The sequence below is a fragment of the Pipistrellus kuhlii genome, unplaced genomic scaffold, assembly GCF_014108245.1.
Source record: "Pipistrellus kuhlii isolate mPipKuh1 unplaced genomic scaffold, mPipKuh1.p scaffold_m20_p_8, whole genome shotgun sequence".
Classification (NCBI taxonomy): domain Eukaryota; kingdom Metazoa; phylum Chordata; class Mammalia; order Chiroptera; family Vespertilionidae; genus Pipistrellus; species Pipistrellus kuhlii.
The window spans coordinates 54,112,854-54,184,942 of NW_023425584.1; the positions used below are offsets into that span (position 1 = coordinate 54,112,854).

Here is a 72,089-nt window from a genome sequence, read left to right on the forward strand (position 1 = left end):
GGAAACAGCATCAGTTAGATTGACAATACTGATAAAGTATCCACAATAGCTATTACATGATAAAAACTCCAGGGCATTTTCATTTTAAGTACAGAATGATGATTATGGGCTTTTGTCACATTACAATCTACAAAAGTATCAATTCATGATTAATCTTGTTCTAAATCCTGAAACAGTACAGCCTCATTTTACTCTAAGGAGAGGAAAGACATTGAAATTTGGAAATAAACCACAAAACTATAATCAGAAGACATTCTGTCAGGGTACCATTATTCAGAGCAAGAAATGGAAGAAGATAAAAAGTGACTGGGATGAGTTTGTAAAAATTATCTTCCCAGAAGGAGGAAGACACTAGCACAATAAGATTTATGCTGTAGGATTCAGTTACAGAACTGTGATAAATTTCATGCACTAGTTACAGGGGCTATCTTTTTTCTGCTAAAGGTAAAACCCAGTAGGACTGACATTTTTCTTGGTTAAAATTGGTAAGGTTTAATTTTAAGACCTGAATAGCAGGTTTCATATCTATTCAAGTGATATCACAAAAATATTTAGCCTTATTTTATACTGGATATAATTCATAACTTCTTGCAATCTATATAGCAAGATTATACAGTAATGAAATATTTACAAAGTGGGGTGGGCAGGAGGCAGATGATCAATGATTCTCTCTTATCATTGATGTTTCTCTTTCCTTTCCTCTCTGAAATCAATAATTTATATATTGATTATATATAAATAGTATATATATATATATATATATATATATATATATATATAGTCATCTTTAAAGTGTTGAAACAAACAAAAAAAACACACACAATAGTCTATGGAAATACTTTTCAAAAGTGCAGGATACTCAAAAATGTATGTTGTAAACCTGGCCTGGTGGCTCAGTTGGTCCAAAAGGTTCAATTCCTGGTCAGGGGCACATATCTAGGTTTCAGGTCCTTTCCCTGCTTGGGCACATATGGGAGGCAATCAATCAATGTTTTGCTCGCTCTCTCAAATATAAATAAAAACATATCCTCAGGTGAGGATTAGGAGACCACTAGAAATGTTTCTAAAAGTTATAAAATATTAATTCAATAGAAGAAATGAAATGGAATAATAAAAAATGCTCAATTAAGCCCAGAGAAAGAAATAATTGTTTAATAAATAAAAGAAAAAGCTGATCAAAACCAAATTTTTAATAACAAAAACATTTCAGTCAAAATTCTGCCCTACATGCAGACATTTCTTATGTAGCCATTTACTTAGCAGTCACTATACATTCGTAGTCTTGGTAAGCTCAGGGTTCCCAGCATAATGTCCTCAAGGTGCTTTTATCTTGAGAAAGGTTCACTTCAAGCAGAAACAATCCGTAAAGCAAGATTCATCTAATATTAGTCATCATGAGGTTACACCACCTTCCTCAAAACCACTGGTTGTACAGATTTTTAGTTTTTTGAGCTCTAGTCTCATGTTTGATGAAGTACACACTACAGGTTTCCTTTCCTACACTTTATTGTCCTAGGCATGCCAGTGTGGAGTTACTCAAATACTTCAACCAATCATAATGTCCATTTCTACCTGTGCCATTCTTTTTTTTTTTTTTTTTTTTTTTTTTTTTTTTTTGGTATCCATTATTTTAATTATAGTCTCAAAATTTATGAGATATTAAGAAGATTGAAGCTGTAGCACATAGAACTGGAGTTTGTTCACTGGAAAGCCAGCTGACAATCCCTGGATATGAATTCATGATTAGGACAACTGACCAGTTCTGTATGCAGTTTTGCTTATTGCACATTGTCTATTGTCATAATGTCATTTTCAGACATTATAACGAATTTCACCAATAAAAATGCAAATGATATATAAGGGTAAGTTATTTGAAAACTAGAATTTGATACCTTAAAAAACTTTAAAAAAATGAGATAACTTACCGACATTAAGTTCTCAAAATATTTCCCACACACCCTGATTAGGAAGTTACTGAAGGATATTCTCCAACAAAACAAGACACCAACCTCCAAATGGAAATACATAAAACAACTCAAAAAAGCCAAAAGTATCCCCAAGATATCCAAGCAGTTGGCTTAATGAACAACCTGCCTGCATTGGAGTGGATCAGATAGTTTCTTGAGTGGTCTGAAAAGCAAGTGGTAGAAAGCTAATTGTGTTTAAATTGAGATTTAAACCACTGCAGGGAGTTTGGGAATTAAGGATAAGGACCTGGAAAACAACGCAAATGAGAAATATAAGTCAACTATTAATTACTGGAAAACAAAGTTAGGAAGAAACAAAATGCAATCATTGTGTAATACTTAAAAGTAAATGGCATTGGACAGAAGAGGATCCAAGATGGCTGCACAGGTAAACACCTAGCCGCAGCCGCACACAACAACTTCAATAAAATACAACTAAAATATAAAATGGACACTGCTCAGAGCTACAGGAAGTCAACTGACTGAAAATCCTACAAGAAGGAAAGAGAAAACCAGAAGGAAAATCAGAGGAGCTGTAAAAGCCTAAGGTATGGAGACATGCTGCGCGAGCACGGAGAGGATAGAGCCGGAGAGGAGGGGTAGGCCGAGTACCTGGCTGGCGTTCCCTAGTGGGAAGGAAATAAAAGTTCCTGACTGGGCTGAACCCCAGTTCTAGGCCAGACCCTGGTGACCCAGGCTCAAACAGAGGGAGACAGGGCTGTGAGGTGGAATCCCAGGGGAGCGGCGAAAAGCAGAGTCCCTGGAGTCGCGCACATTGTGTGCAGAGGACGAACTGTTGACTCTGATGCTAGATTGCCCTAGCGGGAAGGAGACAAAAGCTCCAGCTGTGCTGAACCCCAGTTCTGACTGCTCTGAACCCCAGTTCTAGGCCAGAACCTGGGGACTCAGGCTTAAACAGAGGGAGCCTGGGGTGTGAGGTGGAATCCCAGGGGAGCGGCAAAGGGCAGAGCCCTCGGAATCACACACATTGCATGCAGAGGACGGACTGTTGACTCTGATGCTAGACTGCCCTGGCAGGAAGGAGACAAAGGCTCTAGGCTGGGAGGAGCGCGATGAGGAGCGGGAGCTGCCGCAGGGAGCTGGCAAGCCGGGTGCCGGCAAGGAGCCGGGCGATAGGGCCATGGGGGGGTGGGGTGTTTGGGCGGGGAGGGGTAGGTGCCGCTGGGCCCTCGACTGCTGATCGCCGGCCACGGAGCCGAGGCCAGGGGCTGCTTCCTGGGTGGCGCCGACCCCGGCAACAGGCTGAAGCCGCGCAGGAGGCCGAGGAGAACAAAGGGGCGTTGTGGGCCAGCCTGCTGAGCTTCCAGGACAAGGAGGAAGAAACCGAAGAAGTTTTCAATGTGAAGAAATCAAGTTATAGCAAAAAGATAGTAAAATTACTAAAGAAAAAATACAAAGAAGAACTTGAAAAATCAAAGATTAGGACAGAACTCAACTCAGCAGCCAACATTGCAACATAAATGCATTAAAAAAAAAAAAAAAAAAAAAAAGACAGAATGTTGGAGAGGCGGTGGCCAGGCCCAGGGCAGTGGCAGCCGGACCCAAAGCAGCAGCATCCAGGCTCAGAGCAGCCGGGCCCAGAGCAGCCAGGTTGGGAGCAGCCAGGCCCAGAGCAGCAGCGGCCGGGCCCGGAGCAATAGGCCAGGCCCAGAGCAACAGAGGCCAGGCCCAGAGCATCCAGGCCTGCCATGCTCCAGGGCTGCTTCTCAGATATGGCTGGAAACTTTTGGGGGAGCTTGAGGGTCTGCTGAATCAAGTGATGAAGGCTTAGATCTGGTTGAGTTGTTGTAGCGCTGGGGTGTTGATCTGTGAGTGCCTTGTGTGGGGTCTGGATGGGGTTGGTTGATCTATTTGGATATGTCTTTTGTTTGAAGTGTATCCTTGGGAATGTGGAGCTATTATTGATTTGAGAAAATGTTAATTAATTGATGTACTACCTGAAAAATTTAAAGTTCTGAAAGTTTAAGGTCTCTTGCCAAAAAGAGGTTTTAAAGCTAACACCTTAATTTTAAGGGAGAAAGGGGAGGACATGCCCTTCCCACCCAGATTCCAGCCAGCAGCTACCTTTAAACAATGTGTTCATTTACATTTGAATGGCTACCCCTTTTAATAGCCCAAGGGCAAGTTTACATGTAAACAAGTTTGCTTCTCAGTTCCCAGGGCAGAAAAAATAAGGTTTAAAATTATTAGATTTTAAAATTTATTCTTAAAAATATAAAAATTTATTAATTAAAAAAAAAAAACAAGGAAGTTAAAAAACTTGATGAACAATATTAACTGTAGATTATAATAGAATCAGAGATATGGGAGGGAGTGGAGACAATTCTCGGGGGGAAAAGAGGAGTGGTGGATGTGGGAAGAGACTGAACATAAACTGTGCACCTATGGATGAGGACAATGGGGGGTGGGGAAAGGGCAGAGGGTGGGGTGGAAACCTGGTTGCGGGGGGGGAGGGAAATGAGGAACGGAACTTTTGTAATATGAACAATAAAGATTTATTTAAAAAAAAAAAGAGTTGGAGAAACCATGATGGTGGCATAGGTAAACACTTGAACTTGCTGCTTTGCACAACCACCTCAAACTACAACTAGAATCCAAAAATATAGTGTAAGAAGCCTCTGGGACAAATTCAAGTGTGCCAACAACTGAATTATGGGGATGCCAGAAGAAGAGAGAGCAAGATATTGAAAACCTATTTGAAGTAATAATGACAGAAAACTTCCTCTATCTGGTGAAAGAAATAGACTTACAAGCCCAGGAAGCACACAGAACCCCAAACAAAAGGAATCCAAAGAGGACCACACCAAGACACATCATAATTAAAATGCCAAGAGCAAAAGACAAAAAGAATCTTACAAGCAGCAAGAGAAAAACAGTTAGTTACCTACAAGGGAGCACCCATATGATTATTAGCTGTTTTCTCAACAGAAACTATGCAGGCCAGATGGGAGTGGCAAGAAATATTCAAAGTGATGAATAGGAAGAACCTACAACCAAGAGTACTTTACCCAGCCAAACTGGCATTCAGAATTGAAGGTCAGCTAAAGAGCTTCACAGATAAGAAAAAGCTAAAGGAGTTCATCACCACCAAACCAGTATTATATGAAATGGTAAAGGATATTCTTTTAGAAGGGGAAGAAGAAAAAGGTAAAGATAAAAAATTATGAACAACAAATACATACTGTATCTATCAATCAAAAAGTGAATCTAAATATCAAATGAATAAAAAATCGGATGAACAGAATAAACTGGTGAATACAATAGAATTGCAGGGGCATAAAAAGGGAGTGGACTGACAATTCTCCGGGGGAGATTGTGTGGGGAGTATGGGAAGAGACTGGACAAAAATCGTACACCTATAGATGAGAGCAGTGCAGAGGGGGGTTAAGGGCAGAAGGTGAGGTCAGAACCAGGTGGAGAAGAGCTTGGGGGGGCGGGGGGGAGAGGAACAACTCTAATAACTAGAACAATAAAGATTCATTTTTTTTTTCTTAAAAAGAAACAAGAGTTTTACAATAGCTTATCATTCAGAATGTGTTAATGTACAGATTTTCAGAGGTTTTGAATCTGTTCCAGTATAGAAATAAGGCCAAAGTTCTCCTGTAAAATAATCATTAAAAATATAAAGAAGAGATCTATCACTCAAATTGTAAAAGGAAACCTCACCCAACTCATAGTCTAAAAAAATTCCAATTTTACTAGGCATTACTTTTGGCACAAGATATACATTTTTAGGACCGAATGCAATATAATCATGTTGACCTCTTCGCTCAATACACCACAATCTATTCTGTAAAAAAATTGATGGATTCTGACTCCTTCTTTTTCTGGGAATATTGTGTTTACAGACACCCAAGATCCATTCAAGCTTGTCATTCACTTCTACCTCCCAATAGTGTCTGCCAGAATTATATCCCTCAGAACCCAGAATAGCTGGGCCATTATAAAATCTCCTTGGGTTACGAGGTAAGTTTTGCACCCTATGTCCATATCGCACTGTCTTCCGATCACTTGAGACAGTAAGTTTATTATTTGCTGTTTCAGGATCTAGAAATACAGGAACTTGAAATCGCCTGATAATTATGTCTAGGCCAGAATATTGTGGAGGAAGATGGTAACCATATTCCTTTAACTGGAATGAAAAAGGTAGAGGAGCCTTTGAGGATTTATATCTATGGCAGATCCTTTTAACTTTTGTCAGGAATTCCAAGTCTGACTTCACATATTCGCTCTCTATCTCCTTTGAGAGATTTTTTAATGTGGAAATATGATCTGAAAATTTTGTTAGGTTTTCATTTAGCTTTGTTAAAATATCAATTTCTTCGTCTATTAATTGCTGAAGAACAGTCTCTCGCTCACTTTGGAGAAACAACTCAACTTGTTCAAATTCAGACCTTATTTCTTCTCTCCTATATTCTACCTTCTTCTTCAGTTCCAATAATTTTCTGGTTTGCATAGTTATCATTTTTTCACCTTGTTCCATTCTTTCCTTCCATGGTTCAATGCAGACCTCCAATTTCTTCCGATATTTGGGGACAGCTTGTTCTATGGGCCAAATGTTATGACCCTGGTGATCACTGGAGACACACTGTGAACATAAAACCTCTAAGTCCTTTTCACAGAAAAAATTCAAAATCTGATTGTGCTTTTTACATAAAAACTCTTCTTTTCCCTTTCTCTTGCTTCTTCTTACCTGGAGTAGCTTGGCAATTTCAGTCAAATTTCCCAGCAAGGGGTTGCTTGCAAATTTCCTTTCTAGACAGCAAAATCGGCAAATGGGGCAAGGGAATATATTAGTTCGATCCTTCCAGAACACATTGAGGCAGGAGAGACAGAAGTTATGACCACAATAAATGGTCACTGGGTTTTTCAAGTAGTCCAAACAGACAGGACATCTAGCCCCTTCTTGAAAGTTTGCCAGTGCTGTTTCAAACTCCATTGAACTGTAAACAAAGGTGGTGGTGGATAAAGGTAATGTGTCCTTTAGTAAGGCCTGGCTTTAGCTTCAAGACACAGACAGCAGTGGATATCCCCACCGCAGACCTCACGAACTGACAAGCTTGGTTTCACTGGCTTGGCATAGTGATAGCATCTTCTAACTTGTTTATCCCTCAGCCCCTTAGCTTTTGCCAAGTATGCACCACAAGCTGCACCAAGTATAACCACTTTTGTGTTTTAGAACATATTGGCTGGACTGCTACTCTTCTCATTCAATGATATGAAGTCAAGCTTAATGACTTTCTTCGAGAAAGTAGACTTTGGTCTAAGACAGGAATCCTTCCTATGGATGAGAAAAGACATTAAATTAAAAAATATGATCCCACAATCACCAATGTATTAAATCATTCACATAAGAATCACCAATGAATGATAAAATCATTGTAAATGAAAAACAGGAATTGATAATTGTAAACTTCACACATTCCTTATTAACAAAAAAAACAACAAAAATATTAAACAGACTTTCTTTGCTTCCTGATATGATGCAATATTAAATAAATAGCATTGTCTATAAAGTATTCTTGCCTAAAATATTCCATCTCAATCATCTTAAAGAAGTTCTAGATTTAAGGCTATAAAGCTATTACAAATGAAATGTGCACATTTAACCTGGGATCTTTTTAAAAAAATATATATTTTATTGATTTTGTACAGAGAAGAAAGGAGAGAGATAGAGAGCTAGAAACATTGATGAGAGAGAGTCATCGATCAGCTGCCTCTTGCACACCCCCTACTGGGGATATGCCCGCAACCAAGGTACATGCCCTTGACCGGAATCGAACCCGAGACCCTTCAGTCCCCAAGCCGATGGTCTATCCATTGAGCCAAACCGGTCTCAGCCTAACCTGGGATCTTAAAAAGTTAAACATTTTGGGGTCAAATATGAGAATTTTAGTACAGATATATTACAAAAGTATTGTTTTTAATTTATCATATTAATTATTATAGGTAAGAAATAAAAAAGTCCTTTTACTTAAGAAATATATGGGATGGGGGGAATGGGAGACATCTTTAATACTGTTAATAATAGTAAGTGGTCTTCCCGTATGCCCAGGGAACCATATCTGCAAGACAAAGACCCCAGAAGGTTATAAAAAGTGAAGCCCTCTGTGTCTCTTCACTCTGATTTGGAAATTATTCCCGGAGTCCACTAATGTTAATAAATAGGGTCCCTCCCTTTCTATAGAAAGAATGCTTGGTATTTCTTTGGTCTTCTGCAACACCATCACCCCGCTGCTGCAGCCACTGCCAGCCACCACAGCCACCAAGGTGTTTTCGTCAACATGGACTCCAGTCCCTTCACCATGAAAAAAATGACAACTTTCTTTAGGCAATTTCAAGATGTGTCTTTCATAGAATATGACATTTCTTTCTTTCTTTCATTTTTTATCCTCACCCGAGGATATGTTTCCATTGATTTTTAGAGAATGTGGAAGAGAAAGGGAGAGAGAGAAATATCAAAGTGAGAGGAACACTTTGATTGGTTGCCTGCACGACTCCTGACCTGGGTCCTAACCAGGGAGGAGCCTGTAACCTAGGTACATACCCTTGATCAGAATTGAACCCAGACCCTGCGGTCACCAGTTATCCACTGAGCCAAACCGGCTAGGGCAGGATATGACATTTCCTAGCCCTTCAGCAACAGACCTTCTTTTTGTTCTCTAGGAGTGTGGTAGAAAAACCCTAGATCACCTTTTTGAATTCTTATTACCCAAGTTACTAAGAATATTACCAGTGGCATACAGGGAACTTAGACAATGAGCGGTCAGAAAAGGTGTTTCCTCTGTACTTCACACCAATCTGTGGCTAGGCCCCTGGCCAGGCCTAAAGCCTCGTGACCTTAGCAGGGGCTTCCCACCTCCCTCCAATCTCTGGCTCTGCCCCTGCCCAAACCTAAAACTTCTGGCCAAGGCATTAAGCTTAGATAGGGGCCCCCTTGTTTGGATTGTCAGCTTGGCCCTGCCCAGGGCCCCCTGGCTCAGGTCCTTCATAGGCTGCTCAAGGTCCTTGAGGGGCCTACCTTTGAGTGACTAGGGTACCGAGGATGTTCTCGGGACCCAAGCCAATGGGTGCCTACATATGCAAATTAACTTCCATTTTTGTTGGGTTAATTTGCATACTCACTCTGTGGGCTTAGGGGAGGTACGGTCAATTTACATGTTTGACTATTATTAGGTAAGAAGATCAGGGGCATAGAAAGGGAGTGAACTCACAATTCTGGGAGGTAGGTGGTTGTTGGGAAGAGACTGGACAAAAATTGAACACCTATGGATGAGGACAATGGGGTGAGGTGGCACAAGGTAGGGTAGGAACCAGGTGGAGGGGAGCTATGGGGAGAAAAAATAGGAACAATTGTAATAATCTGAACAATAAAGGCTTATTTAAAAAGAAATATGTATATAGCAGGTCCTTGAATAACATTATTTTGTTCAATGTTGTATTGTTATAATGTTGATGAGATGCCACAGGAACTTAATTCTTTTTTTAAAAATATCTATGGTAAAACTAGTTTTATTGTATATCATTTTGCTTTAAATTCCAGAACCTATCAATAACATTAAGTGAGAACTTATTGTATAAATAGAGAAAAAGCAACTATATAGCAAAAAAGATACAATTGGTAAATATTGCCAAAAGGTATACACAGGCATATCTATGTTTACTGCAATCCATTCAACTTTCCTGTAGGTTCAAAATTTTCAGCATAAAAAGTTAGGGAGAAAATGTCCTGGTTCAAATTCCTCCAAGTTTTCTGAGCCACCTAACCATTAACACAGTATTTTTTCCCTTCTCACACTAACACTTTCTCAGTTTTTGCTTTTCCTCTCTCTTTCCTCATAACCCAATAATATGGGTATGCCTTTGACATTTGGCTTTGTCTTGATGACTTAGCAATTTCTTTTACTATACAGATTTTCTCTTCCTACCAGCAGAATAGGAAAAATGCAATAGTTTATAAAATCTCCATCAATAGAAGCTATTATAACAACATACGACAGGAGGCAGTGTTTCACAACGTAAGGGCTAACATTAGTAAAAAGATAGGGAATCCCTGATATTTACTGAGTATTTTTCAGAAAATGAATTTTTGAATGAACATTTCTTTAACCTACAAAATGGAGATTAAACCTTTTTAAAATAAGGATATCGTACAAATGCCAGTTAATACATGCCTATTGTTGTTCTTTGCCAATGAAGAGCTATTTTAGATTTAATTACGGACTCAAATATCACCCATACATTGCATTTGATTAGTGCTCTTAAATGTTGTTTAGAATAGTCACCTGCCTCCACCTGTCCTACAGACTCTCTCATTTTTTTTAAATGTAGTATATATTTTTATAAGCTACTTTAAGTTTTATATATCTCTATTGCTTTTTGATATTATTTAATTCACATTTTAAGCCTTCACTTTTTAACTAATTAACTCTTTCCTCTTATTTAAGTCTGTCAGTTACCAAGAGGCAGGATAAAGTGCTCCATCCTCAGCTAACCATTCGGAGTCCTTTATAGCTTATCATCTTCATCTGGTTATGGTCCTCTGAAGTACTTGGTTGTTATTATTTTTCATCAACCTTATTTTCATTTTGTGTCATGCTATTCTTCCTATTCATAAACCACATTGCTTATCCTTTCCTCACTTCTTTCTTGGGACTAAGTTTTACTCCTTTGGGAGACTCAGATCAAAAGATTTTTTTTTTTTTTAATATGTGATACACTAAAGACAAATCTTTCATACAGTCACTAATTCAATTAAGCTCTTAGAACAACCTTATAAGTCAGGAGATACCATCCTCAATTAGAGCTGTAAAATTTGAGTCTACAATAATTTGAATACATAGTGCTGCCATTTAACACATGTACAATAAAAAGTATTGTAAAACTATCTCACCCTAACTGATTTGACTCAAGGAATAGAGCCTTGGCCTGCAGACTGAAAGGTCCCAGGTTCGATTCCAGGGTTTCAGGCTTGATTCTCAGTAGGTGGCATGCAGGAAGCAGCCAATCAATAATTCTCTCTCGTCATTGATGTGTCTGTCTCTCTCCCCCTCTTCTATTCCTCTCTAAAATCAATTTGTTTTTAAAAAAAAGACTATCTCAGAAAACCTAAAAAGCTCTAAGAAATCTAGCTAAATCCAGTTATACAATAAAATTTATACTTTTTTTTACATTACACATTACATATATGTGAATTTACTTACATATCAAGGGAAGTTTCAGAATGTTAAAATACACTCAGCTTTTACTAAATACCAACACAGAACTACACCAAATAAAGCCTTAAGTCTCTGCTAAATCAGTCTCCCTACTTGCCCACACTATTTGTAATGATGGGTACTAAGGCTTTGGTGATTTTTTTTTAAGTTTTTTTTTAAAAATATATTTTATTGATTTTTTACAGAGAGGAAGGGAGAGGGATAGAGAGCTAGAAACGTTGATGAGAAACACCGACCAACTGCCTTTTGCACACTCCCCATGGGGATGTGCCCGCAACCAATGTACATGCCCTTGACTGGAATCGAACCTGGGACCCTTCAGTCCGCAGACAGACGCTCTATCCACTGAGCCAAACCGGTTTTGGTGGCTTTGGTGATTTTTAATCTTTACAACATTTTGATCAATGAAGGACTGCACAAACAGGGTAGGGCAAAAATAGGTTTATAGTTGTATGTGAAACTTTATTTTTGTATTCTTATTTATTATTGTATTATTTCCCTTAAGAACAACTATAAACTTACTTTTGCCACCACCACCCCCTCCAACACCCCTGCATTATGGTGGTCCCATAAGATTACAATGGAGCAGAAAATTTCCTAGTGCCGTAGCACAAGGCATTACATAAATACCATTGTGTCACAACTGCCTAAAGTATTCAGTATAGTAAACATGTTGTACAATCTATAGTCTAGAAGCTGTAGAGGAACAGAACTTGTCACCCCAAAATATGCCTCTTTGGCATAAGGATTATTGCAGGCTAGTTAATTTTAAGAGTACACTTAAAAGTTCAGAAAACAAAATAAGTTACTCTTTGTGAAAGGTATTTACATTTGTAAGGGAAGCCTTCATTTGTAGATGTGTCTCCCTGGGCTGGACCAGGATGACTTTAGCTCTAGGGATTTTTATCAGTGCAGAAGACAATGAGTTAAATCTGCACAACGATCTTATCCAAATTTATAGTGCTTCCCCCTCCCTGCTATACCTTTTATGGTATCACTGACCCCCCCACCTCCTTCCCATCGCCTTTTTTAAAAATTTCATTTTATTGTTTAAGTATTACATATAGTAGTACAATACATATATCCTTCTCTCCTTCCCCCCCCCCCCCCACCCATAGACCTTCCCCCAGCCTCCCCTACCCACTGTCACACATCATCTTTGTTTCCAGTTATTTTGGACCCAGTTTTCCTGGGTCTCTCAGATGTATGCAGCAGGTATACATCTTAAGAAAGATGGGCACACAAACCAGGCTAAAAACTTTGAATTTTCTCCACTCTTTGAGTGGGCTGCACCTAGCAACTTCCTTCTTAAGGGGAATGTTTGAAAAGACAAACACTACCACAGCCAGGTGATCAAGGTCAAGATCAACAGTGAAAAGTCATCTTGAACCCAGCTGTTGGGTATCAGTGGTTGAGAGTCAATCTATGAACTACGAGGTCATGGTTAGATTCCTGGTCAGGGCATATGTCCAGGTTGCAGACTCAGTCCCCAGAGGTGGTTGTGTGTGCAGGAGGCAGCTGATCAATGGTTCTCTGTCATCTGATTGATGTTTCTATCTCTTCCCTGCTTGAAATCAATAAAAAAAATATTTTTTTTATTTATTTTTTAAATATATATATTTTAAAGTCATGTTGATAATATGCTCCCTTAATATGATGTGATGAGAAAAGTACTTTACCTCTTGTGGTCTTCCTCCTCAAAAACCACAACCTTAGCATAACTATGAGAAAAACACCCCTCTCCCCAAATAGAGGGGCATTCTACAAAATACTCCTCAACACTGTCAAGATCATAAAAAACAAGGTAAGTGAGAAAGAGCATAATGAAACATGACAACTAAATGTAAAGTGCTCAGTGGGATTTTGGAAGGCATAAGTGAAAAGCTAGGAAATCTGAGTGAAATATGGATTTCAGTTACTGACAATGTATCAGTACTGGTCCATTAGCTGTGACAATGTGCCATACAATTAGAAGATATAATAATAAGGAAAACTGTGTGTGTGGGTGGGGATAGGGGGGGTGGTTATGGAAGCTCTCTGTACTATCTTTACAACTCTTCTGTAAATCCATAACTCTTCTAGAATGAAGTTTACTTTTTACATTGGAAGTGAGGTTGCATAGAGTAGTCAGAGATTAGAAAATAGAGGCTGAAAGATGTTTTATGAAACGTACCCACTATCACGCAGCTAGTCAATTGCAGAGCATAATGGGAAAACTGAAATCAAAAGAAAAAATGATGTAACTGTTAAGAAAGTATGTAATCCACACCCCCCCCCACACACACACACACACAAAAAAAAAGGATTCCGGTGCTAAGGAACATAGTAGATATTCACTCCAAGTATCAAATTGTACCCTCCATTTCCCAAGCTCCCATTCAAAGGCATCACATAGATACCATTGGGTCACAACCGGCTGGCTCACTGGTCTTCCCTCCTTTTCGTAAGTCAGGCCATTAACAAAATAGACCATGAAGTGAGCACAACTACTAGTTTCAAAGGCAGGTGCTACCATTCTAGTTCAAGCTTTCCACCATTACAGCGAGAGCCCCTTTTCTACCCTAAAACACAACGGCGCCTCCAATCAATGGCCTAACTCTGGCTAAACTGATCTTCCTGAATGCGAATATACCGTATTTTCTGGACCATAAGACGCACTTTTTTCCCCCCCAGAAGTGGGGGGAAAAAGTCCCTGCGTCTTATGGTCCAAATATAGCCTACACATATACTTTAAAAAAAAAGTTTTTTTACTTGCCCGGCTCTGTGTGGTCTCTGTGTGCTTGCCCGGCTCTAAAATGGTTCTAAATGCTGCTGTTTACTTTACAGGGTTGATTACATGTGTTTATGACTGTGATGTTGGGTTTTAATGCACAGAAAATATTTTAGGACACTATTTGTTTCAGAATCTTTTTTTCTTCATTTCCCTTCTCTAAAAACTGGTGCGTCTTATGGTCTGGAGCATCTTATGGTCCGAAAAATACGGTAATCTTTTTATATTCCAGCTTAAAACATTCCCCTGGTCCTTGAAGGAAGTTGTACTCAAACCTTAGCTTGTCTGTTACGGGTAGGTCTGGTTAAAAGGTTGCTGGGCCACAACACCCCCAGCCAATTCAGTTGGATTCAGTTGGTGCATAGTACTTCTCAAAAGTCCCCAGGTGAAGCCTTTGAACCTTCCTTTGTGAACCACTGCCCAAAACTTAAACACAAAAAAACTGGTAGATTGCTAGCCCTCAGTTTCACTCATTGTCATACGGGATGATTCTTGACTTGCTTGAGCCTGAATGAGCTCCTCTGTACATTTGTATTGATGATTCTTCACTGTAAGTTCTTGGGGAGGACTAAGGGGTGTTTACATTGGCCAAGAGGTGTAGGCAATGTAGGGCAGTGGGTTCTCCAATGGTGGCTACTACTCCCTTCACCTCCCTCCCACTTGTCCTCTCTCCTCCCCTACTTTTCTCCGCCAGACACAGTCATTCTTTGGAGATAACAAGGCAATTCTCAAATTATTGTTCAGATCAAAATCTTCTTGACTAATTAAGTGTTAATCAAATGTTCTGATTCCACACCCCACATTCTGATTCTACTGCCCGCATTCTGACCCCACAGGTCTGGGAATGGTCGATTTCACAAGATCTTTGCCGGACCCAGGAGACCCTCGCGTGGGCCAGCCATGACTTGGAGGTCTGGCGCCCAGTACCTTTTAGGATGTGCTCAGCCAAACCCCACCAGGCCCCTCGTGGCCTGGTTCTGCAGGCCCCTGCTTACCAGGAAATGATGGCTCAGGGATGAGACTGTGCTGGAATCCAGTGCAACACAGGACTGAGACCCAACCACCCGGGATGGGTGTGTTTCTAGTCGGGGAGCACACTTGGACTGCCTTGCGTTGATTGGAGGCCTCCCCTGCTCCCAGAGGTGGGTAGGTAATGGACATGCGCCTGCGCAATGGCTCTGAATGAGGTGGAGGGCGGGAAGAAATCTTGAGCAAAGGTGGGGGCGTGTCCGTCAGTGATCAAGTCATTGTTGGCTTGAATTGGCCATTTCATTCCCAGAGAATGGCAGGTTTTCCAGATTCTTACTATTGCGCAACCTGAGGTGGAAGTAAGGTTTCCAGGTGGGTTTAAAGCCTTCACCACTACACCCTCCTCTTAGACACAGGGGAATGGATACCTGAGCAGTAGAGGAGCTGCTTCACTTAGCCTGTGGCGGCTGGTAAGAGGTAGTAAACCTTGAAATGAAATGGAAACAATCGCCTGGATGGATCAGTTTGCATATCTGTGGGTGAGTGGATGGGTCTGTCCAACTCTGTAGAATTATACCACGCCTCAACTCTGCTCTCTGAGATCTCTGAGGAAGTGGCATTCAAGGTAAAATTTGAGTTCTTGTGTTGGTTGTTGGTTACATGATATCATGATAGTATTTTAAGTATATTGTGCTAAACTAAATAAAATGCTAATATTTTTAATACTAACATTTTTTTTAAAGTAAAATTTGTCCTGGGCAGATGTGGTTCAGTGGTTAGAATGTAGGCCTGAGCACTGAGGGATCACAGGTTTGATTCCCTGTCAAAGGCACATACCTAAGTTGCAGGTTCAATTTCTAGGGTGTATGAGGGAGGCAACCCCCAAGTGTTTGATGCTTCTTTCTTTCTTTCTTTTTTTTTTTTTTTTTTTAATATATTATATTGATTTTTTACAGAGAGGAAGAGAGAGAGATAGATAGAAACATCGATGAGAGAGAAACATCGATCAGCTGCTTCTTGCACACCCCCTACCGGGGATGTGCCCGCAACCAAGGTATATGCCCTTGCCCGGAATCGAACCCAGGACCCTTCAGTCCGCAGGCCGACGCTCTATCCACTGAGCCAAACCGGTTTTGGCTCTTTCTTTCTTTTTACCTCCCCTCTTTCCCTCCCTCCCTTCCACTCGAAAAAGCAATGGAAAAATATTCTCAGGTGAGGGTTAACAAAAAAATTTTAGAGGTAAAATTTGAGGAGTGAATTTGAGTTAACTTGACAGATTCGAGGATAGAAGTCTTCAAGGACGAAGAGTCCATGAGAAGGCTCTTAACTCTAAAGAACTTGGTACACGTGTGACAAAAAGAAGTTGATTTAGCTGACACCTCAAGGGGAAATAAGGAGGCGCAGGGAGTATACAAAAGATTAAAAATAGCTTTTGTGAAGCTGAGGAGATCAGGAAAAATTGCTGCTGCAAGACCATTTAGGCAAACTTGAGGATTTGGGTCTTTAAGGGAAACAAGTGGAGCATTTTAAATAGTTAAATGCTATACAAGCATACCTCAGAGACGTGGGTCTGGTTCCAGGCCAATGTAATAAAGCGTGTGTTGCAATAAAAGAATCGTTTTTGCTAGTGGAGGGTCTTGCCTTCAGTTTGTAAAAGAAAAAGAAAAAGCAACACTTATGAAACACAATAAAGTGAAGTCTGCCTGTAATAAAATTTGAAATTTGAATGGATTACTGGCCACAATTCAGAAAACAGATCTTTTGGTGTCTTTAAGAAATCCAAGAGGTAGTGCTTGGTGAGCAGTTAAATATTGTTGTGAATTAGAGATTCCTCAATAGGTATACAGTTGTGATGTCTAAACCTTTTGAATTGCTGATGGCAGCAAACTGCCTCTCTTTTTGTTTGTTCTTTTACTGTGGGGTGAATATATGTTACTATAAGATACAAAAATATGAGTTATCACTGAAGACAGGAGTCCCTGGGTTATGACACTGAGAGGCTGCTGTGCTTTGTAGGGTATAGCATAATTCAACCGGATGTAGCCAGCCTACCTGCTGGATGCTAATTACCCTAATGAGTTGATTGTTCTACACTGGATTCTTCTTCTGGGTCCATTGTGTTTAAAGAATTATTTTCTTCTCTACAAGACTACTAGCTCAGAAGCAATCTTATTTTCACCCCTACTCCTCGTGTAAAAACTGAAACTGTTCTCAGTTGATCAGTGATCTAGTTTCTTAGCTAAGGAATAATTTTCAGGCCTGTTACTCTCTGAGATGCTTTGTAATCTTTGTCTCTGAATAGCCCCTCTGGTGTAAGCAGTTGCTCTCCCTCTCCTGCTCTTCACGCTGATATGTAAAGATCTTCAAGGGCATCTGATAAACTGTAGTATTAAACATGCATATGGACGTGTATCTGTAAATGTACACACACCCAGTCGCTGTCCCTGCTGCATGCTGAGAGGAAGCTAAAGAGCAGTGGTTAAAGCCTGGCTTTGGAATCAGGCTCATAGGAGTTCAAATCCAAGCTCTGCCCTCTGTGTGACCTTTGGCAAGTTATCTTTTTGGGCCTGTTTTCTCATCTAGTAAAAAAAGCTTGGGGGCAATAACAGTACAACTTGCCTCTTAGAATTGTACTAAATGACTTTCACAAGGTAAACACGTGGAACCGTGTCTGGCATAGTAAATGTAGTGTAAAAATTAAATAATAATTTGTATATTTGTGTATGTGTATATGAACATACACATTATAAATTCACCTAAAAATGTCTATTTCTGTCCCTCTTAGAGCAGAAGGGAGATTTAGAGGGAGCTTTTGCTTTATATCATTTAAGTTTCTTGCCCCCACCCTGAGTTTTTTGATGCTGTGTATTGGTTTGTACAATTTTAAAGTCACTTGTTTGTCTTATGTGAAGTTGTTTTAATCTAGTTGTTCATGACGAAGGGAAAAAAGTGGCTTTGATATAAGAGCGAAGTAAGTTGTGCCAGGATGTCGTGATTGTATATCTGTGTCGTTGATAATCAGTCCGAAGCCCAGCTTCTGTGGGGACCCGCTGAGGGATTATCATAAGAACACATGGAAAAGCCACTATGGCAAGGAGCCATTTAGACTATAAATACTGAGAGTTTGTGAGGACTATTTGAGTTTTGGTTTGGGTGAGACAACTATTCACTAACCTAAAGACTCTCCGAAGATATATATTTGGGGCATTTGCTCCTGTCCTGGGGAGGTACTCCTTGAAGATGTTGTTGATAAACCCACATTAACCTGGTGAGAGAGACAAGCCCACCTGCCAGCACTGAGGTCTTTGTTCCCTAGCAACATGTTCTAGCAATAGGGATCTTTTACTTCCGCCCTGCCAGCGGGAAATCAGCCCTTTGGTTGGTGGTTGCCCACTCTCAGAATGCCGCCTCCTTAAAAAAAAGATATACCTTATATGTAATTTAGACTTCATTCCTTCACATCCTCCTTGTCTGGAAAAACACTGTGATTAATCTGTCATTTGTTTGGAGTATGTTTTTTTTTTCTTTTCCCATTTGAATTTACTAATATAGCATACTTGACTTTATTAATAGCATATCCTGTATGCTATTGGTATGTGAAATTATGATTCACACACCATACCTATGCTAAATTAATTTTTGGCAAAGACAAAAAATAGTTTCTGGGGCAAAATTTTGCTACCTTCCCAAAACAAGAAGACCCATACCATTATTAGAGTAGTTTGAAATATTCTGCTTAAATATGACAAACAAAAAGAGATTTTAGTTTATATGTGTACTATTTTTTCTCTTTAAAAAGTAGTAAAAGCATAAAAAAACCAACAAAAAATAGTTAAATCAAAAAATAATTTTTAAGTTTCTTTGAAAGGAGGGAAGGCTTGGTTGGGAGAAAATTAATCTAAACTTTGTTCATTTGAATCATACCCATTTTTCAGGAAACTTTTTTATTCCATTCAAAATATGTGGTTTTAATAAAAATATTTAAAACTCCTCTTATATTGTGGTTAAGAGCATATTTTAGAAGACATATGGAGTTGGGTCTCAAATATATCAGTTTACTAGCTGTGATTTTATATACTGTTAATTTTAAAAATTTATACATACACACACACACACACACACACACACACAGAGTGGCCAGATTATTATGATCTCTGAACACATAACTAATCTGGTCACTCAGTGTATATGCTATATAATAAAAGGCTAATATGCAAATTGCCCCCCTCAACCAGGAGTTCTACTAGCAGGTAGGCCAGCCAACCACCCATGTCCTCTCCCCCTGGCAGGCTGGTTGGATCCCACCCATGCACAAATTCATGCACCAGGCCTCTAATATATATGTATATATATATATATATATATATATATATATATATATACACTGAATGGCCAGATTATTATGCGTTCAGAGATCATAATAATCTGGCCACTCAGTGTGTATGTATATGTATGGTTGATCGGGATAGATGGAAACATCAATGAAGAGAGTCATTGATCAGCTGCCTCCTGCATGTCCCCTACTGGGGATAAAGCAGGCAACCTGGGCATGTGCCCTTGACCAGAATTGAAACAGGCACCTTTTAGTCTGCAGGCTGACACTTTATCAACTGAGCCAAACCAGCTAGGTACTCTTATTTCTAAGTCTGTTTCCTCATCTAAAGATGGGCAAAGTAATACCCAATCCTCCCAGGATTACAGGAAACTATTTTGCAGAGGCTTAGGAGCTTTTTTCTCCCCTCCCCCCATTTCCCTTCCTTTCTAACAAGTGCACTTTTTACGTTAAACAACAACAAAACCCCCGAATAATTTAAAATCATGCTCAGATACTTTAAAAACAGAACTCCAAAAATTATAATTTGCACAATCTCACTGGAGGGAAGAGTTGTTTTTTGTTGTTTTGTTTATTGTTTTTTTTTTGGTCAAATTCCAATTTTAGAATTTTTTTTTCATTTTTCAAAGATAATGTATTAAGTTTACCAAATGATGAATAATTGGAAATATTTTTGCTTTGTTTTAGTGCAGTATTTGAACTTTTCATCCCACATATGGCTCAGTTTACACAAGTTGTATTTAGTTAAGCATTAACACTATTTGAGTTATGAAACACATTGTTCACAACCTATTGGAGGAGGGGAGAAAAATATCGTGAAACTGACATACTACTGCATTCCACCAGGGAGCATTACATTAAAAATAGAAAGACTGAGAAATGGCTACATATCAAACTATTCCTTTACTATTAACCATTAGAGTGAAAAGGTTAAGAAGGCGTGCTCCTCTTCCTGGGAGCATGCTCAAGCCTTATCCCTCCTCCTTTTCTTCCTCCACAGGCATGCATCTCCTACTAAACTCTAAAAGACCCCATGAAACTTGCAGCCAGGGGAGCAATGGACAGCTATGTAACCTCGTCCTGGGCTAACCCTGTGAACTTGTCTCCAAGACCCCCTTTTCTCTGACTGTTCAGTGAGCCAGACACCGCTTCCTAGGCTCTCTCCTGTTGCTTCTTCTATCCTAAGCCCTTCCTTGTTTCACTGTCCCCAGCTTTAATAAACAAATTCTCAAAAAAAAAAACCACACAAAAAAACACACAAAACAATAACACAACAATACTTAGAATGTTATACAGTCACTTACCTAGCAAGTGCCACAAAACAGTTGATACAAGGCACAAGAACTTGCAAAAATAGAGTACTGTGCCAAGCAAATGTGGCTCAATGGTTTGAGCATTGACCCATGAATCAGAAGGTCAAGGTTTGATTCCTCGTCAGAGCACATGCCCAGGTTGCAGGCTCCATTCTCAGTTCAGGGCATACAAGAGGCAGCCTATCACTGATTCTCTCTCATCATTGATGTTTCTATCTCTCTACCCCCTCTCCCTTCCTCTTTGAAATCAATAGAATTATTTTTAAAAATATAGTATCATAATTATCCTAATACTATAAAAGATAGTTGTAGGTAGTTCTTAAGTGTACACTCAGATGACAAACTTCTAGATAAAACTGATAGGATTTTTCTGTAGAGCAATTATCAACCTCACTACCTCTAACCAAGACTCCTTGGAATCCAATCATATGAATTTATAGTAAGATGTGAACTCAGATGTAAAAAGCCAGGGCTAGAAGTCAGTGTTCTTTCCATGAACACTCTCCCAGGTGGAAGACAATAATGAGAAATGGGATAAGATCTAGGGAGTTTGGGGAGTGAAGTCATTTTGGGAAGTGAGAAGAATGGAAAAATCAAAAGGCTGGAACCCAGCCTCACTATGCCTAAAATAAGATTCTTGTTACTGAAGGATTAGTATGACTAATTTTTTCCTTTTGCCTCAGGCTTTAACATAGTTTAATTAGTCCAATCTTTTTTCCTAAAAGTTTGGTATTTTGTTCATCATGCTTAATTTTTATCTTTTTCAAAAATGGTGTAAAAATATTACTAATCTATATTACTGAGGCTTTTAGCACACCCTTATAGTTTTTACCTACTCATTTCAGTCCTGGGTTTTCAAAGGAGAGTGAAAATGATGCAAGAATAGGAACAAAAACTGATTTCAGTGTTTGGAAGGAACTGAGCCAAGAAAGCAGGGATCAAATTTTATAATCATTCTTTGGTCTATCACCATCTGCTCTACTTCACTGACTCACCCCATGGCCCCAAGTTAGGATGGCACTATTACCTCTGATCTTGGTTAAACTATGTAAAAATCTCTTTTCTTTTGTATTCTGAGAAGACTTGCTCTTACAAAGATCTTTTAATAGAAAAATAATAAAACAAACACCAAATCATAAAGATGGTTAAGTTTAAAGTACACATATTTGACACGCCTCTGATCTATGGCTCTACCTTGCCAGTGAGTAAAATGATTCTATTGTCATGGACTTGCTCTGTTATGCCGCTGTCAGCATACAATCCACTGGATGTTGTTGTTTTTTTTTTGTCTTGTTTTTGTTTTTGTTTTTGTTTTTATAGATTTTGAGAATCTTTGCCCTCATTCTGATAATCTAGAATTAAGTTAAAAATCTTCTGTGGCAGGATATACAATAAGGCTGTTCAGTCTGAAATGCTTTAATTAAAAGGAACAAACAGTGGAATACAAATAAGTGTCAGGGAACATTTCTATCATGCTGCGCTCAATACTCTGAACATTTCTTATACAAACTAAGAACAACTAGACACTCAAATCACTAAGTGTTTTAAAAAATATATACGCACACACACAAACACACACACATACTAGAGGCCCAGTGCATGAAAATTCATGCACTCAGGGGGTCCCTCAGCCCAGCATGTGTCCTCTCGCACTTTGGGTCCCCTCGGGGGATGTCTGATTGACAGCTTAGGCCCACTTCCTAGAGGATCAGGCCTTTGCTGGCAGTCAGATATCCCTTGGGCAGCCTGGGAGCTCTTAGGGGATGTCTGACTAACTGCTTAGGCACACTCCCTGCCATTAGTCATTAGTCAGATATCCTTTGTGCTACTGTAGAGGTGGGAGAGGCTCCCACCACCACTGCTGTGCTGGCCAGCCATGAGCTAGCTTAGTTTGTATAAGAAATGTTCAGTGCTTCCTCTGTGGAAGTGCACTGACCACTGAGTTAATAGTCTTTCAATAAATACAAATTAAGAGTATATTCAATAATTTGGGAACATCTAATTATTAATACAATTCAGAATTAGACAGGTTAATTTCCTTGTTGGGTAATCATTCATATTCCTAAATTCTTCTGATTTTTTTTTTTTTTTTTTTTTTTTAACAAGTCTCACCACCACAGGTTGAACAGCACCACAACAGAGCCTAACAAAATGATGAGCACACATGTTAGGTATTGTCCAGCTGGGACTTCACTGGCATAACTATATTTTAAATGTCAATTTGAAGTGAGCCTTTTAAGAAACTATACAAGTGAATAAAGGACAATAAACAGAACTTCAAAGGAAACCAAACATTGGCTTCTTGTAATTAAATGATGAGAAAAAGATTCAGAAATGAACATTTCAGTTTTAAAATGAGCGACAATCAGTACTTCAAACTTATTTTACCACTTTAAGTGAATATTATTCAAAATAAAAATACTTCCATATCATAAACATTAAAGCCTATAATATAAAACTGGTAGCAACTAATAGCTTTTTTCTTAGTCTTTTTATATAAATAACTGATGAACCAATTATTTTCTCTCACTTCTGCAAAGCCAAAGTCATTGAAATTGATTCCAGATTTAGCATTTTTAAGAATAATCACTCAAACATATACAAAATTATTTAATATTTTTGAAGAATTATAGGAATATGAAAGCTAAATTTTATATTCTTGCACTTTTTGATATTAGAAAGTCCAAAGACATTATAAAGTATTTTTCTTGCTAACCCATGTAAGAATTATAATGTGCAGAAAAGATGAGAGATTTTTTTGTGCAGGAAATAACTGTGTTTCAGACTGTAATTGCTTTTGAATTCCTGTTATTTTCCCTTGAAAAGAAAACAGAAGAGAATCTTGTGAAGCTAGTAAGACATCCCAGGTGCTTTCAAAGGATCCCTTTTCATATAGGAACTTCTAAGCAAGCACACTATAGTGTGGGTAGTTATTTTTCCTCCAATCCTCTTCTTCTGGCAGACCAGGTGAAGTCAGTAAAAGAAGATCTATATTTGAAAAGTAAAGGAAAAAGAACATATCAGAATAAGAAATGCAATTCAGCACACTAATTTACCCATGCTTATTTTTTCATATAGATAAAGAGTAATGAAAATTTCATAATTTTGATAGAATAAAGGACAAAAACTCATGAAAATCTTAATAGACAAAGAAAAAACAATTAATAAAACCCAACAATCTGATAAAAACATTCAACACTAGGAATAGAAGGGAACTCCTTCAAATTGATAAAGACATCTCAAAGACCCACAGTTAACTTCATACTTAATGGTGAAAGACAGATAAGGAATTTAAGATAAGGAATGAAACCAGGATGTCTGTTCTCACCACTTCTATTGAGCATTGTATGGAAGGTTCTAGTTAAGACTTTAGGCAAGGAAAATAAATAAAATACATCTAGATTAGAAACAAAGAAAGAAGTAAAACTATCGCTATTTGCATAGAACATGCTTGTACATAGCAAATCCTAAGGAAGATAATGAATCAATAATTTCATTAAGGTTATAGGATATAAGATCAATAACCAAAAATTAACTATATATTAACTAGTGACCCGATTTGTGCACTGGTGGGGTCCCTTGGTGTGATCTGCAGGGATTGGGCTGAAACTGGCAGTCCAACACTGCCTGCTGCTCTTGCCTGCTGCTCCTGCTAATCCCAGCCCAGCTGTGCCTGCTATGGGCTTGCGCCCAGTTAGTCCCAATCAGAAGAGGCTGGCGCAGCTGCAGCGGCACTCACCAGATGTGAGCCCTGTGTATGGTACCCATTAAGTCAGTTGAGTAACGCTTACTACCAAGGATGGCTTCTGCATTGAGCGTCTGCCCCCTGGTGGTCAGTGCACATCATAGTGACTGGTCTATTGATCGTGCATGTATAGGGTTCCTAGACCTGGATGGCAATCTGGGCCAGCCGGGGCCTTCCTCTCCCCAGCTGCCAGCTGCTGGCTGGGGCCTTTCTTCGTTCCGTGCAGTTCCCTGGTGGTCAGCACACATCATTGCAAGTGGTCAAACTCCCAAGGGGACAATTTGCATATTAGCCTTGTATTATATAGGAGTCATAATGAATAATTAAAAATGACATGAAGAAAATTTCATTTGTAATACCAACAAAAGAATAAAACACTTAGGAATAAATTAAACATCAGAAGTATAAAAGTCGCATTCTAAAAATTATAAAATAGCCCTCGCTGGTTTGGCTCAGTGGATAGAGAGCCTGTGAACTGAGAAGGCATGTGCAGGAGACAGCTGATCATTATTCTCTCTCATTAAAGTTTCTCCCTCTCTCCCTCTCCCTTCCCCTCTGAAATCAATAAAAATATATTAAAAATAAACAAATAAAATGAAAATTATAAAACATTGTGTGTGTGTGTTTTTAAAATGGTTTTATTGATTTAAGATGGAGAAAGAGAAATATTGATTGGTTTCCTCCATTACATACCTTGATCAGGGACTGAACCTGCAACCTGGGCATGTGCCCTCAATGGGGATTGAACTGGTGACCTTTCAGTGCACAGAACAATTCTCAATCAAATGAGCTACACCAGCCAGGGCATAAAACATTGTTGAAAGAAATTAAAGTAGGAATATATGCCATGTTAATGGATTTGAAAACTTAATTGCCAACATAACAATACTTCCCATATTGATATATAGATTCAACACAATACCTATCCACCTCACAGCTGGCTCTTTGCAGACATTGATAAGATGATTTTAACATTCACATGGAAATTCCACGGAACCAGAATAATCAAAGTCTTGAAAACTACAAAGTTGAAGGATTCATAGTCTCAGCTTAAAAAATTGCTACCGTCCCACCAACATGCTCAGTAGTTGACCTATGAACCAGAATGTCATGGTTTGATTTCAGGTCAAGGCACATGCCCAGGTTGTGGGCTTAATCCAATTGATTCTCTCTCATCATTGATGTTTCTATTTCTATTTCCCTTTCCATTCCTCTCTCTAAAATAATCAATAAAAACTTTTTTTTAAAATAAAAATCATACTATCTAGCAATTTGACTCTTAGCCTAAGGCATATACCCAAGAGAATTGAAAATATATGTTCAAACAAAAATTTGCACATGAATATTCATAGTAGAACTGTTGTTAATAGCCAAATAATGAGAACAATAGGTGACAAAATAAAATACGATTTTTCTTTATGAATTTCAGAATTTTATTGTCATTAAAAAAGTAACATATACTGATACATGTTACTACATAGATTGACCTTGAAAACAGTATGGTAAGTGAAAGAAGCCAATCTCTCTCTCTCTCTCTCTCTCTCTCTCTCTCTCTCTCTCTCTCTCTCTCTCTCTCTCTCTCTCTCTCTCTCTCTCTCTCACACACACACACACACACACACACACACAGAATCTGCTAATACAAAATGTCCGAAATAAATAAATCTATAGACAGAAAGTAGGTTAATAGTTGTCTAGGATTAGAGCGTTGGAGAGAAATGTAGTACGTCTGCTATTGGGTATAGATATTTATGAGATGGTGAACATGGTCTAATATTGATTATGGTGATGGTTGCACAATTACTTGAATGTAGTAAAAAATATTGAACTGGACTCCTTAAATGAATAAATTATATAGTATGTAAATTATATATATCACCAAAATTAAAAATATTCATGCCTTAGTGATTCTAATTCTCAATGTTTTATAAGAAAGTGTTCAAGTGTTCAAGGATGTATACACATATTATACATCTTTGCACCATTGTTCAAAATAAAAATATAAGTATCAATATAATCCAGTTAAAGAAATTAAGGCTATACATACAATGAAATACTAGTCATTCAAAACAACTATCTGTGTATCTACAAATAAATACATCTAACTTTAGTGACCTGTAAAGAGGCAAGGTAATGAATGCATTCCACATTTCATATGATATTTACATATATGTGTGTATGACATACTAGTGACCCATCGTGAGAAATTTTGCAAGACCCAGGACCCCTCCGTACCCCGCACCCCATGCTATGGGACCACCCTGAGTCCTGGAGTCCCACTCCACATGGCTGGCACACCACAGGATGGCCCCAAGTCCAGGAGTGCTGCCCCGATGCCCCACCTCTGGGCAGGGGCAGTTTCCTCAGCCAGACTTGCATCCTCTCGCAGTCTGGGAGCCATCGGTTGGACATCCTCAGTGCTGTTGTGGAGAGGCTCCCTCCACCACCACTGCACTCGCCAGCCAGGAGCCTGGCTTCTGGTTGAGTGGCACTTCCCCTGTGGGAACACACTGACCACCAGGGGTAGCTCCTGCAATTGAGCATCTGCCTTCTGGTGGTTAGTGCATGTCACATCCACTGGTCGTTCCATTGTTCGGTTGATTTGCATATTAGCCTTTTATTATCTATCTATATATAGAGCCAGGGTCCATATGACCAAGGCTCAACCGAATACCGGAAGTCAGTGCTGGTGTCAGCATGGCAACCCAGCACTGACTGACAGTGGGGCTACAGATCAGGCCCAGAGAGAGGCCTGCAGAGAGAGGCAAGGTCTGATCCCCAGCCACCATGGTACTGTTGATTAGCCACTGCCTCTCTCCTGGCTCCACCAGCAGACATGCCTCTGTTTCTCTCCAGGCTTCCTCGGGGGCTGCTGATCAGCCCTGACTCTTTGATCAGACCCAGGGATGCTGATTGGCATAGAAACTGACCAATCAGAACCAAATCTGGGTGATGTGCCAAAAGCCAATGGTTGCCTAGGAGGTGGAGCTTTTGATGCTGACACCAACCAATCAGAAACTCATCTGGGTGAACTGAGAAGGCAGAACATAAGGTTGGGGCTGAGGAGAGGTTTTCAGGGCAACAGCTGTTTGGTATAAGGTGTAAGAAAACAGTTAATTTTTTCATGACTGGTTTGGTAGTATAGTGCATATGGCTGGCTATCAGTCCAGTTATAGGAATTATGTGTTTTTGTCTGCCAAAAGCATCTCCTGCTGAAAAAGCCCCCCTTTCCCATTTAAGCAATCCTATCTTATATAATCTATCTATACTACTAAAAGGGTAATATGCTAATTATACCAGGTCAACCAACCATCTTCCAGATGTTCAACTTCCTTCAAGACAAAGCCATGTTGGTGGGGGCCACAACAGAGGCAGTTAGGAGCATTCAGTCTGGCAGGGGAGAGCAGTTGGGGGCAATAACAGGCAGGCAAGGGGTTAAGGACAATCAGGTCAGCAGGGGAGGGCAATTGGGGGCAAGATCAGGCTGGTAGAGGAGGGCCATTGGGGGTGACATCAGGCCGGCAGGGGAGAACTGTTTGGGATGAGATCAGGCTGGCAGGGGAGGGCAGTTAGGGGAGATTAGGCTGTCATGGGAGGGCAGTTAGGGGAGATCAGGCTGGCAGGGGAGGGCAGTTAGGAGAGATCAGGCAGACAGGCAGAGATAGTTAGGCACGATTGGGCAGGCAGGCAGGTGAGTGGTTAGAAGCCAGCAGTCCCAGATTACAGGAGGGATGTCTGATTGGAGAGTGTTCAGGCTGGGCTGAGGGAATCCCTACCCCATGAGTGAATTTCATGCACTGGGCCCCCAGTATAAGATAATGTTTTTTTCAAATATATTATTGCTATATAATAATAAAGGTAACCTAATATTTCTAGGTCACTAGTTGAAATACACAACTGAGGACAAAGTAAAGACAGAAGATTTATGCTAAGAAGAAATTTTAGATTCCTGATCAACTTGATAGGGAGCTGCTATTTTAAGTAAATATTTGGAGAAAGAATTATTATAGACTTTGTAATGATAATCAGTTTCCAAGGTGAAGAAAACTCTGACATGAGGATTTAGTTCATCATATACATCAGTACATATGGGGTAATGAATTTATTAAAATAACAACTATATTTTTTATATTTATATTTTCAACACATATTATATTCATTAAAGCATCATGATCTTTCTAGAAAAATTTTATCAGTAAATTTAAAATGTTAGGGATTTTCTCTGAGCATGGTCTTTGGACACTGGACTGTGATTGAGAAAATAATAATTTTCTATGTTTAATTTTAAGGAAGATATCCCAGATATTATAGCCCATGAAGGAATCCCCTATACTTTAGCTACTTTCAGGCTATTCACATATTGTAAAGATGCATACTCTAAAGGGGCCCTATCTTATCTTCAAGGTGCTCACATTCAAATATGAATAAAATTTGACAAAATAGATAATTGCCAAGAGTATGGCCCAAATCACACTCACAAAAAAGAAGAATATGATAAGTGGCTTTTAAAAATATAGTGGTGTTTTTCCCATCATATTGGACCCTACAGATGCCTGCTGGGAACAGGACTTCTATGAGGACAACTATGCCTGGCAGGCTGTGGTCCAAGGCCATTTTTGCTGGCTATAAGCGGGATATCCGGAACCAGAGGGAGCACACAGCTCTTCTTAAAATTGAAGGTGCTTATGTTTGAGATGAAACAACATTCTATCTAGGCAAAAGATGTGCTTATGTGTACAAAGCAAAGAATAACACAGTGACTCCTGGTGGCAAACCAAACAAACCAGAGTAATCTGGGGAAAGGTAACTCGCGCTCATGGAAACAGTGGCATGGTTCTTGCTAAATTCTGAAGCAAACCTTCCTGCTAAGGCCATTGGACACAGAATCTGTGTAACACTGTACTCCTCATAAAATGGATTTGTTTTCCTGTGTTTTGGTTAAAAAAAAATTGTATATAAATTATATATATGGTGGTAAAATAAATAAATAAATAAATAAATAAATAAATAAATAAAAATAAAACCTATTGATTAAAATGACGTGATTGTTAAGAGTAGAAGTTTATTTTACATTAGTTGGATCAGGGTGGGCCTCATATAGAAAATGGGATTTGAAGAGAACCCCAGGAGATGGAAAGTGAATTTGATAAGATCAGGGAAGCAATTAATTCCTGGAGGAGGAAACACTTCCAGCAGAGATAGGAAATTGAAATTCAGCTTGGCAATTAGCATTAGGAAATAAAGCTGAAAATGTGTGATGGGATCTAATGATGGCAAGTTTTAAATGCTAAGATAATAAAAGTTTCATTTCACTTCTTTTAGCAACATTTGTGGAATGCCTGTTATATTTTGGGCACTTTTGTAGTTTTTGGCTGGAGATACAAAGGTAAATACAACCATTGTTGAGAGCTTAGGTAAGCTACTCCATGTTATTGCTGCCTCAGCATTCATTTTGTTTGGCTAAGAGGCTAGCAAAGATTTTAGATGATACTAGCTTTCTTATACAAATACATGTCCTAGACAGCAGCCACAGAGTCACAAGCAAATTTAAGTTCCTGATTATGACTTCTCCAACAGCCCTTGTCTCCCCTGCCTCCTAGGGCTAGTATACTTTATGTATCTCTTAGATAAGACCCTACGGAACTTACCAAACCCATCTCTTTTTATTTGAATTTGCCAATCCAACCCTAGGTCAGGAATGCCAGCACACTCCATCCACAAACTCTAATACAGGCATGTGGCCCGGGTTCCATATCTTTAGCACTCACTCTCACTGGCTGTCTCCATTCTGCCTTGACCTCTCCATTTGGCCCCTCCAGGCATGCCATGAGTAATAAACCTATTTACTGCAACTTATCTCTAGACAGCTGTTGAATTAAGGCTTACCATTTTGTTTTCTGGGTGCTCCACTTAACAAATGTTAGTTTAACAAAATCAGAACACCACACTCTGCCTTCTGCTTTAAGGATGCTTTTCAGTTAACACATTACTATAATGCAGTGAGTCAAGTATTTTGACAGGAGTACTCAAATGGTGCTGAGAGAAAAAATGGGCATCTGCCCTAACTGGTTTGGCTCAGTGGATAGAGCATCAGCCTGCGGACTCAAGGATCTCAGGTTCGATTCTGGTCAAGGGCATGTATCTTGGTTGTGAGCATATTCCCAGTGGGGGGTGTGCAAGAGTCAGCTGATTGATGTTTCTCTCTCATTAATGTTTCTAACTCTCTAATCCCTCTCCCTTCCACTCAGTAAAAAAGTCAATAAAATATATATTTTTTTAAAAAGTGGGCATCTGATATAATTGGTAGGGATTTCTTGAAGGATGAATTGGTAATGAAGGAAAGAAGAAAGGATATTGAAGGCAGTAGTGTAGCAAGAGGTGAAGAATTGACTGACTTTAAAGTAATGATACTAATAAAAATTTTAGCCACTATTTAGCATTTATTATGTGCTAGGGATGGTTATGATAAGATAAGTACTATTGCTAGTTCCCTCTTACAGGTCTGAAAGTGGAGGGAGAGTTAAATAGGATAAATGGCTTACCAATGATCACCAGTGAGTGAACTATATAACCAGAAAGTCTAAAGCACTTTCAATTCTTTCTTATTCCCTCTGGGAGAGGGAAGGGGAGAAGCAGTGACAGATGATGCTGAAGAGATACAATTTGTAAGATTAAATTATGTGAGTTCTAATTTTCTGAAGGCTACAGGGACACATAAGGATTTTAATCTTGGTGTGAATTAACTGGATTTAATTTGGAAAGATCAGATGATAAGAACAGACTTTCCAGAGCCAGAACTGGAGGCTGGAGTGATCAGTTAAGGTGTTAAAGTCATGTTGGGGAGATATAATAGGTACTAAGATGGTAGTAATGGAGATGAAAAGAAGGAAAAATTGAAAAAAAAAATTTCAAACCCAGCCAGCATTGCTCAGTGCTTGAGCATCAACCTATGAACTAGGAGGTAACAGTTTGATTCCATTCTCTGCAGGGTATATGCCCAGGTTGTGGGCCTAATCTTCAGTGTGGGGCATGCAGGAGGCAGCTGATTGATGATTCTCTCTCATCATTGATGTTTCTCCCTCCTTCTCCTTTCTTCTTTTTCTACATCAATAAAAACATATTTTAAAAATATTTGAAGATAGAAATGATAATCCTTGTAAACCAACTGGAACTAAATATTAGGACATTGTGTTCAGAAAATCACATTGAGACAGTAATGTGTATTTCATAGTATATAGTATCTTACATAGTAAACATCTAATATATGCTATCTTTACAATTCTCAAAATCTTGAGAAAACAGGAGAAATATTTGAGTGGGAGGAATTGAAGAGTTTACTCTTAGGTGGATCTGGGTGGACTTATACAGAAAATGGTATTTGAAGAGAACCCTAGTCAGGGAGAAAGATTTAAACTTGATGAGATGAGCCCTGCTAAAGTGGAGATTCTGTGCTGAAGGCAAAGTTGGCTTTCAGTTCAGCCAAAAAGGCAGAATGGAGCAAGAAGAGCCAAGACAATAGGACACTTGTGAAAAGAAAAGAGGCAGGCCAGAGATTTGGTCAAGGAAGTAGGAGATCCATCAACTTTGAGGGGTAAGAATAAGGCAGAAAATAGAGAACTAGACATTTTGAATAGTAATCAAGGATAGCAATTATAAAATTGTACAACCAATTTTGGTGTACAATGGTGTACAATTATAAAACTGTACATACATCATTGGTTAATGAAATTATAAATGGCATATCAATAAATTAAAAAGAAATTTAAAAAGAGTGGCAAGAGAAAATTATCTGGTCTCAATTTATAAAAGGTAACTTGACCAAATTTCTTTTCATAGCCATTACTTTTAGTAAGTGAAAATGGGCAAGAGAATGGGAAGATTTTGACTTTATATACTTTTATACTATTGGGGGGAAAAATTTTTTTAAAATATATTTTATTGATTTTTTACAGAGAGGAAGAGAGAGGGATAGAGAGTTAGAAACACCGATGACAGAGAATCATCGATCAGCTGCCTCTTGCACACCCCCTACTGGGGATGTGTCTGCAACCAAAGTACATGCCCTTGACCGGAATCAAACCTGGGACCTTTCAGTTTGCAGGTCGACACTCTATCCACTGAGCCAAACCGGTTTCGGCTAGAAAAAAATTTTACACCATGAAAACGTATTATAGTTATTAAAAAGCATGTACTAATAGTTATGTACTGTAGTTATCTAGATTACACATTTAAGTAAAAGTATTATGGTAGTAAGATTTTACTGTTGGAAAGGGGAAATCATTAGTCTAAAACCTCTACCCCATTTTCTACTCTAGCTCTCATATTAACCTGGAAGCTTGGAATTCCTGACACCCTTTCTCTTGCTTTCCCCAAATCTAATTCACTTAGGGCTGTATGGGATGCTGAAATATTTCTGTGAAGGGAAAAAAAATTCAAGAAAATGAATTGTATGCAGCATAGGTTTTCTATTTGATTAAGTTTATTTCTTTTTAATTGTTAGGAAATCCTGCTGGGGTTCACTGAAGAGGACTCGAGAAGCTGAAAAAGTTGATATTCAAGGTAATAGAACATTCCCACTAAGTGATTTGGAAGTCTAAACCATTGTAAAGGGTTAATCTGGAAAAATCCTGAAGTCAACTGTTTACCTTACCTATCCTTTTACACTTTTACTTGACCCTAACTGAATCATGTAGCCCCATGTGATTTTATCTAGTGGCAGGAAAATAGAAGGGAATAAATGAAAAGGCTCTTCTGCCTCAGAGTTCTTCCACTACTTTGGTCTAGTGTGCCTTTACCCAGTATACAAGTGGTCAAGATGTTTTGTTGCAAGACCAATAAAAAGTGTGCAAACATGTGGGACAGTGAGAACCGTGCTGCCAAATTTGAAGGTAGCACTTGTTATAGCCCTGGTTCAGCAAGATCTTGGAAAATTATCTAATGTTTATCTTGCATTGGTTCTTATACTATCTCTGGATTCCAAAATAAGGCTTTTATACCTTCTTCAAAGAACCATAGCTGGAATGTAGGACTAATCTAAACACTGACGAAATGAATCCTGTAAACTGAGCAGTTTTTTAAAGGAATCAGCCTAATCTTGTAAAAGGCTGCTATTATTAAATGTTTTATATGGCCTTCACTGAAATTTCCCTTTCGTTTACAAATCTGGTTTGTAGGTCAGAATTTTTCCTTAACTTTGACAATTCAAATTTCTCAACTCTATTTTGTTTACTTGAAGTGCTAGTTTTTATGGCATGTGCTTTGTAGAGAAAGCCAATATAACCTGTGGCTCACTAAGGGCTTGTAAGGTATCTTGCTCTGTATATGCAGGAATTCCCTTGCTATTGTGAAATACCTCCTCTCCTCTTTGTTATTTGTGGGGGAGTGCTGGGAAAATCTTGAACTTCTCCACTCCTCCTCAGCACAAATGTTACCATTATTTTTTAGATGTGAGAGGGGAATGCATTATCAACACACAGCAAAGGATTCTTTAAACATTAAATCCTCTTAAAGCATGTTTGAGCCTCTACTAATTGTTTTCTCAAGAACTTACTGTATCTTTATGGATTCTTCCACCAAATTTATTTTTTATATGTTGATAGCAAATAGTAATTTGTTATAGATTACAGGCACAGAGAACTTGGCTTTTTGTCTTAATCCCCATGATAAATGCTTACTAGTGAAATGCTTATTACTGAATTGCTCTTCCTTCTTTTCATGTTCTACTCAGGACTTTCACTGGATCTGAAAACCACATGTTAAACAACAGGTACATTTCTTTCACGAATAATGCCATAAACATTACAATCTATTGGTCAAATGAATAAGCAAATTCAGTAATTGCCTATGTGTTAACCAGCCGGGGAATATTTCTATAGCATTTTTTTAGGAAGATATATTTTATGACTTAACTAGCTTAAAATAATTACAACGGAATGCCAAGTTATTTATTTTTGGTATGAAATAACTTAAACTGGGGCAGTGTTTGAAGTTGATTGATTCAGACGGTATTACTGGTGGTGGTGTAAAATCATAGGTCTTTTAACTATCTTCCCCCACCCCCACCCCCAACAAAAAAGAGAGGAGAGGAGCAGAAATCTATTTGGAATTTAACCTTAAAAATGCAACTATCAAGACCAGTTCTATGAGTGAGGCTCTAAAGTTGCTATGCCATTACTATTGTTGATTTTACATATTAAAAGAAATATTTTTCAGGAAAAAATAAACTGCATAATGAGGCTAGAACATCATTCACCTAGTGTTGGTGGGCAAATTCATCCATATGCTGAAGCATACAGTGGTCTTAATGGGAAATATACTTGTTCTGGATAACCTAAGGAGCTATTAAGTGTTTTTCAAAACACATGTTTCAAGAGATACTTTCATAATTACATTCTCCTGGTGCCTGAGAGTTAAATAATTTTCAAACATACACAATAGTATTAATCCCCATATAACTCTCATTCAGAGTTAACAATTATCAAGATTTTCCTACATTTCCCTTATCTATCCTATTAAATTATTTTCAATCATCATGTCATTTCACTTTTTTTTTTTTTTTAATAATTCCTTATTGTTGAAAGTATCACATATGTCCCTCCTTTACCCCCATTGGCCCCCTCCAGCTTGTTTCACTCTTTCATCTGTTAGCATGCATCTCTTACACTGACATTACCATAGGCCATTATCACCTGTAACAAAATATGAATAGGCATTCTTTGGTACCTATTTTCAATCTGGAATGTTGCCTAAATTTAGGAAAGCTATTTTCCATCAGAAATACCTCAGGGGAAGGGCACTCGTGAATGGAGAGGCATACATCTCCTCTGATGGCAGCTGAGTCTGTGTAGTTTTCTTCTCATTGCCAAATTAGCTGAGGGGAAAAAAAGAGAAGTATTAGTTTCATTTTTCAGGAAATGAACTGTTGTTTAGTCTGGGGGATGCAAGAGAATATTTAGAATTAAATTATAGTGTGATCTGCTACTTGTTCAGATGTGATTATGATATAAAAATTAATGTGATGCAAATACACAAGGTATATTCCCAGCAGTTCATGTTAATAGCAATATCCTCCTCCATCTACATACTTATTCCTAAATGTTCCTGGACCTTGTATTTTTTTTTTCAGTTTCAAAGGTATTTAATATTATTTACACAGTTAAGGAACAGATGAAACATCTTCATTAGTTATAAACTGACCTCTATAATAAAGTAGATTTTAAATTCAGTGCATGTCATAATTAACTGCTAAAGGAAATCTTAGTCCTTGTCTGCCTTAAAACAATTAAAAAAATTTTTTTTCATTAACAAAAGTTTATTTTTATAAGAACCTGGCTCCACGCCAGACACAGAGGACAGGAGGGCACAGACAGCCACCTCGTCTTCCATCCTCACCTCAGCCTGGCAAGGCTGGGGAATTGGGGGGGCGTCCACACAGGTGACTGGAAAACAATTTTTATTGGCTGTAATTATTGCTGTGTAGTCACTCGTTTCCGTTAATTTCTCAAGTCATTTGGATGGTCCTGTCTTAAGAGTTTTACACAGCTTTGATTGAGACACTTCTCCCAGCCCTCCTGGACCTTGTATTTTATGTAGTGAATTAATCACATTTTATAAGAACATTGTCCAAAATGTTCCATATTTCAGAAAAGTAGAAATGGTTTGAATAGCAATTGTAAACATAAGGAGGAATGCTTTCTGAGTTGCTAATTTGGAACTTCTTTCTTATTTATGTAAAAGGGCACACCAGGGGATTCCATTTGAAATAACCTCAGTGATCAAACTTCTGATTAACTAAGAGGCAGAGACTGGCTTTTTAACCAGTTACTTACCATTTTCTGACCTAAATGGAGAATTACATTATCACGTGAATAATAGAACGTATTTAGATATAAATATAAATACCTTTCTATTTATATTTATATTTTTTCCTGAGTCAGAAAACTTCCTATTTTTTTTTATTTTTTATTTTTTTTACTTGCTAGTGCTTCAAAACCTTAGGTATTTGGTTTTGAAGTAAAAGCACATTAGAATAACTGTTTACTAAATTTCTATTGGATAAGAATAACACAAATGATATCATTTTTGAAAAATATCTCAAGTAAATTAATATTTATCTTGACCATACATCTTTTTGACACTTTTGGGTTTTAAGCACAATAATACTACAATTGTACTTTCTTGTTTTAAGTGACTCACCTAATTATATAACTGGAAATAGCTATTGACCCATTTTAAGAATTCATCTACAATTTGCCACATGATTTTTATATGCTATGAATTCAGTTAACATTAACCCATTCCAGCCAGCAATGTGTTCTTTTAATAAACTGTTTTGGATTTGCATTTTACCTAAAAGTCTATAATAGACCAAACATTTCCATTCCTTTTTACCTCTAAGAACAACTTATCAACAATAACTAAGGGGTCTTTAAATTAGCAAAATAGTGGTAAAATATTTATCATCATTTTAATATCCAGTTAATTTTTAAATATCCAGATAGAAAGAATACTTCTGAAGTCCTACACACCACAAGCATGCCTAAGAGATTTTCAACAGAAACACAATCACGCTCAGAGCCTCATGGACAACAGCAGACATAAAAACAAGTTCCTCTTACAAATATATCAAAGTCTTACCTGGTCTCTGTCCGTTGATAAGAAGAAGACTCATCATAAAAATTAAAAATACAAAAAAGAATTGTTGAAATCTCATTTTTCTGCCACCCTGAAATGGAGCAGTAGCTCTCAAAGTAAATCAAACTTCTTCGAACAGCCTGTGCAATATCTGTGCGGCTCTTCTCACATTCTAATGACAAACCTCGGAGAACTGCCAGCTGCCTTTTCCAGAAAGGTTAATGATCACATCAGACAAGGTTACTGGTGTGTTGTGCTGCGGTCAGAGCCTCCCCCGGCCCCAAACCCCTCCTCCACTCCCCTCCTCCTTCCCCTCTGTCACTCCCCTTCATTTCCATAAGCAAATATTGGTGAAATAAACCATTCAAGTGTGCCTTAACTTCAGTGCAAGGCTACTCTGGAGGCTTTTAGGAGAGACTGATTTAATTCCATCTGGATTTGGCGGAATATGTAAAACTAGGCATGGCTCTGCCTCCTCCCCTCAACACTTGCATCTGTTTAAACTTTGTGTTGCCCATATTGATCCCACATGCAGAAATGAATGGAAATGACAGGAAGTCTCTCTTTTGTCCTTTTTCAGAAGGAATTCTGAAGCTCTAACTTAAGACTCCCAAATGCTTTGTGGCAGATTGTGCTGAATTGCTTTCTCGTTACCAAATCGAAGGCAAAGTGGTGCCTATTTATCTTAAATCTCTAAATTGCTTAATCTATGTGGGTTTATATCAATAAACATTCCTGGGGCTTAGAATGTTCTGAAACAAATCTGAAAAGAATTTACATTTTCATTTTGTGAAGTGCAATTTAAAAAGCAATCGTCATTTTTTGTTATCTGCAGTATGCCCAGGGTTTTTAAAAAAGGGAAGCGTAGACAAGTTACAAACTCATGAAATCCATGTTCTGTTAAAAACTTTATATGTGGTGAAATGCCAGGCTAACAGGATACCACAGTCACAGAAATCAGAGCTCTCCCAACAAATTCAGAAAGCACAAAAACCATCAGTGTTGTCTTCTGACACATGCACTAACATCTCTTTTTGTTTAAAGTACTTTCTCTTCCCTTTTATGAACTGAAGTTACTATACTTACTGTAAAGTAAACCAAAAGAATAATGAAGATAACACTTTTGAGACACATTTAGAGCCGAAATACCAAATCTAAAGCATATGCAGCTTTGATGAACTATCAGCAATCTGTGACACTTGGCCTCTTGAGATTCAGGTAGTTGGTACACAACCCTGGGCTTACTGAGTTCTGAAATTAATGTATGATTTGTCTTGATCTTACAAGTCAATTTGTAAAATCCCCTGCCTGCCTAATGTGAATAAAAAGGGGCCACATCCTAAACCTGACAAGCTCAGGGGAGGCCTACATAGCGGCCTTACCAAAGCAGCTTTGGGTGGGTTGTCACAGGCGGTATTTTTCCCTAACAAAGGTCAGTCTGAGGCTGACCTTAACTGAGGCTGCCTGTTATCTTTTTTATTTAAAAAAAATTTATTTTTTTGCATCTACAATAACATACCTGATAATGTACCTTTGGAATATCAAAGTAATTATTTCCTCTTTTTTTCTGGACCTCTCAAAGCACAACCACTGCACCTGAGCAGAGACCCACAAATCCTCTCATTGTCATTATTAACATGTCAATTGTTAACTGTTAACTATTCTATAGCCACTTATGTAAAGGAATCGTGTGTCTACCCTTTTCCTTTTTACCCTATCCGAGAGATTTCCCAGCTTTGCTCTCTCTCCCCTCCCTTATCTGTCACTAATGTATTTAATGTAACCCCCCTTCCATCTTCCATCTTCCCCTTTGATTCTGACATATAAAATAAGTGGTAAAACTGCCATGTCCTGGAGCATTTTCTCAATCCATTGAGATTCTGATTCCTGGCAATTGTCAGTTTATCTCAAATAAACTCATAAAAAAATTCTTGTAGATTTGGATGTTTCCTATGTTTGCAGAAGGCAGTTCCACAGACATGGACAGTGCAAGGATGATGGGCCAGGTACAGGTTATCCCTGGGTGCTAGCAAAGGACAATTGTAGGTGGAACCTCATCCCCAGGATGACCTTTCCTCCCCTAGCATATCACCGGTCATGCGGTTTGGACCCCCTGATCTTTTCTACAATAGAGATAACATCTAGGCCTCAGTTGTATTTCAGCTCCAGGCCCAGATAAGCGGCAAAACCAGACAAGGGCTCCCCCTCCCACCTCTACCCCCTTCCCCACAGCTGACCTCAGGACCAGACTAATTGAATAATGAGCCCCTGCCCAGGCGCTGACCAATAAATCACAGCCCTGAAAGGACACACCTGGAAAGCTGCTGAATATTCTATTGAGATCTTCCCCTAGGATCTCCCCTAAAATCTCTACCTTTAAAACCCTTAAGACAGCCCTAGCTGATTTGGCTCAGTGGCTAGAGCATCAGCCAGGGGAGTAAAGGGTCCTGAGTTAGATTCCTGTCAAGGGCACACATCTTGATTGCAGGCTCAGTCTGGCTGGGGCAAATATGGGAAGACAGGAGACAACCAATGGATGTGTTTCTCTCATATTCTCTCTCTCTCTCTCTTTCTTTCTCTCTCTCTCTCTCTCTCTCTCTCTCTCTCTCTCTCTCTCTCTCTCTCTCTCTCTCATCTCCCCTCCCCACTCCTTCCCTCCCTTCCACTCTCTCTAAGCATCAATGGGAAAATATCCTCAGGTGAAGATTAACAAAAAACCACCAGCACCACCACCATCTCCAAAAAACACTTAGGACAGAGGGAGGCCCAGCGCACTCTCTCTCTGGGAGTACACCCATGCCTTTTTCCTCCCCCTCCCTAACTTATCTCCACAGGCATGTCGCACCTCTAAGCTCCTTACCTCTATAACTTGTTTCCTGAGCCTATTTCTTCTAGGAATTACTTTTTCTTCCTCTGTGATTTTCTAAATAAATGTTCTCTTAGAGTTTGAATCTTGGCTTTGAATTCTTTCCTAGCCAGAACTCCAGTACCAAGGTCCCGATCTGATCCCATGTGTCTAACACCTGGTGTTGTTTTTGCCTCCCCACAGCACCTTGACACTAGCTATGCATGCACCTCAAAAAAGGGAATAGCATTCAGAAATTCTTAAAATCCAAAGAATATTTGCCTGTTTGGAGACTGGAAGCGTAATGCTAAAAGGTACTGCGTTACCATGCTGTATTTGTGCATCACTACATACAGTTGGATATAACAGTTTGGACTCATAAAAGTGTTTTATGAATGGCAAACAGTGCCTCAGATCATAACTTTTCTTGTCAGGTTCTCTGTACAGTCCCAATGGAAAACAGTAAGCTGACAAGATTGAGTGTTAAATCAAGCAAACCAATGAAAACCAGTATAGATTTTGACAATATGATTTCAAGCCAACTTTTAAACTATTCAAAGGTTAGTTTATCTGTGGATAAAATAGTGACCACCACAGACTGCATACGTAGATTACAATGTTTATATTTTATACCAGAAGATCAACAATGAACTCAAAGGTGGCCAAAATAAGCCAATACTGTGTTAGATATATGATCTCGACGGGGTGCAGCAGAGTGTTGTATTTGTCATGTAACCACTTTAAATGTCAATTTTCTCATTAAAAAAATGAGGTAAAACACCTGGTTTTCCATTTACAAGAGTTCTAAAGGTTTAGCAAGATAATGGATTAAATTTATGAAAGTTAATATATTGTTTATGTATATATTTTAAAATTATTCTTTCAAAAAACAACTCAAGGAAGATGATGTTTAAGCAGTTGATTACTGGAGTATAGTAGTAAAGTGTTATAAAATTGAGGGGCAAACTGAAATTATAAACATTTAAGGCAATAACAAATAACCCAGCATTTCTATGGAATGCGAGTCAACAATTGCGGTAAATCACTCTTGTTAGTATTGAGCAATCAGGTATGGCAGAATCTTGGTAGCAAAGTGGTTCTGCAAACAGGATGTTTAGCCTGAAACTAGATGAAAATGATAAATCATCTTTGTTTATGTGAACAGAAGCCTCAACTTCCACCCCACCTACAGTAAAGTCAGCCTCTTTGAGAGTAATGCACTGTCCCACTGGGCCCGGTACCATGCAAAATGCATCACATCTATTAGCCACTTAATATTCCTCAAAACACTCTGAAACATTATTTCCTGTTTACTAAATGAGAAAACTATCAACTAAAGAGAGTGTAACTACCAAGGCAACACAACTGGGAAGAGAAGTAGATGGAATTCAAATTCCATGACCTGAGCTTTCATCCATTTTCCTATCCTCCTGTCAAGGTAAAAATTCTAGTTCTTGTAATAATGGTCTACTTAAGCTATCCTATATAACAAAAGTGTAATATGCTAAGTGTCCGACCGTTCATTTGACCATTCATTCAACCATTTCACCAGTCACTATGATGAGCACTGGCCACCATGGGGCATATTCTCCAACCAGTAGGTTAGCTTGCTGCTGGGGTCTGGCTGATAAGAGCTGGGTGAGAAGGGCCGAACATGCCCTGCAGCCCTTCCATAGTCCCTCCCCAGCCAGCTGGCCCCCATCAGCCCTAATTGGAACTGGGCGAGAAGGCCCCAATTGGCTTGATACCCAGCCAGGCCAAGGGACCCCACTGGTGCACAAGGCCTCTAGTTATAAAAAAAAGTTAGGAAAATACTTATACTGGGTTGAACAGTGTCTTCTCCAAATTAATGCCAACCTAGAACCTCAGAATGTCACCTTATTTGGAAATAGGGTCTTTACAAATGTAATTAGTTAATATTGAGGTCACACTGGAGTAGGTTGGGCTCTAAATCTAATATGACTGGTGTCCTTATAACAAAAGAAGATGCACAGAGATATACGGGGACATAAAGAGAGAATACCAGGTGACAACAAAGCTAGAGAATGGAGTTATGCTGTTACAAGCAAGGATTGCCAGCAACCACCAGAGTTAGGAGAGAATCATAGAACATATTCTCCCTCTGAGTCTCCAAGAAGGAATCAAACTTTCTGACACTTTGATTTTAGACTTCTGGCATCCTGCATAGTGAGAGAATATGTTTCTGTTGTTTTAATCTACCTGGTTTGTGGTTCTTTGTTATAATTGGCCTAGGAAACCAGTACAGGTGCATATATTCCATAAGTAGATTATTCTCTATGTAATTTTATTTAAAAAAAAAAAAAAATACTAGGGGCCCAGTGCACAAATTTGTGCACTTTGAAAGAAACTGTGGGCCACAGTGCGGGCCACATTGCAAGGCCTGGCGGGACGGATTTGGCCTGCGGGCCTTGTGTTTGACACATGTGCTCTACACCATCAGTGGTTTCAAGTGGCAGCTGCTGTCCCAATTGCCCCTTAGGAGCAGGGGTAGGTGGAGAAGTCCTCAGAGGTGTACAGGGTCAGCAGATGCTGCTTGTACCTGCTGATAATGCTGAGTGATTGGGGCTGGTATCAGGTGCTGGCAGCGGGTGCAAGTGGCGCTCCAGTTCTGGCAGTGGGTGTGAGTGCTGGGTGAGACTGCAGCGAGCAGGAGCAAATAATTTTCAGTGGTCACCAGAGGCTCGCCCCATGTTTCTGTGCACACCTTCTGGTGGTCAACACATGTAGAGACCGTTTGTTCGGTTGTTCTGCCGTTCGGTCTATTTGCATATTAGGGTTTTATAGATATAGATATATTTTATGTTGGCATACTGTATATGCCACATATTAATAGAAGTTATTTTATTTATCATAATCCTATGATATAAGTTTCATCTCTATTTTACAGATGAGAGAACAAACTCAGAGAATTAAGTGACTTTCCCCAAATTAAATGAAATAGCTAAAATCAAAGCCAAGATGAGGCCTGTATTTATCCAGTCCTGTGCCTTTTACTCCTTTGATCCTGTGCCCTCATTTGTCCAAAAAAAGCTTGCCCCATCCACCTTGTCTTCTTTCTCACTTGTATCTTTTTTTCCCCTTCTCACTTGCATCTTAATCTTTCCTTCTCTATAAACATGCTCTTCCCAATCTAAATTTCTCTCCTTTTGCCCATTTTCTTTCAGTCACTACTCACTCAAATGACTGAAAACAAATATTGTTCTGCTACCTGACCACTTTCTCAGGATACATCTCCTTGTTCTTGGACTCCAGATTTCACCACACCATTGACTCTGGTGTGTCTCACATAAAAAATAAATTAAAATAAATAAAATAAAAATAAATCATTAAATTGTCAAAGAAGGCATTTCTGTGAAAACTTCAATCCACTCAAATTAGGTAACTCTGCTCACATTTTTCTCTTTTCTTGTTTTTGCTCATGCTGTGTGTTTCTTTTCTTTGGAAACATCTGCTCTGTTTGTGCCAATTTTACTTAATTGAAGTCATACTAGTTATTTAGGATTTAATCCAGACATTTAAGATCAGTCCAACAGATATCTGTTGGGTACTTAAACTACTGCCATATACCAGGCTCTGTTCTAGGTATAGGATAAATTCAGGAATCAGAAATAGGCCCTACTCTTGAATTTAATGTTTATTTATTAAATTTAATCTAATTTAATTTTTAAATAGATTCACTAGGTTTTCTCTATAAGCTTTTTCTCATTCCTACAAACTGGAAGTGACTTCTTAAAAAAAAAAAATATTATTTATTGACTTTAGAGAGAAAAAGGAAAGGAAAGAGCAAAATTGATTTAATGTACCACTTAGTAATACATTCATTGATTAGTTGATTCTTATATATGCCCCGACTGGGGATTGAACCCAAAACCTTGATGTATCTAGACAATACTCTAACCAACTGGGCTACCCAGCCAGGGCTGAAAGTGATTTCTCTTCTGTTCCAGAGAGCTGGAAAATTCCCTCTGTTATCATAGCCTTTTCATCACCGTAGCCCTTAATTCCTCCCTTGTGGGCCATAATCCATTTATCCTGGCCTGACAGTTTCTTGAGAACATATGGATTGCTTGAATGGAGAGACTTGCCCTTTCTCATTTTGATGTTTTCTCCAGGGCCTAGAAATACTAAATTCATATTGAAGTGAATTGAATATGGAAATCATGAAATATTATATAAAAAAATGAATGGGTGAGAACGTAAAACCAGGATGGCTCCAGAAGTGAATATTGAATAAAGAGAAGGAATATGTAAAAAAATATGTATCTGGAAAGGTGAAGAAAAAAAAAGAGATAAATTCAGGAATTAAAACAAGAGCAAATATAAGGATAGTGGTTTATGAAACTTAACCTAGGTAAGGATAGAAACTAAGTTACCTTTCAATTCTGAAAAGCTGGTTATATAACTAAGCTTCATAAACTGTGATTTATCTACCATGAAGGTAGGATATTTTATGTTTTCTTAATTTCCATGTCTTCATTATCAAATTAATTCTAGAATAAATGAATTAGTATAATTCCACTCTAAGTATCCTAATATAGAAAGTAGATCTCTTAGTAGTGGAATTATTTAGTGGAAGCACTTAAAATTAATCTGGTGGAGACAGATTATGGAATAATTTAAAGTTTATCTTCACAAGAATATTTCCTATTTGACTTCTGATTGCTTGGATGTTGTTGACTACACTTTCCCATCAACTTCCTTTGGACCTCAATTATCTGTCTGAGACCTTATTACTTTCTTTCTGGCTTATCATTTCTTTACTTTCTGACTCTTTCTGAATTTCAAACCAAAACATTTATTGACCTTTGATTTTGATACATTCATTGTCATTTTTATTTTGATCCTTGATTTCAGTTTTAACCTCTTCTAGTTCTAGATTAATCCTATGCTTTTTAGTTTTCATTCCCTACTCTAGTTCTCCTAGGGTTCTCTTAATTATCTACTGCCATTCTTGGGTCCAAATTGATACCGAAAAGGAAACGAACAACCAAAATTATAGAAAATTGAATCATAGTCTTAATCGTTTTGGCCCAGTGGATAGAGCATTGGCCTGTGGACTGAGGGGTCCCAGGTTTGATTCCAGTCAAGGGCATGTATGTTGGCTGCAGGCACATCCCCAATAAAGGGTGTGCAGGAGGCAGCCAATCAATGTTTCTCTCTCATCAATGTTTCTAACTTTCTATTCTCCCTTTCTCTCTGCAAAAAAAACCCCAATAAAATATTAAAAAAGAAAGAAAATTGAATCAGTAAATAAAAATTTATTGGTTTCAAAAATTTGTAACCAAAATTAACATTCTTTCTACTTAGAGGAAATGGTGAATTAGACATGTGGAGATATCAAATGTATAAAATTAGAATATTAAGTGTGGTAAAGCATTTATTCAGTACAACGATCACTCAAAAACTTTCCCAGGATCTTCTTGGGCACATGTGCTGGTTTAAAAAACATTAGTGATCATAAATGATGCATCAAGCTAATATCTGAGCCAAAACATATATTTTCACAAGAAATCAAAACTCCAAAAAAGGCGCACACTTTTTGAGAGTATGAAGATTTTCCTAACCTTCATATGCCTGGCAAACTTGAAAAAATAACATGGTCATGGGAGTAGCAGACTCTCATTTATATGAAGTACAAAAAGAATAGAGGTCACTACATATGTGGAACATTTAGATACCACCGTACATTGTGGTGATGCTTGCTCTGGGTTAAAGTGATTAATCAAATGACATCAAGAAGACTTTTTTGTTATTGATTAAAAGAAATATTGGTGATTTTAACATATTTTTCTAATGAACACCAAATTAGGTAAAAATTATTCAATTGACAAAGGAGAGATCCCACTTAGTAATATCACTCTTAAAACACACACACACACACACACACACACACACACACACAAGTGTAAGATTTTAAAACAAAAATCTTCACCCAAAGAGAGGAGAGAGAGAGAGAGAGAGAGAGAGAGAGAGAGAGAGAGAGAGAGAGAGAGAGGGAGAGAGAGAGAGGGAAACATTGATGTGAGAAAGACACATTGATTGGTTGCCTCCTGTATGCATTCCTGACAAAGGCTGGGGATTGAACATGCAACCCAGGTATTACAATCCAGGTATGTGGATTTTTTGTCCTAGATTGCAATGCTTCAGTTCTCGGGCTGATGCTCTAACAATGAGCCACACTGGCCAGAATACAAGTGAAAGATTTTGGTTCATCTTCTCTATCCCTACTTTTAATTTTATTTATGTGCTTCTTCTTCTTCTTCTTCTTCTTCTTCTTATTATTATTATTATTATTATTTTAAAATAAAAAAACAGTCTCAGGAATTTTCATAATAAGTGTGACTGGCTGCTGGACAATACTTATTGTTTACTGGATGAATTATATATGTCATAAAACTGCTAGTAAACTTTGTGTAGGAATTCTTTTTTATTTTTTATTTTTTATTGACTTTTTACAGGGAGGAAGAGAGAGGGCTAGAGAGCTAGAAACATCGATGAGAGAGAATCATTGATCAGCTGCCTTTTGCACACACACCCCCCCCCCACTGGGGATGTGCCCGCAACCATGGTTGCGGGCACATCCCCAGTGGGGGGCGGGGGGGGGTGGAATCAAACCCAGGACCTTTTAGTCCACAGGCTGATGCTCTATCCATTGAGCCAAACCAGTTTTGGCTGTAGGAATTCTTTAAGGTCATATTTAAGACTTCGATATTCATGCAACTTTGAATCATTTTTCAACTACAAAGCTTGAATAGTCTAGAGTTTAACATTAAACTAAGAGAATAGAAATCTGATATTTGAATTTTGGCTTGTAATGATTTTGTTCATCATAAAAAATGAAGGTAGTTTGGTCTAATGGAAATTGCATGATCTTAGGAGTCAAGCAACTTGAATTTTTAGGTTTGGTTCCTGTAATTAAGTCATATGGATTTGGTCAGGTTATTTTACCGGTCCTTCATTTTAAAAATGAGACATTTAGTCTTTAACTTTACAGATTCCTAAGTTCTCTGAAAACCTAATTTTTGGCTCTATTTAAATTTCCTTTGGCTGAAAATTTAAGAGGTTTCATTAACTCACATAATAAACATGAAATGAAAACACTTAGCATATGCAGGGGTTTTGGTGCATGTTATGAGAAAGAAAAATATAAGCCCAAAGCATTCATGTTTCAAATAGAACACTAGGTTGGTAGCATGCTAATTGACATATGGTTGACAAAGTACAGAAAACCTTGTTGATCAATTTCCTGGCATTTCATCCTTTCAACCCTGACCCTTATTTCACTCCCTGGTGATGTCCTGCAAAATATCATTTCTCTTTCCCAGAGAATCCAGTCCAATTAGTGTTATCCCAGGATGCTTAGCCCAGTTGTCTAGCATTGCTCTACTTTGTTTGACTGTTTTCCTGATAATTAGTCAAGAGCAATTTTCAACTCTATCCTTTCTGCAGTGAGCACCCACATGGGATATTTAATAAGAATGTTGGATACAGTTCTCTGTCAGTGTCTTGACCTAGCTGGAAGGGGTATTTTATTATTATTTATTATACTAGAGGCCCGGTGCACAAAATTCATGCACTGGACTGGGGCAGGGTTGTCCCTCAGCCCAATCTGCACCCTCTCCAATCTGGGACCTCTGAAGGGATGTCCGACTCTCACAATCCAGGACAAACCATGACCTCCTATTGCATTGGTCGACACTCAATCACTGAGCCACACTAGCCAGGCATACACAATATTTAAACTATCTTATGTGTTATTGAAGTCCAATAAAAGGTCCCAGAAATATACATTTATAATGTTAGAAATGAAGTCCAATCTGTTTCCTTTATGCAAATGAGAAAACTGGCATTAAATCGCTTGCTGAAGGCCAAAAAGCAAGTTAGTAATAGAACAGTGCACAAGTAATGGATCTTATTAGAAGCAGGTTTAATGTGGAAGATCCTCTCTGTATCACCTACTATATTTCAAATGTTAGTTTAAGAATTTTACTTTAATTTAATTTTATAATAACCCTCTTATGTCTATTTTATAAATTAGGTAACATAGGTGCAGAGAAATGCGATAGTTTTCCAAGACTGCAAAGCTGCTAAACAGATGTAGGGCTTCAACCCAGACAGGGACACCCGAGAGTTCCTGTTCTGAGTTGCTAGCTACTTCTCCACAGCTTCAGAATAAAACAATCCTTATCATATTTTAAACTTTGTGGAGCCTTCTTAATATTTACAATGAAATCTACTTTAATTTTAAGTATTGTTTATGCTCTTGCCTTCAAATGAACAAGTCATTAGATTTCTGACTCCTGCTGAATTCCCAGTCAAGTGCTATAGACCATTATAGAAATACAATGGTTATAGAAATATGTATGTGTAGAGAATTTGTTTTTTATGAATGAATGTACTTATAAAAATTTAATTTTTAAGTGAGGTCCTATTTTCTTGTGAATAGCTTTAAAATATTCAATGACTCTATAACACAGGCCCAAAACTCTATGCTATAACATAAGCACAAGTCTGTATAAAAGATAGGTATATTGCTTTCCAGGAAGTAAACTAGACTAATAATTGTAAGTGTGTCCTTTCTTACAGAAATCAGAACTCCGAGTTGAAGTTAATTTCTTTTTAAAATCCTGTAAGCCAGCACATATGGATCCAATTATTTAATTGTCTGCAGAATTGTAATGACAGTTACTTCTATCCATTTCAGCTAGTCTGGCAGATCTGTACATGCAAACTGAAGGATGGCTCCTCTAACTGACCCTTTGTCCTTTGTCCTTTTAGAAGAAGCCAATCAGTAGCAGATGCAGTTGGGTAAATGGTGTGTGTGAGTGTGTGTGTGTGTGTGTGTGTGTGTGAAGGAAAAGATGTTTATGGTAATCTAGCCATTTGAAAAGGAAAAAAAAAATTAGAAAGTGACAGGGGAAAATGGGAAAATGTAAAGAGAGAAAGAAGTAGAGGGAACAAGACTAAGGTAAACTGAAAAGAGAGCTTGAGTGTCAAAGAATTTCAATAGAGTATTTGTTTACTTTTAGGAAAATCTGTTTTGTAAATTTAATGACCACACAACGTGATTGCTCCTGGTGAAAAATAACATTAAATCCATGCCAAGTTAAATGCATTTAAGGAAATCATAGAGCTGGAATGACTATTTTATGGAAACAATTTGAAAAATACTTTGCTAATCACACCTCAGCATGAGAGGCAAAGAGGGTAGTTAACATATCAATGTTTCTTCTTTATTGTAGTAAAGAACAATGAAGTGTTACTTTCCTTAAAATCTCACTTTAAAAATAAAATTGGCAAAAGTAGTCAACCTTTTCACTTTGTTTTCTGCTGAATCTCTGCTCTATTTCTGATTTTTTAGTGTGTGTGTGTGTGTGTGTGTGTGTGTGTGTGTGTGTGTGTTTCATCTAATGCAGGAGGATTTTTATCAGCAAAATAAGGTGGAAGGAAAATTTTAAGGCAGAATTTTTAAGGAGATAGTTTTCTCCTTTCTACTTTTTGGAGACCATATTCTTTTACTTTTTAAAATGATTTTTCAATGCTACCTACAGGTTAGAAATGAAGCACAGATCATTGCTGTGTGTAGCCCAGAAAAACTCTGTCAGGTTTTGTCATGAAGGTTTGTATTAGCAAGATTCCTCCTGCTCTCCTTTGCTAACCACTGTTGATTAATGAAAGGTAATAAGGTTTTTTTATTGTTGTTGTTTGTTAATCCTCACCCAAGGATATTTTTCCATTGATTTTAGAGGTAGTGGAAGGAAGGCTGAGGGACAGAGAGAAACACCAAGTGACACATTGATTGGTTGCCTCCCACATGCATGCACCTGGACACCAACCAGGGCCAGGAACTGGGCCTACAACAAAGGTAGGTGCCCTTGACCAGAATCAAGCCTGGACCAATGCTCTATTCACTTAGCCAATCTGACTAGGGTGAAAGGTAAGTTTTATTCCTACACCAATAGTTGTTTCCTTCCCCAATCTGGGGAAATTAATACCTGATCTTATTGATGTTTCAACCTCTTCCAGAAACATAATCTTAATTAATGAACCAGTCTATAATTTTCTGAGCAGTGCTAATGAAGGAGTCTGATACATGGGTCCTCTCATCGCCCATAGGAAGAAGATATAATTTCCATGATAAAAATTCTTGCTATTCCTTCCCCCCCAAAAGATGTCCTGGTCTAAAAATAATATTTTCTTGCCCCACCCTTCTTCCTCTAAAAACTTCCCATTTTGTAAAACTCTTTCGAGAATACTTCGAGTTGTTAGATTGGTTGGCTGCCACATTCATGATCTCTTAATAAAGCCAATTAGATCTTCAAATTTACTAGGTTAAATTTTGTGTGTGTGTGTGTGTGTGTGATTTTTTTAAACAGTGACAAACACCATGAGTACATACATTATTCTGCATTATCCACAATGACACTAAAAGGTAGAAACTATTGTTTCTCCACTTTACTAGCAATAAAATTGAGCCACAGAGAGATTAATCATTTGCTCATCTCACCCAGAGTCTGCATTCTTCACCACTGTGCTAACTGTAATTTCCAACTATGTAGATGATTTATCAATATGGAATTATTCTTAACACAACATAGTTCTGCTATGTTGTACATGTAGAAAGGATGGATAAACGTTAGGAATGTCAAAATAAATGTGTCATGAGCTCAGGTGAAACAGAGAATTCCATGGGAAGAGGGAGAGAAAAGTAGAAGAAATGGCTTAGAGGTTGCCTAAGCTTCCAAAATAGCATGTACATCATAAACTCACCTTGACAACAAAAACAAGGCAAACAAAAGAAAGACCACATAATATATATATATATATATATATATATCAATATATATTTGAAAAAATCCTGGAAGGAGATGTAGGGTTATGTTGTAGTTATTGGTGGCTATCTCTATGTAGTGGAATTTTAAGTACCTTTTTTTCACTCTGACTTTGTAAATTTTATTTTTAAACAATTGCCCACTCTTCATTAAACCTAGCTTAAAAGTACTTAGGTTTAAGAAACTAAGATGGCAGCATAGGTAAACACCTGAAATTGCTGCCTTGCACAACCACTTCAAAATTACAACTAAAAGACAAAATGGGCATCATCCAGAACCACAGGAAGGCTGGCTGAGTGGAAATTCTACAACTTGAAGAAAAGAGAAAAGCACATTGAGACTCAGAGGAGGTACAGAAATAAAGTGTGGAGGTATGAAGGCACGCACGTGTGAGGAAAGGGCTGGCAACTGAGTATGAGGTTGGCTTTTTCAATTGGGAGAAAGATAAAATCTCCCTACTCTAAAATAAAATTAAATAAATAAATAAATAAAATAAAATAAAATAAAATAAAATTTAAAAAAGCCAAAACCTGTTTGGCTCAGTGGTAGAGCATCGGTCTGCAGACTGAAAGGTCCCAGGTTCGATTCCGGTCAGGGGCATGTACATTGGTTGCGGGCACATCCCCAGTAGGGGTTGTGCAAGAGGCAGCTGGTCGGTCTTTCTCTCTCATCAACATTTCTAGCTCTCTATCTCTCTCCCTTCCTCTCTGTAAAAAATCAATAAAAATATATTTAAAAAAAAAATCTCCCTACTCCTCTGAACTCCAGTTCTGGGCAAGATTCTGGGGATCTAGACTCATACAGGAAGAAACTGGACTGTCTGGCATTGGGCAGAACTCGAGGGTGGCTTTCTCTCAGAGGTGCTTGCAGCAATTACCGGGGGACACTGAGACTCAACCCTCTTAGGGTAAGGCTGAGGATCAGTCATAGCTGTTTGCTCCACCCTGTTGATTCCCTGAGACCCTGATCACCCCTGCTGTGCACAGAGGTTTTGCATATGAATGGTCTGGCCATTTGCAATCTAAAATTACCTAACAAACTGCATCTGGATCAAAGAGCCCCAGAACTTCCAAAAGAAGGCCCAAGGTTCCACAGAAGCTTGCATTGCTTCACAGTTGGGCCTCATCTGGGCACCTCCAAAATCCAAACAAAGAAGAGGAATCTGCAGATCTCTCTGTAGCTCCTGCTGGGTGGCCTCAGGCAGAGATAAATTTTTACCTCATTAGATATCCACGAACCAGAGTACTCGGTGGTCAGAGTGGGACCATCCAGATTACAACTCCTCAGACCCATTAGAGATACAATCATGGGGCAGATTCAGTGAGTACCACAGCCCCACTGAAGCAAATCTTGCCCCATAAGGGTGTCTCCAGCTCAGAAATTCTCCCATCATAGACATAGCTAATTCTCACATCCAATTGGCCTGGAGGTCAATTCCTCCCAGTGATACCAACAGGAATCAAGGCTTAACTACAACAAGACTGTGCACACAGCCTACAAAGGGGTGCATCAAGAGTGTCCACCTCAGTTAACTGGGGAGGCTGAGCCACTGGGCCCGATAGGACACCTAGCACACAAAGCCACTCTATTAACACAGGAAAGCAGCCAAAATGTGGAGACAAAGAAACAGGTCACAAATTACAGAAATGGAGGAAAGCAAACTATCGGATATGAAGTTCAAAACCACGGTTATAAGGTTTTTCAAGGAATTTCTAGAAACTGCCGATAAATTTAGTGAGACCCTCGAGGTTATGAAAATGGACCACCTAAAAATTAAGCATACATGGACTAAAAAAAGAATAATATACAGCCAAAACTGGTTTGGCTCAGGGGATAGAGCATCGGCCTGCGGATTAAAGGATCCCAGGTTTGATTCCGGACATGGGCATGTACCTTGGTTGTGGGGTGCAGGAGGCAGCTGATTGCTATTTCTCTCTCATTGATGTTTATAAGTATCTCTCTCCCTTCCTCTTTGTAAGAAATCAATAAAATATATTTAAAAAAGAATAATATACAGAGATCCAACAGTAGACTAGAGGATCACAAGAATCAAGTCAAAGATTTGAAATACAAAGCAGCAAAAAGCACCCCAGAAAAGAAAAAAAAAAGATCCAAAAATATGAAGATACTGTAAGGAGCCTCTGGGACAACTTCAAGCATACCAACATCAGAATTATGGGGATGCCAGAAGAAGAGAGAGAGCAAGATACTGAAAGAATATTGGAGGAAATAGTGACAGAAAACTTCCCCTACCTGGTGAAAGAAATAGACTTACAAGTCCAGGAAGTGCAGAGAACCCCAAACAAAAGGAATCCAAAGAGGACCACATCAAGACACATCATAATTAAAATGCCAAGAGCAAAAGACAAAGAAAGAATCTTACAAGCAGCAAGAGAAAAACAGTTAGTTACCTACAAGGGAGCACCCATATAATTGTCAGCTGATTTCTCAACAGAAACTATGCAGGCCAGATGGGAGTGGCAAGAAATATTCAAAGTGATGAATAGGAAGAACCTACAATCAAGAGTACTTTACCCAGCCAAACTGGCATTCAGAATTGAAGGTTAGCTAAAGAGCTTCACAGATAAGAAAAAGCTAAAGGAGTTCATCACCACCAAACCCGTATTATATGAAATGCTGTAAGGTATTCTTTAAGAAGAGGAGGAAGAAGAAAAATATAAACTATAAATTACGAACAATTAATACATATCTATCAACAAGTGAACCTAAAAATCAAGTGAATTAAAAAAATCTGAGAAACAGAATAAACCGGTGAATATAATAGAATCAGAGGCATAGAAAGGGAGTAGACTGATAATACTCAGGGGGGAACGGGAAGGGGAGGGTGCAGGAAAAGACTGGATAAAAATATTACACCTATGAATGAGGACAATGGGGGGGAGGTAAAGGCAGAGGGTGGGATGGGAACCGGGTTGGGGGAAGCTATAAGAGGAGGATAAGGAGAAACAATTTAATAATCTGAACAATAAAGATTTTTTTTTTTAAATATATTTTATTGATTTTTGTACAGAGAGGAAGGGAGAGAGATAGAGAGTTAGAAACATCGATGAGAGAGAGTCATCGATCAGCTGCCTCTTGCACACCCCCTACTGGGGATGTGCCCACAGCCAAGGTACATGCCCTTGACCGGAATCGAACCCGGGACCCTTCAGTCCCCAAGCCGACGCTCTATCCATTGAGCCAAACCGGTCCCGGCTGAACAATAAAGATTTATTAAATTTTAAAAAATGAAGAGGAAGAAAAATAAAAAGGTAAAGATAAAAATTATGAACAATAGCTGAAACCGGTTTGGCTCAGTGGATAGAGCATCAGCCTGCGGACTGAAAGGTCCCAGGTTCGATTCCGGTCAAGGGCATGTACCTTGGTTATGGGTATATCCCCAGTAGGGAGTGTGCAGGAGGCAGCTGGTCATTGTTTCTAACTCTCTATCCCTCTCCTTTCCTTTCTGTAAAAAATCAATAAAATATATTTTAAAAAATCAAGTGAATAAAAAATTTGAAGAACAGAATAAACTGATGAATATAATAGAATCAGGGGCATAGAAAGGGAGTGGACTGACAATTCTCAGGGGGAAAGGGGTGTGGGGGTGTGGGAAGAGACTGGACAAAAATCTTATACCTATGGATGAGGACAGTGCGGGATGGGTAAGGGCAGAGGGTGGGGTGGGAACCAAGTGGAGGGGAGATATGTGGGGAAAAAAGAGGGAAAACTGTAATAATCCAAACAAAAAGATTTACTTTAAAAAAAATGTACTCAGGCTTATTATTTTCTTGAGAAGGCTCCCCTGTCAGGTAAAAGTTATTAAATGAATGTGTACCCATGCTTTTCTCTTGTTAACTCTGAGATTAATTTTCTGAACCTATAAGGTTAGAAAATGTTTCAGCTATCCCTCTAGTTACATTCTTTCATATTGTTCTGTTTCTTTATCTTTAGGATATTTAATGCAATCTTAAATTATTTAATGTATGTGTCTAGTGAGTCTCTCCTCACTAGATTATAAATTATTTGAAAGTGAGGGTGTTATCTCTCATGCTCTTCATTCTATCTATAGACCCTGCAATAGTGCCTGGTTTATAGTAGGCACTCAATAAATCTTTGATCAATAATTGAATGAATGGCAAGACAGTATCCTCATGAACTCTACCATTCACTGTGCTGGATTTACCTGTTCAATCAGACTTGAGCACCCACACTTCACTGCAAGAACTCTGGAATGGGGAGAAGGAGAATTTAGAGACTTTATTATCACTGCAGCAAATACTTTGACTTTTGCTGTATATACTTATAAATAACATTGCAAAATAATATCTTAGCCTGTGTTCATAAATGCTAACCATTGTAAGTCCCAAAAACTTAACTCTGAGTAACAAAATATAAAAAGTTAACATGCTTACCAGGGAATTCATTTATGTTTAATAGGGGAGAAAATGTTATAGGATTAAAAAACACAACCCAATATAATTAATCATTTCTGCAATAAACAGCTAACTTTTGAGAGCCTTCACCAGACTGGAAAATGACATTTTCCAAAATAGATTACATCTTCTTTATGTATATATTTATATTCTGACCACCCATGCTACAAAGCAGTTTTATGACTCAACTATATTGAATTTAGGAGAAAATGTTTATTTTATAATGTAATTGGGTAATTATTTTTCTTATTGTGTGAAAGCATTTAATTTGCCTGACCTCCAGATGAACAAAGGCAAGGTTTAAATCTCCCAAGAGTACTCTGTCACTGCCCACACACAACAGAATACAGCCCAGGCCTGGCTCATTGTATGCTGAAGACCTGTCAGGTGGATCACAAAATACCAGACTGAGGAAGCCATTCACATATAGGCTTATTCTCTTTGTGTTCAGAGAATCAGAGAACATCCACAAATTGACAAAGGTCACTTCTGGATTAATGACTGTTGGTTTAATTTATGCAAATGTATAAGCTTCATTCTATGTGCTTTACACATTAGACCAACAGAACCCATTTCAGGGAGTTTTTTAAACCGTGACAACCATACTCCTTGGTCTCAAGGAATCAATTATTTTGGTTTGAAAACCGTGTTCAGGTTTCCAGACAATGAACTACAAAAGGGTATTGAAAAGGAGCCTTATATGTTATTTTTATTTACTCTGAAATCTGAGGGTTTAAACACAAGAAAGTATTTTAATTCAATTATTATTTTATCATGTGAAAACTGCCTGCATTATTCTCCATGAAGGTTGTCTCACCAACAGAAGAGAATGTATGGTCGGAGTTTAGTTTCCTAGTTTTCCCCCAGTCAATAACATCTGAACTCCCTTCATTTATATTTTGGAATTTTAAAACATAGGTCTTTCTGCACCTACTTCAAACTTATTAAGTCTCATAGAGTATAGAAGTATGAGAAAGAAGAAGAGAAAAAGATGACTCATAACCCCACACACTTAAAGGCAGATACTATTAATATTTTGGAGTATCTTTTCCCTTAAAATTTTCCCCATTTTTCTTATTTTCAATTCCTGGTGAGGCACATGCCTGGGTTTGTGGGCTTGATCCCCAGTAGGGGACATACAGGAGGCAACTGATCAATGATTCTCTCATTTCTCCCTCTCCCTTCTCTGAAATCAATAAAAATAATATATATTTTTATTTTATGATTTTTTACTGAAAGGAAGATAGAGGATAGAAAGTTAGAAACATCGATGAGAGAGAAACATCGATCAGCTGCCTCCTACTGGGGATGTGCCCGCAACCAAGGTACATGCCCTTGACCGGATCCTGGGACCCTTCAGTCCACAGGCCGATGCTCTATCCACCAAGCCAAACCAGTTAGGGCAATAAAAATAATTAAAAAACATATTTTTATTTATTCCAGAGAAGAAGGGAGAGGGAGAAAGAGATAGAAACATCCATGATGAGAGAAAATCATAGATTGGCTGCATCCTGCAAGTCCCCCACTGGGGATCAAGCCTACAACCCGGGCATGTACCCTTGACAGGAATCGAACCTGGGACCTTTCAGTTTGCAGACTGATGCTCTATCCACTGAGCCAAACTGGCTAGGACAAAATAATTTCTTTTTAAAGCAGCACTTTTCAGCTTTGGAATGTGGATAGTAATATATATATTAAAGGCCCATTGCATGAAATTTGTGCACCCTGGGGGGAGGGCCCTCAGCCCAGTCTACATCATCTCACAGTCCAGGAGCCCCCTAAACTGATGACTTAGGCCCTCTCCTTGTAGCAGTCAGACATCCTTAGTGGAGCCGTGAAGATGGGAGAGGCTCCCACCACCATCACTGTTTGCCAACCATGAGCCCGGCTCAGGGCTTCTGGCTGAGTGGTGCTCCCCCTATGGGAGCGCACTGACCACCAGGGGACGCTCTTGTGTTGAGCGTCTGCCCTCTGGTGGTCAGTATGCATCATAGCTATTGGTCCTTCTGCTGTTCGGTCGATTTGCATATTAGCCTTTTATTATATAGGAGATTTCCCCCCAAACACTGACAATGTTTATACCTATTTATTCTCTGTGCATTACATATTTTGATTCTTGCTAATAAATCAGTAAGCATTAAAAACTGCAACTTATAGTGAGAAAGGATATTATTGTCTAGTAAAAATTAGGTAGAGGAGGGCACTAGAGAGTCTTCATCTCCTCTGAACCATCATTGGCAGTGGTCCCAGTTGAACACCAAGTTCACCCAGCTGCTGGGGCATACCTGCATGCAGTGTAGAAAATGTTTTAGTGACATCATTTATAGTGACATCTTGTGTGTATGACAGGAAACATAATCTGCATATTTCACATGGGAATGGAATCCCCCTTTTTAAAAGAATGTGCATAAGATCTCTTCTTGCATTTCTTTTCTACTCTCCTTCTCTCTTTTAATTTATTTTATTTTTTAGACACCCCATTCATTTCAATAAAAACAGTATAATATAGGAGTTAAGAGCCTTATATAATCTGGTATCAGAAAGACTGAATGCAAAATTTAATTCTAACACATGTTAACTGTGTTGCTCTTAAATTTATTTTCTGTAAATAGGGATAAAGTAACAGGAAACATCTGAGGGATAAATTAGCATGCAGGTAAAGCACTCAATGCAGGACCTAGTGAGCAAAATCCTGGCTTTTACTATTAATGGCAGTCCTACTATATTTTAAATTACATTCAAGGCAGCAGTGACTGATGAATGACAGTGTGTGAACACAATTTTATAAGATGTCCAGTTTCTTTAATTCTTTTTTTCCCCCTGCATAAAGCTTTATTGTTTCATTTGGTCCAATGCTAGGGAGAGGGCTTCAGGGTGGTTAAAAGAATGCCTAGTAGTTTCAGGGAGAGGCTCAGGTAAAAGCCAGACACCAGGGGAATGAAGAGGCCTCTGGGCTCCAAAGGTTTCTAGTCATGCTTGAGGGTGAGCCTTTTGAAGAGATACTCTTGCAGCCCAGCCTGGGGGCCAGCCAGCCTATGGATGTTAGTCAGGTGGTCGCCCATTTCTTAAAAAAAAAATTTTTTTTTAAATAGATATCAGGAAGGAAAGGAGAGGGAGAGAGAGAGAACATCAATGATGAGAGAGAATCATTAATTGGCTGCCTCCTGTCACGCCCTGGGGATTGAGCCCTCAACCCAAGCATGCGCCCTTGACCGAATTGAACCTGGGACTCTTCAGTCTGGAGGTCAATGCTCTCTATTCCCTGAGCCAAACCAGCCAGGGAAGTCACCCATCTTCTTGATTGGTTTCACCTCCTCACCCCCGAAGTGGTTCTCCAGGAAGTCACAGAGATAAGAGTCTGTGTGGGTAGAAGCCAGGGCCTGCAGCTCCAAAAGGGCCTGGTTCAGGTTCCTCTCCAAGGCCAGGGTGGCTTCCATGGGGTCCTGAATTTTTCCCATTTGTCTTGGGAAGGCTTCAGCACATCCTGAAAGAGAACTCAGCCAATGTGCTTGTTTTGCAACTTTAAGGGATGCTCAGCACCCTGACGCTTTGCTTTTTTTCCTACTTGGGGAAGAGGTGGCCCACACCCTCCAGAGCCACATCTTTCTTGTCAAAATAGAAGCCCAGGAAGAGGTAGGTGTGGGGGGCCCTGCAATGCAGCTTGGCCAAGAGGTTGGCCGCAGCCTCCATCTTGGTGGAATAATTCTGAGGAATTTGGGAGCTCATGACTGTTCGACAATAAGAAGTTAAAGTAGAAAAAGAACCGGTGTGTTGGCTGGTCCTGGAGGTGGTTCTGAAGGTGGTGACTGGATAAGTCGCAGGAGAGTGGTCGGAAGGTGGAAGAAGGAAGAAGGAGCGTCCCTGGGTCTGTTCTGTCCAAACACGGGAAGGCCAAGAGCATTGCTCAGTTTCTTTAATTCTTTTTTTTTAAAATATATTTTATTGATTTTTCACAGAGAGGAAGAGAGAGGGATAGAGAGTTAGAAACATCGATGAGAGAGAATCATCGATCAGTCGCCTCCTGCACACCCCCTACTGAGGATGTGTCCGCAACCGAGGTACATGCCCTTGCCCGGAATCGAACCGGGGACCCTTCAGTCCGCAGACCAACGCTCTATCCACTGAGCCAAACCGGTCCCGGCAGTTTCTTTAATTCTTGATAACACAACCCATTAATCTCATTTCCTCTTCCTGTCCCGGTGTGGGATGTATGAGGAAGAACAGAAGATTTGACAACAAAATGGAAGGAAAGAAATGGAGGCATTTTTAACTGGGCAGGAGCGAGGGGGACATAGCATCTCACTCTGAATTGAGCAACATTGTTTTTCATGATTCCTGAAGTCCTTCATAGGCTTGGTACTCTTGACTTCAAATACCTAATGATTGTGTTCCCAGAAATCATTTCAGTTGTCTACCAGAAATGTTGGAGCATAGTGGTGTCTCTGAAACTCAGCAATGTGACTTCCAGTTCCTCAGTCCTCTGCTCCCTGAAACACCCAGGTCCCACCCCCCTGTGTCCTAAAGGTGATGCTGATGTCTGCCTTCTCTGTTTAGTGGGATCTGACTCAACCACAGCACATAGTATATCAATTCCTACATTTTCCTTCAGCCTCTCCTTTTAGATTGCCCTCCCTAGAGGTGGACTGTGTCCAGGTTAGGAATACCTAGAGACTTTCCACTTATGAAAAGTAAGAATTAAAGTGCTCAGATCTAATGAGCAATAGTGGCCCAGGCATATTAACAGAACCTTTCTGTAACAGTCTTACTGTCACTTACCTCTGAGACAGACCTAACATCATTTTCTTGCATGACCTCAAGAAAGTCATGAAATCTATTTAAGCCCCACTTTTATTACCTATTAAACGTGTTCTTTTGAAGGATCACTGTGAAATACTGAAAGATGAGGAAATTGATTTAATAGAACTCTGTTACCTCGATATTAGATGCCTTGTATTAAGACAGTTTACACAAAGGGATCTCATAAACTCTAAATTACCGTAAACATTACCTAGTACTTTTATTATTGTGTGCTTTTTGTGTGTGTGTGTGATCAATCAGTAAGATGTGGAGAAATAATAGCTGTGTGTTGGACTAGAATTTGGGTCTTAAATGCAAGAAAGGAGTGTGTGTGGCTGAGCATAGGAGGAAACACCCACCTATGTCTCTCCTATTATGTAGCATGTGGGCTGGCTGTATTGGGCTCTCCTGAATGTCTTGGTGGATGCAAGGTCGTTGCTTCCCTCTCTGCTGATATAGCCAAGGTTCCTGGCTCCAAGGAGTTGCTGATGATATAAATTCCAGAACACAAAACCCACACTTTTCATAATGTGTTTCAGGTCCATGGCTGGTAATAATTTAAGAGTGTTTGAATTCATGGCTAAAGAAGGACCATCCTGCTTTTCATTAAAAGTCAACAAACAGGTGCTGAGCTCTGCAGTCTTTAATGCCTTCCAGCTAAGACAAATGTAAAAGCACTTGATTTTCTCCCAAGTTTTAATAGTCACATTAGTAAGAGAGTTCAAATAAGCACACATTTTATAATCTCTATTTTGCATCATTTGATTTCAATGACAAAATTATCCTCTCTTGTGAAATACTGAGTTGGGGAAAAAAATACAAATTTGTCTTTATTACATATGTGGTTGCCCAAAAGTTTTGGGAACATTATGTCTCTTTTCTTTCTTTCTTTTCTTTTCTTTCTTTCTTTCTTTCTTTCTTTCTTTCTTTCTTTCTTTCTTTCTTTCTTTCTTATCTTCTTTCTTGTCTTTCTTTCTTCTTGTCTTTCTTTCTTTTTCTTTCTCTTTCTTTTCTTTCTTTCTTTCTCTTTCTTCCTTTCTTTTCTTTCTTTCTTTCTTTCGTCTTCTTTCTTTTTCTTTCTTTCTTTCTTTAATTCTTTCTTCTTTCTTCTTTTCTTCTTCTTTCTTTCTTTTCTTTTTCTTTCTTTCTTTCTCTTCTTTCCTTTTTCTTTCGTTTTCCTTCTTTTCTTCTTTCTTCTTCTTTCTCTCTTCTTTCTGTTTTTCTTCTCTCTCTCCTCTCTCTCTCTCTCTCTCTCTCTCCGCCTCTCCTCTCCCTCTCCTCCTCCTCCTCCTCCTCCTCCTCCTCCTCTCCTCCCTCCTCTCTCTCCTCCTCCTCCTCCTCTCTGCCTCTCTCTCCCTCTCTCCTCTCTCTCTCTCTCCTCTCTCCCTCCTCCTCCTCCTCCTCCTCCTCCTCCTCCTCCTCTCCTCCTCCTTTCCTCCTCCCTCCTCCTCTTCTCCTCCTCCTCCCCTCCTCTTCTCCTCCTCCTCCTCCTCCTCCTCCTCCTCCTCCTCCTCCTCCTCCTCCTCTCCTCCTCCTCCTCTTCTTCTTCTTCTTCTTCTTCTTCTTCTTCTTCTTCTTCTTCTTCTTCTTCTTCTTCGTGCACTGAGATGTTTTGGGGGAAAAAAAGGCTGCTCTGCCGGGGAATGTTTGAAGCAGGATAAATTTGTGCCTAGGAGCTGGGAGGTAATTACAAGACATGACTCACACATCCGGTAGATTCATGGAAGGTTAAACTAAATATTTCAAGCTGTTATTTGCTATGTTTACTCTTGCTTATATGAGGCTAACAACTTCCACAACTGCTCCCAGGTGTCTTCTGTTCAGCTGTCATCCTCATCTGAATTACTTTGTGGGGAATATTTAGAATAGAGAGGCACAGGAATAAGCAAGGGTGACGTGGCTTCTCGTGGCCTCAGGAGAACACTCGGGTTCTACTGTTCTGCACTGTAGCTGTGGGGCCAAGATGGCTGTGGGCAAAAGAAAAATCTGATTTTTACTTACAATTTCTACAGATTCTTAGGCTCACTAGAAATTTTATAGGAATGAAAAACTGAGTTACTGAAAAATCTCCTTTGATTTGAAGACCAGCTGTATATTGATCTCACTATCAATAAAACTCTAAAGCAGATAAAGAGAATAATAACTATCAGGTGGTTACTCTGTGTCAGGCTTTATTTGAGTATTTTTTCTCTCTTCACATTTAACTCTGGCAAAAATCCTGTGATATGGAAATTTTATCTCCATTTTGCAGAAAAGGAAACTGAACCCACTCAGTTAATATTATGCCTAAGACCACCCAGAGTAAAACATAGTGAATATTTGTCATGATGGATTTTTTTTTTAATTTATTGCAGTGAAAACACTTAACATGAGGTTTACCCTCTTAACAGATTTTTAAGTGAACAATACAGTATTGTGATCTACAGGCACAGTGTTGTATAGCAGATCTCTAGAATTTATTCATCTTACATAGTTGAAAAAGTTGTAATTTTTTTTAAATTGATATTAGAGAGAGGGAGAGAGAAACATCAATGTGAGAGAACATCAATGGGCTGCCTCCTGCATGCTCCCCCCACCCCTCCTGGGGGTTGAGCCCACAGGCATGTCCCCTGACCTGGAATCTAACTGGTGTCTTTAAAAAAATATATATATCTTATTGATTTTTTTTCACAGAGAGGCAGAGAGAGGAATAGATAGCCAGAAACATCAATGAGAGAGAATCATCGACCAGCTGCCTCCTGCACACCCCCACTGGAGATGTGCCTGCAATCAATGTACATGCCCTTGACCAGAATCGAACCTGGGACCTTTCAGTCCCCAGACTGACACTCTATCCACTGAGCCAAACCGGTTTCAGCTGAACTGGTGTCTTTTAGGATGACGTTCAACCAACTGAGCCACACCAACCAGAACAAATAACTGAAATTTTGTATTGTCCCTCCAGCACTGGGCAACCACAATTCCTTTTTTTTTGCTTTCATGAGCAACAACTATTGAACTATTTTAGATATCTCATATAAGTGAAGTCGTACAGTTTATATGACAGAATTATTTTCCTTAGCATAATGTCCTCCAAGTTCATCCACATTGCTTTCACATATAGAAGATTTTCTTTTTAAAAGCTGAAAACCTTTTACTGTATGTATATGTACTGCATTTTCTTCATTCATCTATCAATGGACATTTAGGTGTCTCCCTTATTTTGGCTGTTGTATATAATGTTGCAATGAACAAGAGAATGCAAATATCTCTTCATGATAATTATTTTTTCAGAAAAGCATCTAAACATAATCTTGTAGACTAAAGACTGTGTGGTTCAGATATTATTTATACAATATGAGTTATTATATTTGATGTTTCATTCTTTCCTCAACTCAGCTACTTAGTACTTTGTTTTCTCATTCATATTGTAGAAATACTAAGTGAAGAATAGTCACACAGAAAAATACATATTCAATTAGAATATGGGGAAGATAAATAAAAACACTATGCCAAGGGAAAAAAGAAAAATGTAAATTATTCTGTTAAAGAAGAGTAAATGTATTTTTAAAAATAAATAATTTTGGGTATCAGATTATTATGTAATTTTGATAAGAAATAAAACATCTGACACAGGCAAACAGGCAAAAGAATAAACAATGGCTTTTCAATGTCATATTGAAGCTTTACCTAGCAGGCTTAAACATGATTTTCTAAAGATCTTTTCTGACCTACTATTTACTGTTAATCAAACCACTGAGTTAAGTATTATGCAGATGCTAGATTGCAGAAAAACTAATGGCATTGCAAAGTTTCTTTGTTCAATAGCATTGCAAATGAATTTTGTCTGGTAGAGATGTGAATAATTTTTTTCTAAAAGAGATGTGAATGAGAAAAGATAACTCAAAGGTTACATTTTATTGCCCTGTATGACAATAACGAGTTTTATATATAATTTAGCAATCTTATTTCATCCATCTTCCTCTTAGAACCTATAAACATTCTCTCCAATAATTATTTGAACCCACTTTACCATTTTTTGCTGGTTCCCTCATTAATGACTTAAGTAAATATTTAGCATATACTCACTTTATATTTGTATGAGTCATATTTTTAATTTTTATAAATTATTCTTAGTGATTCCAGTGTCTACATTAAGAAAAATAATATAAAGGTTTTATTTAAGATATCTACATTTACAATGTACCAAACATTATATGTGTAGCAACTTTGTAAAGCCATAATTGAAGAATTTTGAATGTCAACTTAAAAATGTGTGAGGAGATAGTTTTTAAAAATTATTTCAGAGGTTATTTGAGAAAAAAAAATGTCCAAGATCATTATTTTATTATTCTGGCCCTTTATAGAAAAAGTTTACTTACTCCTGCATTACAGCAACATATATATTGTATTTCCCCCCATTTAGATAGCTATTTAATAGGAATCAGTGATTTTAATATTTTTGAGAAGAATATATAATTTTTTTTTTTGAGGACTACACCAAAGCTTTTTCCCCCAATTGCAAATAACCCAAAATAGGTCCAGATTTTTTTCTTACTTTCTCTTCTTTCTTAATACTATGTTAATGTATGTATATTTCTTCCCTCAAAAAAAAAAAAAGTCAAAAGCTTACAAGTGATGTTTACACACTTTTCTACAGCCCACCAATAGAAGGTGTGCAGTGAAAAAGAAATACACAAATAAGTCTACATATGGAAATGTTTGTTCTCATTAGAAGTTCAATACATCCAACTTAAAACAGTGATGAAATACCAATTTTTCTATATTAAATTACAGAAACCATTACACTTTGTGTAGTAACATAATGGATATTATTGTGTGAGGCAAACTTTATTTGTTGACACTCAAAGGATTTTCAAAACGAAGTAAAATGCCATCCACTGAAGGTCTTGGTGCCCTATAAAACATACCAAATTTGAGCAGTGGGGATCAGTTCCCATTCTAAATTAAATCCCATTTAGATAGCTGTTGTTATCTAAAGCACAAACCTAACATGCCATTCCCCTGCTTAAAATCCTTTGATGTTTCCCAGTATTGTCGTCTGAGTAAAATCCAGCCTTGCTCAGGGGGATTTAAGGCTCTGTCACTTTGGCCTAGACTATTCTGCCTATTTCCTGATGTTCGACCTTCATAATCCTCCCTTTCCCTCACCCATTTAAACTTCTCTCTCCAGTAGCTGGCCCCCAATCTCTGCTCCATCTTTAATGTTCTCCTCCCTCTTTCCTGGGCCATTCTCCCCTCTCAAAACAAACAAACAAACAAACAAACAAACAAACAATCTCTGGATTTCAGATACTCTCCAACTACCACCCTATTTCTCTCTCTCTCTCTCTCTCTCTCTCTCTCTCTCTCTCTCTCTCTCTCTCTATCTATCTCTTTTAGAACAAACGTTTGAGTTGCCTATTTTTTTTTTTCATGATCTGTCTCCAGTTTCCCTCTCTTATTTTCTCTTGAATCCATTCTTTTTTCTTTTTTTTTTTTAAACGTTTTATTATGGAAAAAATTTAAACAAAAAGAGAATTGTGAAATGAATACCTGTATATCCATTATCTACCTTGCACCTGATTTTTCAGAGCCAATTGCAGACAAAGAAACATATTTTAAACTGCCTTTTAGACCCATCATTCCTCCAAACTGATCTTATCAGAGTAAACAATGACCTTTTATCCCATTTACTCTGTGGGGTAAAATACACACATATACAGTTGACTCTTGAGCAACTTGAATTTGAACTATGTGGATCCACTTATACACAAATTAGAAAAATAAAGTCATCTCTCCATATCCCCTGGTTTTGCATTCATGGATTCAACCAGCCATGGGTCAAAAAGAGTATTTTCTATCTGTGATGTGTATGTGAAAGGATTATCCAATTGTAGGGCTTATCTTCTTTTTTTTTTTTAATGTTTTTATTTTTTACTTTTTGTTAATCCTGACCTGAATATATTTTCCATTGATTTCCAGAGAGAGGAGAAGTGAGAGGTAGAAACAGAGATAGAAAACATCTTTGTGAGAGAGACACACCAATTGGTTGCTTCCCACACACACCCTGACCAGGGCTGGGGATTGAGCCTCCCACCAAGGTACATGTCCATTACTGGCATCAAACCCAGGATCTTTCAGTCCACAGGGCATGTACAGCTAAGGCATGTACAGATTTTTAAAAAATGTATTTAAAAAAATCATTGAAAGAAAAAGAATACACTAAATAACAAAACAATAAAAAAAGACACATAAGCCATAGCTGATTTGGCACAGTGAATAGAGTGTTGGTCCCGGGTTCGATTCCTGTCAAGGGCACATGCCCAGGTTGCAGGCTTGGTTCCCAGTAGGGGGCGTGCTTCTATTCTCTCCCTCTTCCTACCTCTCTGAAAAAAATAAAAAATAAAAAAAGCCACATAAAACATTTTCATTTGTTCCTTCCAGTAGTATAATAACTTCCTTCCCCCAACCAGGTAATGGATGGGAAACAGAGGGAAAGTAGTTTGAGTTCTTATGGTGCACCCATTCCTTCCCCTGCTGGATCCTACCAATGCTGGTTCTTGTTTTAAAAAATTATGGTAGCTTGGCAGTAATATTGTCATTACTTTTAATTAATGTAAATGTAACGTGCACAGAAAGGCTTGACTGAAATCTTTTGGCTTCAGAAGTAACTATTAGCACAGACAATAGAGTGGTGAAGGTCTGGGGGTAGGGGGACCAATGGGGAAGGGATACATCTGTAATACTTTCAATATAGATAAATTTGTGAACCTAACTGCTTTGGCTCAGTGGATAGAGCTGTTAGATGTTCTTTGGGGTGGAGGAGGGGGTGGGGAATGCTTTTCCAGACATCTCTCCTCAGCTCTTTCCTAGTGAATGGATCACAGAGGGGAAGGTGAAAGGAGATGTAAATGTGAGCCCTTACTAAATTCCATTCCTACTGTTATTATAATGAAAAGTTGCCAACCACATCACAAAAACAAACTTCTTTTAAGTTATCTCTGAGCACAAAGTAGGCTTGTAAAACGCAGATTAGTTCCTAAAGGTACATAGAGATATACAATAGAGAAGATCTACCAAGGAAACTTCAGGAGGGCTAATAAAAGATGAACAAAGAAGAAAGTAAACAAATCCTCTGCGCCCCCACACCCCGCACCCTCCCCACCCCGGAGTTCATTGTTGTTGCATCTCCCATCCTTTCACCCCCTTCCAGGAAGGGTTTGTAAAAGTAGCACAGAATTGAATGAGAAACCAATGGCCAGTTCATGCTCTGAATGTCTTTGTGCCTTTCATACTTGCCCTCCTTATTTTGAAAAACTCAAATAATTTATTTGACAGTTTTAGTTAGGGCTGCCACTTAGGGGTACAAAGAAGGAAGAAGAAGAAGAAAAGCCGGAATCCAGGATCTGGGGTAAGCCTGGCCGAGTAGCCTGAAAGGAAAGTGGGCCAGGACAGAATAGAATACATTTAAACCTCATTTGCATATGAGAGCTGTGTAGTACAGCCGATTTAGTTATGACACTTTTAAGAAGATCATGGTTATATGTTTAGTTGATAGCAAAATTCGAAATAAAAGCTCCAAATTTTAGATAATTAAATAAGAATATGACTGTGATTATTATACAAAGTCTTATTTTAAATTAATATTAGAGCAGCTAGAGAGAAGAAATAGAAAAGAAATAAAGAGTAATTTCACTGACTATTTCTTAACCTCATTGAATATTGCTACAAAAATATCCTAAATGTATACAGAAGAAGTTAAGAGCTCTGTATTTGTCTCCTATTTTTATATTGAAGTTGATGTGATTTTTGTTCTCATAAAGCAAAAACAACAGACTTTGCTAAAAATTACTTCTAATTGCTTGGAGAGCAAAAAAGGAGTGTTTGCTCTGTGCTGAGGTGAATCTGGATAAAAAGGTATTTCTAGAACGATTGAAGAAATTGGAAAATTTGTGAACCTTAAACTGTATTTCCCTCCAGGCAATGCTAATTAGAACTTGGATGTATATAGATTTGGTGCACAGGGGAGGAATGTGGACCTGAAAAGCTAGTTATAACTTGAAAGAAAAAAAAAAAAATTCCTTAAATATAATGAAAGCATTTTTTCATCTGAACTTGTAACTTTTTAGACTTTTCTTTTGATTCCAGTCCATGAAGACTCATCTCTGTTACCCTTTGGCAAGTTGAGTGATTTCCAAGAAAACTCAGTCCTGTTGAGGTTAATTAAGCAGGGAGGATACACAGAGGACATTTATAGGGCTGCAATTTTCTGGCTGAAGCTGTATTATCAGTATCTAATTCTTAGGTAAATAAATATAAAAGGGTGCTTTTGGCCTATCAGTGCAACCACTGGCCATAGCTTGATTAGTTAAAACATACTATAACTTCCCAGGCATATGTTGGGATTAGGACAACTCTTACCAATTCAAAACCTATAAAAACAAAGGGCTGATGCCAAAATTGTTGCAGGATATCACTGTTTTCTTCATTTGCTTGTTATGGTGACAATTCCTGAATGATTGTCCTGTGTACATAGAATGCATACAAGGTCCTGTATGGTTACTGAAACAGAAAGGTTACATCAGTAATTAGCATGATTCTTTTAAGTGGGAACTGTTTCATCTGCTTTCATCTGGTTAATGTGTATTATAAGAACTTTAAAGAGTTTTATTCCAAACCCCTTTGGCATTATTTCCTTAGACTTTGAGGTGTGCTTGTTTTTAATGTGAGTAGCAGTTAGCATCCAGAAAAAAAACTGCAGGGAAGCATGAAAACAGCCAAAGTAAACAGGGCTGTGGTCTTCTCCAGTAGAATGATCACAGCTCTAATAAAACTGCAGTCCTATAATTTAGGACAGGAAGTTTGCAAAGTAGTTGAAAAGGCACATTGCTTCCTTCTCTTCCTGTCACATAATCTGTGATATAGCTGTCTGTTACATATAGGGGGGTCCCCCTCCCCCAAATGTATACACACTTAACAGCTGATAGCTCCATTGATGTTTCTTTTCACATTTAACCCATCGGAATTAATAATTATTCAAAGTGTGTATACATTTTGGGGGGGCACCCTGTATATTCCTGAACACCTAGGTCCTTTGAATAGTATTCCCTTGTTCCCAACAAAGTGGGATTTCATGTTAGCTGTTCTGCCTGGTTCATATACTGTCTAAACAAAATCAAATGTAGTTGATATTGCTATTGGTTATCAAGACTGTTGCCTGCATAATTTATTTCATGTGCTTTTCAGCTGCTTTCATTTTTCCCAGGTCTTAGAAATAATATCACTTAACAGAAAATAAAACAAAAGCTTTTCTCTCTGTTCAAGTGACATGGGAATGGGGGGAAAAGTTTTAATTCTCTGGCATTTGAGTGATCCTAAAGGTCCTTTTGTGTGTCCATTATACATAAAAATGACTAATAGTGTAATGAAGAAAAGCTTCTAAAAATTTTTTTCTTTTTCTGTTTTTTTGTTATTGTTGTTGAACAGAAGTAATAAAGACTTTAAATAACACAAACAAAACTGCTATGAAGATTGAAAACATAAGGGCACAGAAAAACTATCAAGATATTTTATAGGATGCTGATCTTTTCCTATGGGCCAGCCACTGCATTTTATTTACATTACAGCTTTTAAATTTCCTAATATTTGTAGGAGCAGCTATAAATTATAATCTCCATCTTCCCTGTGATAGAAGAAAGATAGGTTGGAATAGATTCCATAACTTGTCCACGATCATAAAGAGCGTAAGTATTTAACATTTTATTTATTTATAAAGTATAAATATAAAATTATAAAATAATGAAATACTCTTAAATAGATAGTTTTGAGAGTGTGAAGGGAAAAGCAGTCTCTGAGGCCTCCTGAATAGTCTCATATTTAAGGAAATAGACACATTTATTTTGTATTTTGTGTCTTTAATTCATAGTCACATAATATCTTTCTCTGTCAGAAATTAAGTCCTGCCGGGACTGGTTTGGCTCAATGGTTAGAGTGTTGGCTTGGGGACTGAAGGGTCCCGGGTTCGATTCCGGTCAAGGGCATGTCCCCTGGTTGTGGGCATGTCCCCATGTGGGGGGTGTGCAAGAGGCAGCTGATCGATGACTCTCTCTCATCGATGTTTCTAACTCTGTATCCCTCTTCCTTCCTCTCTGTACAAAATCAATAAAATATATTAAAAAAAGAAGAAGAAATTAAGTCCTTAAATATATCAGGTTCTTTCCTGTTTTCTTGGGTTTTGAGGGGACAATTTGAGGTTTCATATACCATTAATCTGGGAATAATCTTCTGGAAACAATTTTAACTCTACCCTGGAGCCAGTTCTTCTTAAAGCAGCATTTCTTCTTTTGAAAATATTTAACTTTATTTTTTAATTTTTAACTTTAACTTAAATTTATTTTTTAATATCTTTTTATTGATTTCAGAGAGAAAGGGAGAAGGAGAGGGTAATAGAAACATCAATGATAAAAGACAGTCATGCCAAAAACCAGTTTGGCTCAGTGGATAGAGTGTCGGTCTGTGAACTGAAAGGTCCCAGGTTCGATTCTGGTCAAGGGCATGTACATTGGTTGCGGGCACATCCCAGGTAGGGGGTGTGCAGGAGGCAGCTGGTCGATGTTTCTCTCTCATCGACATTTCTAGCTCTCTATCTCTCTCCCTTCCTCTCTGTGGAAAATCAATAAAACATATTTTAAAAAATAAAAATAAAAATAAAAGACAGTCATTGATCAGCTGCCTCCTACATGCCCCACACTGGGGATTGAGCCCACAACCTGGGCATGTGCCTTGCCCAGGAATTGAACTGGAACCTGCTGGTTTATGGGTTGGGTTGATGCTTAATTACTGAGCCACACTGGCTGGGCTATACGTTATTATTATTAGTAGTATTATTTTTAATGTCCAGCTGCCATTTTGTAGTTCATTTTTAAAATGGTTTTATTGATTTAAGAGAGAGAGGAAGGGAAAGGGAGAGAGAGAGAGAGAGAGAAACATCCATGAGAAAGAAATATCAACATCAATGGGCTGCCACCTGCATGCTCCCCACTGGGAATCAAGCCCAAAACCCAGGCAAGTGCCCTGACTGAGAATAGAACCAGTGATTTCTTGGTGCACGGGTCTATGCTCTACCACTGACTCATACTAGCTGGACTACATTTTTATTTATAAAAAAATCTGCTGAATAACCAAATACAATATACAGTATAATGTTTTAATGTTTCCTTTTCCTAATATTTACACTGAGTGGCCAAATTATTATGCTTTCAGAGATCATAATAATCTGATCACTCAGTGTATATTATTTTAGTCTGAAATCTGTTTGTAGTAGTCTGAAATTATAGATAAAGTAGATAATTTTGGTATTCTTAGAAATGATTAATTTGTTGCTAATAGAAAAAATTTTAACTGCTCTGTATCTTTACATCATCACAAAATGTCCTTGGCCCTGGTGGGCAGTGTTTGAGTGTGGACCTATGGACCAGGAGATCATGGTTTGATTTCTGGTCAGGGTTTCGGGCCTGATCTCCAGTGGAGGGGATGCAGGAGGCAGCTGATTGACGAGTCTCAATTGATATTTCTCTCTATCTCTCTCCCTCTCACTTCCTCTCTGGGGGGGGGGGGGAAATATTGGAATTACTCTGTGGATACCATATGTGATGGTAATAAACACATTTTTTTTGAAATAGCATATTTTCTTTATTTTCTTTTATATTTTTTCCATTACCATATATCCCACTTATACTCTCTTTCACACCCCCCCCTCCACAATCACTACACTGTTGTCTGTGTCCATGAGTTCATTCTCTCTCTTTTTTCTTTTTTACTCAATTGCTCCACCTCCTCCAATACCCTCCCCCACTTCACACACACACACACACACACACACACACACACACCTCAGAACTGTCTATTTGCTCTTCATTTATGAGTCTGTCTCTATTTTGCTTGTTAGTTCAATTTGTTAATTAAATTCCATGTATGAGTGAAATTTGTCTTTCTCTGACTGGCTTATTTCACTGAGTATAATGTTCTCCAGGTCCATCCATGATATCCCAAAGGGTAAAATTTTCTTCCTTTTTATGGCCAAGTAGTATTCTATTGTATAAGTGAACCATAGATGTTTTATCTATTTATCTACGGATGGGCATTTGGACTGCTTTCAAATCTTGGCTATTGTAAACAGCACTGCAGTGAGCATAGGGATACATATAT

General features: G+C 38.4%; 2 protein-coding genes and 1 long non-coding RNA gene across 4 annotated transcripts; 1 reads left to right on the forward strand and 2 right to left on the reverse strand.

The window, feature by feature from the left end:
• Positions 1–5,511: 5,511 nt before the first annotated feature.
• Positions 5,512–7,221, reverse strand: TRIM60 (tripartite motif containing 60). The gene has a single exon (XM_036425224.2). It carries the CDS (start codon positions 6,925–6,927, stop codon positions 5,512–5,514), a length of 1,416 nt encoding a protein of 471 aa, XP_036281117.1. The 5' UTR covers positions 6,928–7,221.
• Positions 7,222–11,522: 4,301 nt separating this feature from the next.
• On the forward strand, positions 11,523–23,426 carry LOC123651774. The gene is made up of 2 exons (XR_006740685.1): positions 11,523–11,570; positions 23,067–23,426. It is a non-coding gene; the product is annotated as an uncharacterized LOC123651774 (long non-coding RNA).
• APELA (apelin receptor early endogenous ligand) lies at positions 23,189–37,170 on the reverse strand. 2 transcript variants are annotated; one of them, XR_006740684.1, is made up of 3 exons: positions 36,973–37,170; positions 35,059–35,206; positions 23,189–23,579 (listed from the first exon to the last, which is right to left on the reverse strand). XR_006740684.1 is itself a non-coding variant. In XM_036424634.2 (3 exons), exons 1-2 carry the CDS (start codon positions 37,046–37,048, stop codon positions 35,118–35,120), a joined length of 165 nt encoding a protein of 54 aa, XP_036280527.1. In that variant the 5' UTR covers positions 37,049–37,150; the 3' UTR covers positions 23,189–23,579; position 35,117. The 2 variants fall into 2 exon arrangements, 1 of the variants encoding a protein (XP_036280527.1); XM_036424634.2 differs by having other exon boundaries at positions 35,117–35,206; positions 36,973–37,150.
• Between the last annotated feature and the right edge of the window lie 34,919 nt (positions 37,171–72,089).

Bases quoted from the DNA above. Each gene is read 5' to 3' on its own strand.
- APELA (XM_036424634.2), bottom strand. From the start codon at position 37,048: ATGAGATTTCAACAATTCTTTTTTGTATTTTTAATTTTTATGATGAGT. The intron at 35,207-36,972 runs GTAAGACTTTGA...TTTTCCCCTCAG, and splicing joins TATCAACGGACAGAGACCAG to CTAATTTGGCAATGAGAAGA.
- TRIM60 (XM_036425224.2), bottom strand. From the start codon at position 6,927: ATGGAGTTTGAAACAGCACTGGCAAACTTTCAAGAAGGGGCTAGATGT.